The sequence below is a fragment of the Citrus clementina genome, unplaced genomic scaffold (assembly GCF_000493195.1).
Source record: "Citrus clementina cultivar Clemenules unplaced genomic scaffold, Citrus_clementina_v1.0 scaffold_5, whole genome shotgun sequence".
Lineage (NCBI taxonomy): Eukaryota > Viridiplantae > Streptophyta > Magnoliopsida > Sapindales > Rutaceae > Citrus > Citrus x clementina.
Genome location: NW_006262201.1, coordinates 22,255,122 through 22,327,210, shown reverse-complemented (window position 1 = coordinate 22,327,210; position 72,089 = coordinate 22,255,122). Strand labels below are relative to the sequence as shown.

General features: G+C 32.9%; 2 protein-coding genes, 1 long non-coding RNA gene and 1 pseudogene across 8 annotated transcripts; 2 read left to right on the top strand and 2 right to left on the bottom strand.

Moving 5' to 3' along the window:
- Positions 1-17,395: 17,395 nt before the first annotated feature.
- LOC18041989 (beta-D-xylosidase 4) lies at positions 17,396-20,791 on the top strand. Its single transcript, XM_006432404.2, has 6 exons — positions 17,396-18,107; positions 18,347-18,634; positions 18,737-18,906; positions 19,013-19,461; positions 19,545-19,955; positions 20,054-20,791. Exons 1-6 carry the CDS (start codon positions 17,676-17,678, stop codon positions 20,623-20,625), a joined length of 2,322 nt encoding a protein of 773 aa, XP_006432467.1. The 5' UTR covers positions 17,396-17,675; the 3' UTR covers positions 20,626-20,791.
- A 581-nt stretch (positions 20,792-21,372) lies between these two features.
- On the bottom strand, positions 21,373-24,381 carry LOC18040616. Of its 2 annotated transcripts, none has more exons than XR_002905373.1 (2): positions 22,340-24,381; positions 21,373-21,745 (listed from the first exon to the last, which is right to left on the bottom strand). It is a non-coding gene; the product is annotated as an uncharacterized LOC18040616 (long non-coding RNA). The 2 variants fall into 2 exon arrangements; XR_002905374.1 differs by having other exon boundaries at positions 23,104-24,381.
- Positions 24,382-24,805: 424 nt separating this feature from the next.
- LOC18040615 lies at positions 24,806-29,063 on the bottom strand (annotated as a pseudogene).
- Positions 29,064-50,731: 21,668 nt separating this feature from the next.
- On the top strand, positions 50,732-55,940 carry LOC18040999. 5 transcript variants are annotated; one of them, XM_024183958.1, is made up of 4 exons: positions 50,732-50,909; positions 52,029-52,694; positions 52,874-52,917; positions 53,654-55,940. In XM_024183958.1, the coding sequence occupies exon 4, from the start codon at positions 53,792-53,794 to the stop codon at positions 55,691-55,693; it is 1,902 nt and encodes a 633-aa protein (XP_024039726.1). In that variant the 5' UTR covers positions 50,732-50,909; positions 52,029-52,694; positions 52,874-52,917; positions 53,654-53,791; the 3' UTR covers positions 55,694-55,940. The 5 variants fall into 5 exon arrangements, with proteins under 5 accessions (XP_024039726.1, XP_024039725.1, XP_024039727.1 ...); XM_024183957.1 differs by lacking the exon at positions 52,874-52,917 and having other exon boundaries at positions 52,146-52,694; positions 53,531-55,940; XM_024183959.1 differs by lacking the exon at positions 52,874-52,917.
- Positions 55,941-72,089: the final 16,149 nt, after the last annotated feature.

The window sequence follows — 72,089 nt, the reverse complement described above, 5'->3', positions numbered from 1 at the left end:
AATGGGGGAAAAGAAAAAGTAACAAAGAACATTCAACTCCTAACATACAATAAGTGTTAATACAATCGATGCCATCCCTTTCTTCATTAATTTTGAAAAAGAATGATGGTCTATGCCTTTTTTTTTTCATTATAATCATATAAAATAGATCAGTGAAAAGTTATTTGGTTAAATTGTCTGATAATTTTTATTTATCATTCAGTTGAAAAATATAAGGATGATCATAGTATATAAAAATAAATCGACGTATATTTTTTTATAACAAAACTACAAGAGAGTTAATGGAATTATTTAATTATTACTCTTATCTTGGGGGGGGGAGAAGAATATCATACATTTTTCTCGTCTAACAAAAATCAATGGTCACAAAGAACCACTCGTTTTTAGGAATGAATAGAAAACTTTAATTTTTTTGAATAATTTTATCCAAATGAAATAAAATTGGATCACTATAGTTAAAGGATATACTTATCCTAAAAAGATTTTGTGTCACTATTTAAAAAAAAAAAAAAGAGTTTTCATAATTATTTCACTAAATTATGAGAATATCACAATATTTACCCCAAATTTAAAAGATACCTAAAAAATCGACACTGGTCCAAAGACTTAGCCCAATCCATTAAGTTTGTATTCCATAGAGGAAACAAGTGACTATGCTAGGGCAACCATTGTTAGCTGTGATTTAAAAGACACGATTGCATCAAAAAATGACCCAATTCGTACTAAATCCTTTGCCAAACCCACTTAGGAAACCTGGCCCATAAAGAACTGTCTTATGGAATGGACTAATGGAGAACCAATAACCATAGAAAGTCCATAAAGGACCAAATAGTGCCTAATGCCCACAATTGAGTTTGCAGCAAGATTAAAGTTTTTGATCCGATGGCTAACTCTCACCAAAGCCTATGAAATATCTAGAAAACTTGTGAAACCCTAATTTCAGCCCAAGTCATTTGCTACCCCTACAAGATAGATGCTTGGCTACCAAGAGTCCTTATTTACAATACATATGTTAGAATCCTAACCAAGAAAGGAAAGCACTCCTTCCCATCTGTAAAATAGGAATGAATCCTCAAAACCTTACCTTGTAGCACAAGGGATTCATGCTATATTCTAGAAGTGAGATTCCTAAGCCTTGTCATTGAGGTTTACCCTCAAAACTTGTAAATAGAGCATCCCGTACACTATTCCTAGATCATCCTTCAACTGAGCTCAATCATCATCGCAACATACTTTTATGCATTCACTAGCAACCTAGCAATCGTTTAGTAGTCTGAATATCCTTAAATAGTAGCCTCATCCATCCTCCTTATTTAAGAAAAGCTCTTCTTCATGAACAAAAAACTTAGTTTATGTTTCTTTAATCTCAAAATATCCTAAAGTAGCCGTCCTTACCATCTCATCACCATTAAAACACATTTTTTTACTTAAAACAATCCTTCATTCTCAATTAAGGTAGCGTTTACTTTTTGGATTGGAGTGGGAATCCTGAGAAGTGGGAATCCTAGGATTGGGAGTGTGGAATGAGAGTGGGAGTAAGTTGTTTACTTACATTGGAATGGAAGTATGGAATGAAAATCAAAATCTAATTTATGTGTTTACTTTGTCTTGAATTGGGAGTAAATAGTTTCTAATTACAATTTTACCCTTATTTAAAGAATTATAATTTTTAATTACAAAGCTAATAAAAAATATATTTAATGAATAAATATTTATTTTATTATATTTGTAAATTTATAATAATTATTAATATTCTTAATTATGAACATCACAATTTTTTTATTAATTTTAATTTTAATATAAAATGAAACATTATTTTATTTAATATAATTATATTAAATTTATTATTATATAAAATAATAATATAATATTATTTAGTACAAAATTAATATTTTCTTAGAATAAACTATTTATTATTATTAATTATTAATATTAAATAAATATAGTACTATTATTTTTAAAATAAATATAACAATATTATATTTATTAATTTTCTATTAATATAATAATATTATTTTAAAATAATTTTAACTTAGAATCAATGCAAATTATTATTTAGTTAAATATAATAATATTATTCAAATAAATATAATATTATTTATTTTATTTTATTAATTATAAATATTAAATTGAATTAAATTTAAAAAAATGGTAGAAAATGGAGAGGTGGGAGTGGATTCTCACTCTCACCTCCCTCAATGGGAGTCCCACTCCCACTCTCCACTCTAAAAATGGGTGGGGCCCACAGAGTGGGATTCCCAATCCCTCCCCAATTTAGTGAAGTAAACACTGGAGTGGGAGGAATCTGCACTCCTCACTCCCACTCCAAAAAATAAACACAGCATAAACGCCTTTAAACCCTCAAACCTGACCTTAAATTGAAGGATTTGTTATGGAAGCATTCTTGAATTCACCACCTAAATTCTTTTATTCTCGCAAACTAGTGTTAGAACCATCCTAAACACCATCTAATTAATCACACTTTTTGGGTTGGCATTATCCCAAATTCCATCCTTAAGTTTTAGACCAGATTAATGTTTTTTTTTAGTTTATTGCCATATTAGTTATTAAGGGAGGATCCTAAACCCTAATTGTCCTTTATTCACTTGTGTAATATGCTCCCATACCACTACTCACAGCAGTGCCACAACTATTCAAGTCTAAATCCACCATTTGACAAACCAGTCTAGTCAAAGCTTCAACACAAGTTTATTCAAACAAAATCAACGCCTAAACAATCTTGTAGACTTGAGTCCTTGAACTATCAAAAGAATGACAGGTTCGCGGACCATATTGAGCTCAGGTCTTAGATCATACGCAAAACCTATTCCTAGTTGAAGGAGGATTATCTCCAACCAATTTGAATGAGACACATGGATGCGTCGAAGTCCCCAAAACAACCATTACAGAAGTTAATGGATTGTATGCACACATGTTAGTAGATTGTTAATTTTTTTATTGATTTTTTTATTTTAAATCCCTGTGGTGTCAAAGATATACTTATTGGGTAAAATTATGGTGCGTCAAATCTATCAATCTATGACAATGATTGGGAGTGGGTGTAGGTTGGTTTAAGTTACATTTAAGGTCTACCGAAACTGCTTAACTAAATTTGGATTTAGTTTGGTTATGCGTTATGGAAATATTTTTTTCGACTATTAAATTATTTGCTATGCATACAAGAAACCAGAGGCGAATGCAGTGTAGGACCAGCGGGGGCTCAAGCCCCCACTGAAAAAAAATTATCCCTTTTTATTTAAAAGAAAAATTAATAAATTTTTAAATAATCCCTGTCAAATTATCAAATAGTCTCGTTCTTCCAGTTTCTACAGCCACAGTAGAGAAAACATTTTCAGCAATGAAATTTGTGAAGAATGAATTTCGGAATTGGATGGGAGATGAATGGATGAATAATAATTTGATTGTTTATGTAGAAAAAAATGTATTTAATAGTGTTGATAATTAGTCTATTGCACAATGTTTTGAGAATATGAAATCGCATAGAAAACAATTGTAAATGTGTTATAAAAAATTTTATATATTCAAATTTCAGTTTTTATATTTTGTTGTTATTTAATTTAGCCCCCCTAAATTATTTTTCCGCAACTGCAAGAAACTAGGCATTAAAACAAAAATAGAATGCCTCTTGCTAAAATACTACGGAAAAAATTATGAAAGACCGAAAGTCACGAAGGCTACATGGAATGATACGAATGAATGATGATATATGTTCTTAATCGGCATTGAAGACAATGAGGCAAACTTACTTGATTTGATTATGATACCGATGAATGATGGATATATGTTCATCATTGGCATTGAAGACAATGAGGTAAACTTTCTTGAACTTGATCATGAACCCTATTATGATCATATATCGCTTGCTTATATAATTATAAGAAAATAATATGAAGAATTGAGTTATATCTTTTTTGCGTTTGAAAAGAAAACTTCTACACTTCGAAGAGAAATGATAATTTTCAAGAATGATCATGAGCTTGAAAATAAAACTGATATCTCAAAAAGTTAGCAAGAATGTTAAACAAAAGATTCTTTAAAGCCAAGAAAAGACTTTTGAAATGGACGTCGAGCATTTTGCTGGTCGTTAATGGTAAAGAAAATGGAAAGAAAGACAATTTTTTTTTAATAAGATTACAAAAACAAATCATCATTATACCTATTTTTCTATTAAAAGACAAAGAAATGAACCAAATGATGCATGGAGTACTTGGATTAATTTATGGAGTACTTGGATTAATTTAAGTACAAAAGTTATATTGTTTATGAGAACAAAAATATTCAAATGGCTATGAGCCGAAGCAAAGGTGCAATTCCAGTGATAAAGAACCGTCTTTCAAAGTCGCAGGTTGCGGTTCAAATTTCAATTAGTCAAGAGTTAATATTATTAATTAAAAAAATGAATACAAGCAGTCATATGGCCAAAAAACCCATAACTCATAACTCAAACCCAACCCAACATAAATTGTTTGGGTTAAGATGAGTTCAGAATGATTTTGGATGGGTTTAGAATCTCCAATCCAATTTTTTATGGGGTTTGGATTGGATAAGGAAAACTTGACCGAGGTAATCTAACCGAACTAAAAATAAATAAATATATATTTATAAAAAATATCAAATGTCATTGTTTCAATGTGTCTAAAACTTAACTTATCCTAATCCTAAAAATAAAAAAATTGGTTCCTAAAAAATAAAATAATTTGGTTAGTGGCCGTGTCTGGTTAATAGTTGGATTTGAAAACTATTTTCTAAAGTTAGAGAATTTGAATATTATTATTATTATTATACTCTACTCTTGAATTTTATTTTACTTTCAACGGCACGTTAATGATTAATAAATGGGACAACTTGCCACTAGGCAGAGTTAGAGTGGTGAACCCATGTTCTCACGTTAGTGAGGGTATGGGTTCGCGTTAATGTAAAAACATAGGTTCGAGTCCCTTTAAAGATTCTTTACATTTCTCTTCTAATTAAAAATTGGGTAAAAGTAGGTATCTCGCCCACTAATTTGTGGGTGAAGCAACTAATTTGTGGGTACACTTGTTATATAAAATATAAATAACGTTATGATTGTGTAATGCATATAAGTGATTAAAAAAAATAAATAAATAAATGGGACAACTTTTGTCTTTCTTTAATCATAAAACTTCCAGAGAATACGGATCATTCTTTGTAACTGATGAATAAATGTAACCCATTAACCGAAATGTGGAGGTGGACTTGAGAAGTGATACTTTCTCAATTGGGTTTTTGTGGTATTCTGTATTGGGTTTGAAAGCCAAAATCACAACTGAGAGAAAAAAACTCTTATCACAGCTTATTGTGAGAAAAAAAAAAAAAGCGCTTATTGTCTTTTGAAATATAAGTAAAGCACGTAAGAAGTAAAATTAGTTTAATTTTGAATTGTGTACACTCTGTTATTGAACTGGAATGCAACGAAATGGAGTTTTATTGTCAATGTTTGCGGCAACACGTGGTTAATTAGGTGCAACTAAAATTGAATTATTGTCAATCCTTGAAGGAGCAGGTGTCCAACCAAATTAAATTATATTATTCAATTTCAATGGTAATTGATAATGTTTATTTGAAATTCTCTATCCCAGATATAAAGTCGCTTCATAGTCCCGCAACAAACAATCAATTAACGTGGAAAATAAAGATTCTCATTTTCATGTCCAAGCCACAATATCCATTTGAATGCATCGTGCTCTTGCATACAATTTTGATCTAGCATAGTTCAAACGCTTAGCTAGCTCAAAGTGGAGAATTAAATATAAATTATTCTTCGGTTGAATGGTGGATACTTATTTTGTCTTCCTCTTTAAGTTGAAGGATCAATTACTCTCATGTGCATTATGAAAATTGTGTTTATTTTAAATATTTAGAAATAGATCTGACTTGTTTCTTAACACTAAATGAGTAATATTATATCTATAAACTCCCATATATGTTATTTTTATACAAACTAATCTAACATTTTATGATTGATTGAACAAAAATATAAAATATTTTAAAATAAATCACATAATTCATATGGTGTTTTCATTCAACAATTTTAATAATACCATTGTATAAAAAAAAATTGTAATTGTGTCATTTTACTCGCCGTCAGATAGCACAGCTGATTATGAAGATTAGTAAAAGAGAATCAAAACTATTATGTCAAGGAAGAGAATTTGACTTGCCAACTACCACCGATGAGCAAGAGCTTTGCTGCAATAAAATTTCGAGAAGTGTCATGGAGTAGATAATCAAATTGCCGAGTATCACTTGTGACATGTGATGTGATCTTCATATGCCCTTTTGTCACTGAACATCCTCATTAAACAATTTAACAACCATCCATATAAAAACAAGTCTCCAATTATTAGTCGCTGGAATCTCAAATCTTGATTTGGAATAAGTTATCACCTTAACAGAAACGCTATTTGTTTTAATTGTGGCTTCAATTTTCTTTTAACTAATCATAATAATTGAAAAATTGATAGTAATTAAGGATTATGAGCAACAGCTGCTACAGGTTGGAATTAGTTTATTCATATCAACGCCGATCTCATCATGATTGATTAAAGTTTAAATTGAATTAACAATATAACTAGAAACTACTCGGTATTTTAATTTTAATAATTCTTGACAGGTAGCATACATATGAATATCAAAATCAGTTTATTATTATATAGTATAATAATTTTCATTAAGTTTTTATTAATTTTCACTAATGACTAATTTTCATTAAGTTTTCTTTTTCCTAGTTTATATTAATATTATTTTAATTTTAATAATTTTTGACAAGTAGCATACATATGGATACCGAAATCATTTTATCATTAAAGAGTATAATAATAACTAATTTTCATTAACTCTTCTTTTTCCTAATTCATATTAACCGGATTTCATCATGTTCGAACCCTATGATTTATTAAAACACACTCATAACTAACATTTTTGAGGTCGTCCATGAGACATAAAAGTAAAAATTGCAATAGAAGATCAATAAATAGAGTAATGTATAATAATATAAATGAGTGAATGGTAGAATATTAATTTTATTAGTTAAAGTATTTACTATTTAATAAATAGTCTATGCAGAATGATTGGGACTCAAGTTGGTATCTCAATTAATCATTATTAAAATAATTAGGACAATCATTGGAGTGTACTGTTTTTATGAAATATTAAAAAGGAAAAAAAATCTCATTTGCACATGATTTACCAACTTTAGAACCAGCATTAATGAGTCGTGATCATTCCTTATCCTTAATGTTCGTTGTAATTTATTTATTTATTATTTTTTGGGAATATCCTTATTAAAAAAAATAGGGTCCCACGATGACACAATAACAAAATAATATTGTATTATTATTAGTTTGATAGTGAATATATATATTTCAAATTCCCATTTCGTTCGTTGCTAGATCACACTTCAAATTGATTAATATTCATTATTTCATTTTTGGATAGAATTATTTATATTCTAAAAATTATTTTGCACACTTAAGTTTTAAAAAATTTCATATCACTAAAATGCTCGTGACTGAATTTATTATTAAGGGAACCCTTATTCAATTGAATAAAAATATACTAATCTTAGCACCCATTCACAACATTCAGACTATAAACATTAATTTTATTCTCTCAATTTTATCAATTTAAGTCTTGAATCTTTATTTCACCATTAATTTTCTTACATGGTGAGAGATTAGTCATCAAGAATTTGGAGTTAGTGCTGAGCTTTGTGTTGAATATTTTAAAATATTGTGATTAGTAATTATTGGATAAGAAATAATGAGTAATTAATTCATAACTGATATTATAAATACATTTGTCACAAAATATTATAAAAAAGTCAACTCAACATTGAATCTAAATTTATTTATCAAAACTTAAAAACTTTAAATTTTAGATACCTCTTCTTATTTCTTTCTCACCTTATTGATTTTATAAAAGTTAAATTTATTATATTTTCTTGAGTAATTAGTGAGTATAAATTATAAAAATTATTTTATTGATATTTTTTCTCGCACGTTTGTCAAATTTCAGAGCCACTATGCTCATGATGACAGATTATAGAGGAAAATTTTAATTTTTTTTTCATTCAAATAACCCTCAACATTGACATGGAAATGTAATGATGACATGAGAAAAAACAAAAGCCTCAATCCTTTCATATGAATATATTAATTTAGTCATTTCTTGAAAACATTTATTCATTTCTTCATATAATAATTTAACAATCATTTGAACTAAGTTCTTGGATGTAAAAGCTACTTTCATCAACATAGGAAAAAAATAATGTATAATAAGATTTAATTTGAGGAGCTTTACCATTTGAATGAATTTATTCATATGAATTGTCTTGGGTAGAATTATGTTGTGGCTGCTGGGGAGCTTTACCTACATATAATATAAAAAAAAAAAAAAACTAAATAAACATTCAAGGAAGATAAGGGTTTTAATTAAAATTTAATTCTTGTCTGGAGGATAGGACTCTTCATTTTATAGAATTTTGATTTTAACCATTCATAATTTGTGATTTTTTCAGTCAAAGCTCTGTTGAACCAAAATTTTAATTCCGCGGCAAAGACTGTTCCAATTGCTCCTCTTTCACGATTTAATTTCATTTCATTCATGTATAGGCGATATAGTTCTTGGACAGCCTCCATTTTTTACTTTGATCTATAATGTCTTCATTATATAATTAGTAATTCTTTTGATCATTAATTGAGAGTAGACTTAGCTTAGACTAGACTGTAAAGGGATGGCAATGGGGAGGGGAGGGGAGGGGACCAATCTCCCCATACCCATCCCCGATGTTTTGCATATGTCCCCGTCCCCTCCCCGTCCCCGTCAAAATTGCTTGAGAGAATCCCCATCCCCTCCCCGAATAATAACAGGGGATCCCCGAGGGTCCCCGGTCCCCGAATAATTAATAGTCTAATACATTTTTTATTTTCGATTTTAAATTAATCATATTAAAATAAACTCATACCGCTATTGTAAGCTCGTAACCAACTTTGACAGCACATTAAGGCCTCCAATGTGCTTGGATGAAGTTTGTTATGGTATGAGCTCACAACTCTACCACTAGTGTTAAAAGCTGATTCAGAAGCAACTGTTGTAATTGGAATTGCCAAAATATCTTTAGCAATTCGAGCTAATGTAGGATACCTATTAGCATTTGTCTTCCACCAACTCAAAATATTAAAATCTTCCATCCGAGATATAACTTTCTCATCCAAATATGAATCTAATTCATCTGCAACAACTGCACAATCTCCATTGTTTACATAATCATTAAAACCTGTCATCCATTTGGTTGCTTTCTTATAAGAATCCCCTGTAGATCTAGTAGAAGAACTACTACCAGTATAATCAAAGCAATAAACAGTTGGTGAAAACTTCAATTAATACTCTTCAACTAATTCCCGGCAAAGGGTGACCACTTTCCCAACATACAACTATTTTGATATTTATTATTTTTAACAATATTTATAATTTTGTTATTTATTTATTAGTAATTTTAAAAATAAAAATAAAATTAAAAATTAAAATGGGGAAATGGGTAGGGGATGGGGATTCCACCTCATCCCCGTCCCCTCCCCGAATAAAAAGTTGGGTAAAAAATTTTCCCCGTCCCCTCCCCGAAAAAAAAATTGGGTATAAAATTATCCCCGTACCCTCCCCGAATGGGGAAAATCCCCGAGGGTACCCATCCCCGTGGGGATTTTTGCCATCCCTGTCTGTAATATTAATTGGGTGTTATGATTATCCAATTAAAAAGCAAGAATAACGTTTCTCTTTTAAAGGTTTGAATGGAAATAGAAAAATCTCATCCCATTATACATCAACTAAATTTTATCTCACATTTTTACTCGAATTCCAATTATCGGAGTGTATTCAAAACCAATCAAACTGTCGTACAAGGCGTTGAATTAATTATCGAATAAATAAGAAGATTTAACGCGCGTGCGTGCGCACACACACATACATATAGAATAAATATTTGTTTAGTTTTCATATTTTAAGTTAAGCATTCGTTTAGTCTCTATATTTAAAAAAACATCTCAAGACACCTACAATGTTAATTATGTTAGATTCTAAATCTTTTTTTTTTCCTTTTATAATAATATCCTTATAATAATAACCTTACAACAACATTCTTACACCCAATTATACACACACCACACAAAGACACTACAGCCATTTCATAAGTTAATTTGCCGTCCACACTCAATAAAGAAGTTAATATGGTGACCTTCGTCATCCATCTCCTAAGTACTTGTCATCATCTAATTATCTTAATTAAGAATCATGCATATAGAATCTTTATCTGATAAGGGTTGTTGCACTTTATTAAAGTGTAGAAAAATTACTATACCATATGGTGTAAATTGTAATTCTAATTAAATTATTACACTGTATTTGAATAAAGTATGTAAACTCTCATTAAAATTTTTTACATAAATATATATCACCATTTTCTTTTTATCTCTTAATTTTATTGATTCTGCCAATCAAATTGAATATATACATCCATCCATCCACACACACACACATATATAATCATCATCAGGTGCAGCCGTGGAGGCATTCTCATTTTTTTTTAATGCGCTATTTAATTGTGCGGTTTAATAAAGTCAGTTTTTAATGCACTATAACACTATACGGTTTAACAAAATATATGTTTTAACTCTAATAAACCATATGATTTAACAACGTGTTTACATAAAAAAAAAAAAATGAGGACACTCACATTAGAAACACCCACACATAAATGGTCAATATAATTATGCTGTTAGCTACCATCAGCAAGATGGGAGAAGATTCCACTTCCATTACACACACAAACACGGTCAATATAATTCTGCTGTTAGCTACCAACAGCAAGATGGGAGGAGATAGGGGTGGGCAAAAAAACCGTAGTGTTAAAAAAACCGAACCGAACCGACGGTTTTTTTTTAATTTGGTTCGGTTTTTATTTTTTAAAAAAACCGAATATACCGTTTGTAAAAAAAACCGAAATGTCGGTTCGGTATTCGGTTCACTTAACTGAACCGAAAAACCGAACCGAAAAACCGAATTATTTTTTGATTTTATTCAAATCAAACATGTGTTAATAATTTTATTCAAATCAGACATGATTTTATTCAAATCAAACATGTGTTATTTCTCTTTATAATATTATGATTATGTTTATATAGATGGAGTATTGGAGTTTGGTTATGTATTTTGAAATTTTAATATTTCATATTTTGGGAGTATCTTATTAATAGTTAGTAAGCTATTAGTGATAAAATGTGTTTTGAATACTTTGTATTTATTGTTAATATTTGTAATAAAATTAGGATAAATTAATTGTTGAAAAAAATTATTACATTCATGAGGCCCAATGGGCTAAAAAATTAAAAATTAAAAATAGGCCCAATAGGCCCAGAACCAAAAAAACCGAACCGATCCGAAAAGAACCGTTTGAGTTCGGTTCTTATTGAGTTCGGTTCTTATTCGGTTCTTTTTATAAAATAACCGATTTAAATCGGTTCTACTTAATTTCAAACCGAACCGAACCGAACCGAACCGTGCCCACCCCTAGGAGGAGATTCCATTTGCATTACAAACCCAGCCGATAAGCCCGACGTGTCGTGTTATGTGTTTCATAAAAAAGTCTTAATTTAATTATTAACTTAATTTATACATAGGCTCCATATGAATGGATACGTCAATCCCCTCCCGTATAATTAATTAATTATGAGGTGATTATATATTGACAGATTATATTCTTTATCTTCAGCTTCAGGTAACGAATGGAACCAATTTGATTGAGTCACCCACTATCCCACACAAAATAAAAATTATTTATACATAAACTCATCACATAAAATCAAACGCCTGTATTCATTTAATTCATACGTATGCTCCACGGACTTGTCAATCTCGTATAATTAATTATGATGTGATTGACAGATTATATGCTTAATTTGTTTCCAACTTTAATCAACGATTCGAAGTCTGGAAGGTAGGGACTAAACTTGAATTTGGTTTTATCCACCATTTACTTAAAAAAAAAGAAAATAAAAATAAAAACGGCACTCACCGACAATGTAAATTATGGGAGAAAACGCGTGGGGTTAAAGCTGTAGGACAATAGGAGATGGTGCAAAAAAAAATACTAAATACACACTTTTGGCCTCCCTGGTTAGTGGTAGAACTAGACTGGGGTTGGGGATGTTAAAGAGAAATAACAATCTGAAAGAGACCATAAATAACACAAAATATAAATTTGAGTAGGTCAAGATACAAAATTTTATATAGACATATAGTCACAGGGCGAATTTTTGATTTTGTTTAATTTAGTTTTCTCATAAAATCAAATCAAACCCGAAGTTCACATCCCTATCAGGCAGTTCCACCTCTTCTCGGCCCCAAGAGCATTACCTAATCTTTCTAGAAAGTTTAGGGTGAAAGCAAAAGGTTTGAATTAGATTACTAATTAATTTTTCACGTCCATGTCTCTATATAGCAATATCATAGTTATTGATATATATGAGGTATATACATGTGACTCTATAAATTATTGAATCGCTAATAACATATATTGTGAATGGGAAAAATATTCAATGGATTTTTTCCCCTTTTAGAAATGTATATTCTCTGATAATTTTCTTCCACTTTATTAATTACTAGCCACCAAACAACTTTCTGATTAGAAACTTGTTGAAGTAAAATTTAGTGCAGCTTCGGTGTGCAGCTGTAGAGTTTCCTTTATCAATTTTAAAAGAAATCATCGAAGTCTCTATCCTTGCAATTTGCAATGGTCCAAGGTTTAAGGACCAAGCAATACACCGCGAAAAGTTACAAGAGACCTAGCCGTAGCCAATAGCTAGAAAAGAGTGATGGAATTATGAAATGGTATTGTGAAAGTCGCAATAATTATTTTGAAATATTAATTAGCTAGAAACTCTAACCATGTGAAATAAAATCTAATATTACTGCTTGGTATATTTGTCTAAGTTGGGTTTTTAAGATTATTACGTGTTAATAACAAATGATTTGTAGCAATACTGCTGGATAAACGAAGCTTAAATGTCATAGATGAAAAGATAGTCTTGGATGCCATTAGTGTACAGTATTTATTCATTTGAATTCTTACCAGTTGTATATTTTCACTCTTATAAAATTAGACGAGAAACACATGTGACAAGTATCCAATACTCGTGGCAATAGATCAAAAAAATAGCATACTATAAAGTCGAACAGCTCAGCAGTTCATGTTTTTCTTTTTCTTTGAATATATGTCATATATATTGTCAATTTCACCATTTTCATTTGATAGTAAATTCGTAATATAATTTGTTTATGCAACCTTTTCCTCTATAATCACTGTGACGGTTTGAATGACTTAATTTGTGTTACATCTTTTTTAATTTCTATATATGTATAGCCTGTTAATTGGATTCAACCTAGGTTTTAATAACAATTTGATCATAAGTAACTTTCACATGATCGGGGATCAATCAATTTGATAGGCTGTCAAGTCGTTAACAAAGAGTAGTGCGTGCAACAAGCTATAATTTGAGGACGACAGCTTCTTCCTCAGATAAATCCGCCAGAAAAGATGCTTTCGTGTATATTTGTCACAACTAATAAATTAAAGCAGTGGAATTATTGGCTATATATGGGGCTACGTACATTGTCAAGCAAGCATGTGAATGTGCGATCAAATATCTAAAGACTTTTTTTTTTTCTAATTTTTTTTATACGTGATATTAGAATACTTCCAAATGACAAGAGGGCAGATGGTGTTACAAAGGACGATTAGGCATTTAGTTAAACAATTATGGGATCTTACTGTCTTGACAAAAGTACTCACAAGGAAAGAAACATATCTAGTCAATATATTGACTAGGGTTACAACAATTACATTTGGGAAGGATCGGTAAGAACCAAAACACTATTTGTCCAAAACCAAAATATACGCATGATGCTATCTTAGAGTAGAGCACACTTCAACGGGAAAAGAATAAATCTTAATCATATCCGTATATGGAAATCGACAAAAATGCACATGCCACCGATTTTTAAAAGCTAACAATTCAAATGACATATCTTTTTAATATAACCATGCATTCTTTGTTAGAACAAATTATATTTATTCTTTCATATTAATATAATCATATATATTAATTAGGTGCGACCACACTAGGATTAATGCACTGAATGACTGAATCCCGTCAATATCCCAATATTAAAATAGGTGACTTCATGAAGTCTTTGTATTGTACTTCTCTTTTTTTTTTATTATTATTTTTTATCATATGTATACATTAATATCAACAGACAAAATCATTTATCAATATGCTTTTTCAGAGACTTAATTTGTAAGCATGATAATCATCTTATCTTCACATTTCAGTGAGTTGGGGTGCCGATTTTCAAGTTAGTTAATCATGCATGCACCTTGAAAGCATCCTTAGCCTTTACGATAATGCGAAAAAGGTGTGAAGACAGATAGAACTTAATAATCTCTTGTCTCTGTCTCTATCTCTATCTCCCGCATTTTCCAATTATTTTGTTGCCCTTTTTTTTTCCTTTCGTGGGTTGGCTGCAAAGATTGTCCAATTGTTCTTTTTTTTTTTAGTGAAAATTATCCACTAAATAAATAAAATTTTATCTTTTTGCAGAGATTGCTTGGCGGGAAATTTGATTCGTATGGAGTTAAAATTGCAGGCCGAAATGGCTCTATATACATATGTATTAAATAAATTTATACTTTTCGATGCGAATAAATTATGTACCCATCAAATGAACTATTTTAGTTGCAACTTGCCTGCCAGATTGGTTTTATTTACTAAGGCCACGCGCAGTATCTTCACGCGCCGCAATTGTAATAATGCCTCACGTTCATGATTTACCAGTTGTTCTCTTACAGCTGGATCCATAGTATGAACTCCAGTGCATTCTTTCTTCCAATAAATGTGGGCCCATTCAAGATCCTTTTGCTCCATGGGATGTGGGACCCGTATTTGAAATTGGAGCTTTTTTATTGGATAGTGAAATCGGTCCCTACGTTAAAAGTTCTTGTGTTAGCCCGCTCACTGACCAATCACGGGACACTTTATCATGCACTGAATCACAAGTAATCAAAATATGATCTGTGGCTCGTTCTTTCGCTTGTCCCCAGATTCTTTTCGTGTATGCTCGGCTCTCCGGCATCATACGGTTGGCTCCCCAGTCCTCCCTTATTGTCAATTTGTCATAGGGATGGCAATTAGATAAGCAAAAATTTGAAAGATTTGGGTTGGGAAAAATGCATATCCACATAAAAAATAATACGGATTTAAATGCTAAAATTTAAAATTCATGCAGATGTAAATTCAGAGTCGAATGTAAATACATTAAAAAAATTAAATATTTAGATCCGCATTATTTTTCAATTAAATTATTTAATAAATTAAAATTAATGAAAAAATATGTAAGTTAAATGAAAAAAGCATAACAGGATTAATTAAAATATATAATTTAAATTAAAATAAAAAACATATCGAGATCAGAATTATTTTATATGAATTTTTGGTGTTTTTATATAATTTTATTTATGGATTTATAGTGGTATTAGACTTAAATTTATGTTATTCTTAATGTTTAATTTATGTTGTGGTACTTTTATTTGTCAATTTATAGTGTTGTATATTATTTTAGGTATTGAGTTATTGATTGTGAATAATGGTTGGATTTTATTTGATATTATTTGGTAAATTGTTGAATTTTAAATTATTAAATTTTAATTTATTTAGAACCAAATATCTAGAATATCAACCCATAATATGGGTGAATATTACGCGCATTTGGATCCGTATATATATATTTTTTTTGTGGACTCCAAATGCGGAAATATCAATGCGGATCTTATTTGGATTCGGATCCGAATGCACCTACATCCAAAGCCGATTTAAATTTTGCCATAGCTAGTTATTGACAATCGACTATGCCTTCTTAGTTCTAATTAATGTTTTTCTTTATACAATTACCTTTCACCCCCACGTTGTATAAATTAACTGCTTGATCTTGTGTTTTCATTATAAGAGGCTAAGTACACTATCTGTTATTATTTCTTTTTTCAAAAAAATAGTGATGGATCATATTAAAAAAAAAATAGCGATGGATCAAGTTCAAATAAATTTTTAGTCCTATATTTCTTTTAAAGAACTCTAATTAATACCTTAATAAATCCACTTGAAAACTATTTAGTCAAGTCTCTAAAGACTACCTATACTATCGTTTAGGCATTTATATGATACAATTATTGTTTTGTCCATAATTTTATAAAATGAGAATTGTTATCCGTGTTCTTAACTATGGTAATCAAAGGATAAAGTATAAGAGTCAAAGCGATAAAAGAGATCAAAAATTTTGAATAAAATATATTATTGTTCAAAAGTTGAGAACTGTTAATGCTTTACGTCCTTGTTATACTAGTTAGAAAAATCTAATGATGCATAGTGCCTAAGGTATCCTTGAATTCCTCCCAATTATGTTGTCTAATAGAACACAAGAAAAGAAAAGAATGCAAAATATGGAAGCTAAAATTCAGTTTTCAAAAAAAAAAAGAAAAGAATAAATCAAGTTTCTTAATAATATTATGAAAAACCTTCAATTTTATTCTAGGTCTCATAATAATAGAAATTGTAACCATAGCACGAACCTCACAGGTAAGTTATGAAATTTGATTCATACATCTCAATTCATCATTGATAACTTAAGTTATATCATTTCAAAGTTTGCCTGACACACCATATTTTAAACCAATCGGTCTCATTTATGGACAATTCTTACTCAAAAAGAGGCTCACGCATCTTGATGATACTCAAACATATCAACAATATTTAAAAATATTGGCGATACGCCAGTCATTTAACATCTATAAAACATAAGTATTACAACATTATCATTGATGTGTTACTACTAGTTCGTAGCAAGTAGCCGCCATCAAATTATCATTGAAAGTTGTTTTGATATATAATGGCAAAGTAATAATATAGCTAAAAAGTTAGTATTTTTCGTTAATTTCTTTTCGTGTTAGGGACGTAATGAGTATTATGAAAACTCAAAGGAGCAAATTTTAGTAAAAGAGCAAAAGGCAATTTCCACGAAACTGAACTTGAAAAAAGGATGGGGCAACTAAGACCTTGAGAGGTGAGACTTATTCTCCTCGGCTTGGCTAGGCTAATGGCTATGTAAGAGCCAAAATATCAGCTGCGTATCAGTCACGTGAGTTACTACTGAACTGAAATGAAAGACTCAAAAAAAAAAAAAAAAAAAAGTATAACAAAGCCAAAGTCTCGAGTTAAAAGAAACAAACCTTACTTACTCTGCTTGCCCACTCACCCTTTACTGTCTCTCACGGGCGCGCGCGCACACACTGACTATTACTCAGAACATGTACAAGTAAGTGAGCAACTCTGCCTCTCTACGTAGAAAAAACTCAAACTCGCGGTCACGGACTAATTTCAATTGAAACATTTTAGCCTCCTTCTTTACTTACTTTCCAATCATCCATCACGGGATGCTACAAAACAACATGTGCTTTGGAAGACTCTGCTCTCTTTATAAACAACACATATTAACCACTTCCACTTACAATATTACTACTTCACATTGACATGGCTCCAGCTCAAAACAGAAACAGAGCACCGAAGGTCTCTGTTTTGTTCTTGTTTCTGACTTATTGTTCTTTACAACATTCATCATCATCAGCTCAATCATCACCAGTTTTTGCCTGTGATGTCGTGAGCAATCCGTCTTTGGCGAGTCTGGGGTTCTGTAACACATCGTTAGGGATTGATTTGAGAGTTGGAGACTTGGTGAAGAGACTCACGTTGCAAGAGAAAATCACTTTCTTGGTGGATAGTGCAGGGAGTGTGAGTAGGCTTGGGATACCAAAATATGAGTGGTGGTCCGAGGCTTTACATGGTGTCTCTTACGTCGGTCCAGGTACTCATTTTTCCAATGTCGTTCCTGGAGCTACAAGCTTCCCTCAGGTTATTCTCACCGCCGCTTCCTTCAATGCTTCTCTCTTCCAAGCCATCGGAAAGGTAAATATACATATATTTATCTGTAATTGATGAATCTTAATCATACATTGTTATAAATACACACGTGGTCTTAGATATTTAAAATACCTGCACAGCTCATATTAGTACTGGATCCAAATTCACTGTTTCATCTGATGACCAAACGAACATCTATCTCCTGTCCTGTCTGCACTGCGAGGAGCTATTAGCAGCATGTAAATAAGTTAATTATGATATCATATATGTACATGTATTTGCAGGTGGTCTCAACCGAAGCAAGAGCAATGTACAATGTGGGATTAGCGGGACTGACATTTTGGTCACCAAATATCAACATATTTAGGGACCCCAGGTGGGGTCGAGGCCAAGAGACTCCAGGTGAGGACCCTTTGCTTGCCAGTAAATATGCAACTGGCTATGTTAAAGGTCTGCAACAAACTGATGGTGGTAGCCCAAATCGGCTTAAGGTTGCTGCTTGCTGCAAGCATTATACAGCCTACGATTTGGATAATTGGAAAGGGACCGATCGCTACCACTTCAATGCTATGGTAATATATACATACTATTTGATTAAATTTAAGTGAAATTAACAAGATTCATGTTTGTTTTCTTTTGGTTTCTAAAGTCTGGCTTTGGTTTTGATGAGTTAGGTGACAAAGCAAGATTTGGATGATACATTCCAACCACCATTCAAGAGTTGTGTTATTGATGGGAATGTGGCTAGTGTCATGTGCTCTTACAATCAGGTTAACGGTAAGCCAACATGTGCCGACCCAGATCTCTTGGCAGGAGTTATCCGAGGGCAATGGAAATTGAATGGGTATTTTTTATTTACCGTTATTATTATTGTATAAAATATATATGATCACTTTGTATAACAATCAATTAAATTACATTTTACAAATAATGTTATTGTTTTGCTGTAGGTACATAGTTTCAGACTGTGATTCAGTTGATGTGTTGTACAATTCCCAACATTATACCAAGACACCTGAGGAAGCTGCAGCCAAATCTATTTTAGCAGGTTTGGATCTCAATTGCGGATCTTTTCTAGGCAAACACACAGAAGCAGCAGTAAAAGCAGGGCTTGTGAATGAGTCAGCCATTGACAATGCCATTTCTAACAACTTTGCTACGTTGATGAGACTTGGTTTCTTCGATGGTCATCCAAGCAAGCAACCATATGGACAACTTGGTCCAAAAGATGTGTGCACTCAAGCAAACCAGGATCTGGCCCTTGACGCTGCAAGGCAAGGGATTGTTCTGCTGAAGAACACAGCAGGTTCATTGCCTCTGTCTCCGACTGCCATTAAAAACTTGGCAGTAATTGGTCCCAATGCCAATGTCACAAAGACAATGATTGGAAACTACGAAGGTAAAATAATTAAGTAGTACCATCTTTGTAGAGCTTGAGTTCATCATTTGACTGCCACAATAATCAGGAGTTCTTCTGTACAGGCACTCCGTGCAAATACACAACACCTCTGCAGGGCCTAGCAGCTGTGGTGGCAACAACTTATCAGGCTGGCTGTTCCAATGTGCAATGTGGCACTGCCCAAGTAGACGACGCCAAAAAGGCAGCTGCCTCAGCTGATGCTACTGTGCTTGTAATGGGTGCTGATCAATCTATTGAGGCAGAGGGTCGCGACAGGCTTGACCTTCTTCTTCCTGGGCAGCAGCAATTATTAATAACAGAAGTAGCAAAAGTAGCTAAAGGACCTGTAATTCTTATTATAATGTCCGGTGGAGGTTTTGATGTATCATTTGCTAAAAATGATCCCAAAATTAAAAGCATCCTATGGGTTGGTTACCCTGGCCAGGCCGGTGGAGCTGCCATAGCTGACGTTTGTTTTGGACGCTACAATCCAAGTAAGCACCTGGTTCAATATCCAATTTCAATACTATTTTTTGTTTTTACTGAAATTCACTCACTGATGAAGTAAGAATTTTTGCAAAAATTTTGGCAGGTGGAAGACTACCGATGACTTGGTATCCACAATCATATGTAGAAAAAGTCCCAATGACTAACATGAACATGAGGCCTGATGCTTCAAATGGGTACCCTGGAAGAACCTATAGGTTTTACACCGGGGAAACTGTTTATGCATTTGGAGATGGACTAAGCTATTCCACGATGAATCACGAATTAGTTCGAGCACCGAAGATAGTAGCCATTCCTTTGGAAGAAGGGCATGTTTGTTACTCATCAAATTGCAAGTCAGTTGATGCTGTTGAACAATCTTGTCAAAACTTAAATTTGGACATACATCTTAGAGTTAAAAACAATGCAAGTATAAGTGGAGGCCATACGATATTTTTGTTCTCAACCCCTCCATCTGTGCATAAGTCACCACAGAAGCACTTATTGGCTTTTGAGAAGGTCTTCTTGAAAGGGCAAGAAGAAGCACTTGTAAGTTTCAAGGTGGATGCCTGCAAGGATTTGAGTGTAGTTGATGAGCTTGGAAACAGAAAGCTTGCCTTGGGAGACCATTTGCTTCATGTGGGAAACCTCAAACATTCATTGACTATCAGGATTTGAATTTAGTGATGGCGATTATTTTTCTTTCTTCTCTTATTTCCCAAAAAGCAACTCTGAGTGGAGAAATAAGTTGAGAGAATTGTAACACCTCTCAATTTCATCATACAACCAAGTGTGCAAATCAAATTCTTGAATTTCCAAATGAAATTTCGCCTTGCACTTGCCTTCTTAATTTCAATCTTTTTTTTTCTAGATTATTTTTCATTCCCTTATTTCCCAAAAATATATCTAAGAGTGGAAAAATAAGAGATAGTTGTAACACCTATCTCAATTTCATCATACAACCAATTGTGCAAATCATCTTGAATTTCCAAACGAAATTTCTCGTTGCACTTGTCTTCTTAGTTTTAATTCATTTTTTTTAATTATATTTTATGGCCAACGCTACAATACCCGCATGTATCACATACATGTAGGTAATAAAAAAATTAAAAAAATATGGCCATTGTTTGGCTGCCACATAACAGAGACTGAATTTACGCACTAACGACAACAAAGAAGCTGGTCTTCGAAGTTGCATATATTCCATATACGTTTTTATTTGGCGTGCCTAATGTGGCACAGCATAGAAAATGAAGAAATAATCTGATCAGAAGAAACAAGGACCATATACAAAAAGTTGAGGTATTAAACAGAATTATACAGGAAAAAAAAAATACTTTTCTAGACTGACACCAACCAATGATTAAGATTGACAAGTAGTGTAATCAACCAAAGAAAACAAAGAACAGCACGTACATAGGGCAATGAAAGCAATTCAGATTTTGATAACCTAAAATTGACAACATAATAATAGCTGGCCAGCTGCTTTCTCTGGCAGAAAATTGTCTCTCCAAATCAACTTTCTAATATTCTCAACCAAGAAGAAATTCCTTGTAGCTAGCCAACAGTGACATTAACTTATCTAAGGTGATACAGTACAATCTACAGGACATTGTCATTCACCCATGTCTGAATTTATCTTTGTTCCTACAATTTCTACCACAGCACGCCCAAAGCTTAGTGAAATAATTAAAGCAAATTATAACAGGAGTTTTGTTGAGCTGAAAAAATCTCCAAGTAGACCACCTTTTTTTCTGGAGCTTTTACCGCAAAAGCCTCGCCCATGGCAAGTTGATTCCTATAGCATCAAAGGAGAAGTATCAGTAAACTTGAAGAAAACAAATCTACTTTAAGACATTGTTGGGAGCTTGATGCAGGAAAAGAAATCAAAATAATAAACCATTATTAAGATTTTAAGAACTTAAGATTTTTATTTCAAGTCGAGACTTTGTTAGGTGTCTAAGCCATAATATAACTTTTCTTATATGGATAGGTTTTACATTACTTATCAGGTATAAATTTCTTACTCTAGTTGAAGACCCCCCCCCCCTCTTAAATTAGGTCTTGGCCACCACAGGGCCTTATTTTCAGTTTTGAGTCAAACTCGGTGTCGTTGATGGAATATTTGGATAATCTTTTGGTTTCTCCCCCATATTTCTTCAATTATATCTCCCATCTCTTAGATTATTCTAGTTTGTAATAGAGAATGTTTCCTACATGTTTTTCCCCATATTACTTCACCCCTTTGTTCTCTTTTTTCTATTTATCTTTCTAGTAAGTAAGTTTTGCTTTTTTTTTTTCTTCACATTCATTCATCCCCCCAACCCACAAAAAAAGAAAACATAAACAACAGAAACACAAGTACTCAAAGGTATCAACTCAGCATACATACTACTTCAAAAGATTGTCAATGATGGTAAGTCAAATTCTCTCTAACAAGTCAGGATCTTCAACTTTGCACCCACTGTCTCTAGAATAACAAAATTCAATCTCACTGAGCTAAGAACTTGCAAACATAAAATAATTGATATTTTAACTCATAAACTGAGGCCACTGAAAGTATCATTCATGCCCTCGTAGGTGGATGGGACAAATGTCAATGTGTTATCAGCATATGGAAAAACTGAAAGTTGATTCTCCATAAAACAGAAACCAATTTTTGAGTTGTTGCTCTTGATATGAACCACCACCAAAAATCAAAACATAAAAGTTATTGACAGACATTTACGTAAATGCAACATGGCAGGTAACACAAGGATTTTTTATCAAGGGTCAGACAGTAGGCTAAAAACTTCTTTTCCTAGACCTTCTTTTCCACTTAGAAACAAAAAGAGGATGCAAAGTAAATAAATTGCAACAAATGTATGGTAGCCTGTAAAGAAATTATGCTCCAGTGCAAATCAAGAGCATATGCATTATCGAGTATAACACTTCTAATGTAAGCAGTCATCATTATGCTAGAAAATATAGGGTAGTGACAGGTTTACAAACATTAGTTGAACTGACTGTAAGAAAATGATGATCATCTCGAACGATATACAAGCATAGAAACTTGAAAAGGAATTCACAGCTCACTAACCAGATAAAAGATGATAAAATGTTCCACTTCTCTAGAAAGCCAGTCAAAGATTCTATTACTGCTTCATAATTACTTACAGTCGTGTTATACAAAATTTTGATTGTTTCACTGATCCTTCGGTGTTAACAGCTCCCTTAGTCACGTCCAACCCCAAGTCTTTCAGTGCATTCATCTGCTCAAGGATAGACAAAAGGAACAAAAGTTCTGATCTTCCTTGAGGATAAAAAATCTCAAGTGCTCCATTTTAAATTATGAAACCAGGTGAGCTCCAAAGTTTATGCATGGACATGCTTTAGCCAGCATCAGACCAATCATAGGAAACAGTATGTGTGAACAGTACAATTTGACACTTGAAGCTCTAGTGGTTTCCCACCAAAGGTCATGAACAAATTTGTTCTGTTTCTAATGATTATATACATGGCTGCATTTAAACAACCACGGCATCCCAATTTGTTGGATTCAAACAAAAGATGTGGGGTTAAGTTGTATAATGAGGGGGGAACCATGATGGGTGAAGGCTGGCCCTTTTTTGAACAACCCAGTGAATACACTATGATGAATGCAGATAACAATGATACAATTTTCAAGAACAAATAAATGGACTGAACCGCAAGCAGGCAGTCAATGTGTCAATCACAGCTCCAAGATGATCTTCAAAACAGAGTTGTTCAATTGTGCATCAGAATTTGAATCCTGGTCTACAGAACATGTGGCATCAGAATATAATCAGCATCTTGGTCTGACTTCTGCAATTAAAACAGTCATGTTCGTGTCATGACATCATGCCATCCATACCATAAAAGCTAGAAGAGAATGGGAAAAAGTGGCATCACAGAATTATCCTCCTTGTTGTCAATTACCAGTATTTAAGTGACTGGGGCGGTGAGAGAATTATATGATACAAATCAAATATATCATTTTCATGATAGTGACAATGGCTGCCTCCATACCTTGCATTAAGCTTATAGCACCACATATTTTAATTCTCAAGAAATTAGAGAAAAAAGAATGAAACATTGGAGTGGCAGGAACACGTGACTAACGAAGGGGGTTGAACTCACAGCATTCGTACCACTAGGGGAAGCAAAAACATGTCCCTGCTTAACAATTCAAGAAATACCAAGCGTCCAAAAAACAAAATCATATCACAATTCATGTAAAACAACAACGAACTAGCACTTAAGCACAATACAAATGAATATAGAACAAGTCTGCCAGTGAAAGGAACTCACAAAAGCCAGAAATAAAATATCAAATATAATATGCTAAAATGAGAAATGCTCATCGTTCAAGTTGAATTTTCTTTATATAACTCCATAATTAGCACTCACAACTCAAAGCATCAACAAGAGAATTATGTAACTGGATGCTTTATTAATATTAATATGCAATTCTTACATTATAAAAAGATGCCAAAAAATAAAGCACAGTAAATTATTTTTCTATAGAATATTCTTATAGATTCCAGAACAGCATCATCCTTAAAGTAATCCAGCTATCAGATAAAATCCTTGATAAGTGATGATCTCATGATCTGATTAACGCTAACTGACTCAAGTATTGCTTTTCATAAATAAAGATCTCAACCAATAATCTTATTAGTTTAAAAAAAGAAACACTTTTAAAAAGGAATCCACAAAGTGCTCCTCCAAAAAGTACTTATAAGGCAATCAAATTATGAAAAAATCAAGACAAATAAATTAAAAAAGGAATAAGAAGAAAAATATTTACTTACTTTTTTCTCGAAAGACAAATTCCTTGTACAGAAAATCTGCAGAAGTTAATAAGATGAAATGGATCGTGAGAAAACGGAGGGGCAAAATTGGAATCAAGGAATTTTAGATCGATGGAGAGAAGTAGACAATGCCGTAGAAGAGAATGAAGGAGAAGCTGTAAAAGCCACAAATTGAAGAAGAATGCTCGGCCATTCTGGTAGCTGGAGAGAGCAGCAGCAACCTAATTTGTTTAGAAGTTGATGAATCAAATGGACGAGTTGCTTAATACTATTATTGGGGAGCTTCAACATTTAGCTCCCCTCAAACTTCTGTATTTTATATAATAAGTTTATGCTGTTAAATTTACTTGTTAGTAACATCCGTAACTTTCTCCAAACTTGCATCTGTAAGCTTCCTGCAACCACTTCTGCCTTACAGCAAAACCATCAACAACCACCGTAGAGCTCAGGCGCATAACACCACTTACCCATTTTGATCTCAATTGGGGGTTCCTAATCAGCGCCTAAACAGCAAGTCTAGTCATGAAAACTCGATCTCACCATTTGTACTTAAAAAATGACAAAATGATAGTGACAATCTAGTGAAAAGAATTCAGCCTTTGATGACCTCCCTGTTGACACTTGTTTAATGTCAATATCTAATTACTTTCATTCCCTAATAAATCACAATTTCTGTACACAACACTGACCATGGCAAAGAAAGAACCATTTTTTCAAAAATAAAAATAAATAACCAACACAAGTAACCATTGCTTTTCCGAACCCACTTATTCAGCTAATATGAGAAGGCCAAATGAACTCAGGAAGCATTTTGAAGAAGCAAACGGCAACCTTTTTACATGAAAAGATAAATCCTTAAAATGTAGCAAGGCAAAATTTTAATACCAAAATCAGCAATACTATATCGCAAAGTGTATAACTTCAGCAGGGCAAATATAAGATTTCAATGCTAAGATTTCCTAGTTTAACATTGTTTGTGATTATAGTAAGATAAGCTGTAATAACTATTGAACCTTAAAGAATAAATACTAACATCTATGAAACTTAAAGATTAGAGAACCCTCTCCTAGGATATCTTGGGAAGGGAATAACATCCCTGATGTTGTCCATGCCTTTAGCAAAAAGAACCATTCGTTCAAAGCCTAATACAAATCCACTATGTTTCACAGTCCCAAAGCGCCGCAGGTCAAGGTACCACTCTTAAGGCTCAATAGGCAGTCCTGTTTCCTCAATTCTGTAATGCATCCACACAAAAGATATATTAGTTTAGTAAAAGAGTCACAGCACAAGATCTTTAATTTAGAGAGTACAAGGCCTTTAATTTTACAGATATAAGCATAAGCATTTTCTAGCATTATAATCAAACCAATCATGAACTTATCATTTATCATACCTGCTCTTAATTACACCGTAACGCTCCTCCCTTTGGCTCCCCCCAATTAACTCTCCCACCTATAACATAGGATAATCAGTTTTGTCAATCTTGAAGCAAAAAATTCTAGATCATCAGTTCTAGTAACATAATAAAACGGAGCACCACCAATCCAATGGTTGAAAGTTTTTGAAGAAACAAGTCACCTTAGGTACAACGACATCCATAGCCGCCACAGTTGTCAAGTCATCATTAAGCCTCATGTAAAATGCTTTGACTCCTTTTGGATAGTTGTACACAGTGACAGGCTTCTGAAATTTGAACTATGTTAAGTATCTGCAACAGTATACCAGCAAATCAAGAATCAATAACAATAGTCCCACACTTTAGCATGACACAATATGTGTATGTTTGAGTTAGCATACCCTTTCATGCTCAGACACCAAATCAATCCCCCATTCCACTTTATTCTCAAAATGTTTTCCCTCCTTCACGGCAACTTATAGTAGTTCCACTGCTTTGATGTACGTTATGCACTCAAAGGGAGTTAAAGCAACCATTCATAGACACTCAATGCAACTTGTATCATAATATTCAACCATAAACTCGATGTCCTCAAAGAATTTCTCAAGTAACCAATGGCACATCTATTTCGCATATGCCTCCACATAGTTCATATCATCCTAAAATTTTTAGAGAATCTGAAGAATCATAAATTGTAATTGTAATTCCAAAACAGATAAATGGATGCCCACCAAATTATAGCATTGATGATTGACAATTCAAGAAATCAATAAAACTAATTTCAATCACATATAATTCACAAAACAAGGTTACTTGTGTTCTTAAAATGCTATAATTTAATTAATTAGGATACTCTAAAATTATAGTACAGTCTCCTTAGGGGTATTTAACAATCATATTTGTTTACACATACAGTAACAAGAGTAGAAATTTACATTCTAGTAGAACACCTTACATTGTCCCAATCCTTTTCCTTGAGCAATCCTTTTCCTTGAGCATACTCAAAAAACTAAACAAACTAGCTACTGTAACCCAACACGAAATAAAAAACAAATGATTTTAGCCATACTAATAAATTAATTCTATTTATAAACACAAAAAGCCATCAACATGTACCTTGAGACTGTGGTGGCAATAATATTGAGAAGATCAACTTAGCACAGTTATCACAAATAAATGTCAAAGCATTTTAAAATAGCACTAATGCCAGATTGCCTCTGGACTAGGACTAACACTAGTCACAAAGAAATAAATCAAACGTCACAGTGAGCAATTGCTAAGCCTAACATACCCTAAGATCAGCAAAAGCTATTTTAGGTTCCACCATCCAGAATTCTGCCAAATGCCAGGAAGTGTGTGAATGTTCTGCTCAAAAAGTTGGCACAAATGTATAGACACGACTAACAGCACATGGCATGGGTTTCAACTTGGAGAATGGCCAGAAACAGTAAAAAATGCTTGACGAGCAAAGAAATCTTTTGCATAATCCATCTTTCCATCCTTTTGCAGGATTCCACGCTTAAGCTTTGATCTTTCCTCAAGCTTTGCAAGATTCTGTTTTGCTTTTTTCAGTTCAGCAAAACCTCCTTGCTTGCTTTTTTGGATTTTAGTTTTGCCACACCCTCTCCTTTCTCCTTGACAAAAAGCTTGGCTGCTTCTCTGTCAGCTTCTGATGGAGGAGGATTCTTCATCAGTTCCTTCTCCAACTTCTCAGCTTCACTTAGTAGAGTTGTGACTTGAAACATTTCACCACAACCACTGGTAGTGATAATTGGAGTTTGAATGTAGAGAAAGCCATGCAATTGAAAGAATTAATGAGTGGAATGAGCAAGAGCATTCCGGATTCATGCAACTGCAGCTACTGAAATTGTTCACAGTAACTCAAAAAATCAAAACATTTTTTTAAAAGGGATTCGATATCACTACAAGCCAAGAAAATCCACTATTGGCTACCAAACAAGAACAAGGAACTGGATTGTCATTTACACACTAATGGGTTAAGACAAGCATCTCTGCCGAATTTATGGTACACTATATACATATAACTTTTCTCCAAGATGATTCCTAGAAAACTCCAAAAATTCCCAATCAAAAGAATTAACAAAAGCTTAACAGTGAAGACTAAAAAAATTAACAACTCTATTTTGTTTTCTCATTTTACAATCCGATAGAATCACATTTAATCATAGACTAGCAATAAATTAAACTCATCAAAAGCCTAACAGTAAATTAAAGTCTATCAATTTTAAAGAACAGAAAAATCGAGGTAAAAATTCTCTATATGGATCCAGGGGTCCAAGAACAAAAAGACATGTATGTATCTCATAATTTTACACACCAGAAACAAATAAATAAATAAATAAATGAAGGGGTAAAAAAAAGGAGATTACCGTGTTTGTCCTTGGTCGTAAATAAATGTTATCCCTCAAATACTCAAGATTGTGCTTTTTCTTGACAGGGGATACTCCGCCGCAACCAAACCCACATCGATGACCTTCTTAACCCGAAGCTCAATCTTCTGCTTAATTCCCGCCCCCACAGGAGGGATTGCGAGTACGCCCTCAACATAAACACAAGTGCCAGTTTGCACGAGCTGTCTCGAATCCGCTACTTTCTTTCCACAAGTACTTGTAAATTATCAAAGCATGAACCGTCGTTCACCTCGAAAAATGCCAGCCAATCTTTATCTTGTTTACGACCAATTTTGACCCATCCTGCCAACTTGAATAAAGGGGGAATTGCGCGCGATACACCCCTCTTCTCCCCAAATAAAAAAGCACAAATTATACCTTAAATTATTGAAATTGGGAAAGTACAAAAATATCGTCCACTAAATCGAGTAACGAGTCGGTAAGGAGCCCAATATACTCGACTTCAATTTGAACCACAAGCAATTAAATTTTCTAAATAATTCTAGACTTCTTTCGTGTAAGTGGGTAACAAGTCCAGTACACTAGACTTGAATTGAACCACGATGATTAAGTCCCTTAAAAAAATTTTTCGACTTCTTTAATTAAGTCGGGTAACAAATTAAGTATAATCGACCTCAATTAAACTACGAATAGTTAAGTCTTTTAAAAATTTTTTGACATTTTTAATGAAGTCGGTTACCGAGTTGAGTATACTATATTTCAATTTACGAGTTGAGTATACTATATTTCAGTTGAACCATGACCAATTAAGTACCCTGAAAAATTCTTGAATTCTTTCATGAAAGTCGGGTAACAAGTTGAGTACACTTGACCTCAATTAAACCATGACCAATTAAGTTGCCTAAAAAATTCTTGACTTTTTTAATGAAGTCTGGTAACGAGTTGAGTATACTTGACTTCAATTGAACTACGACCAATTAAGTCCCTTGAAAAAAATCTCGACTTCTTTCATGGAAGCCGGGTAATGAGTTGGATATAATTAACTTCAATTGAACCAAAACCAATTAAGTCTCTTGAAAAATTCGAAACTTTTACATGGTAGTCGGGTAATTCTCGACTTTACTATATCAATAAGTCATCATCTTCCAAGATATGCAATAAGAATTTAAAAAAATAATAGTAACTGTAACAATCATAAATTATCCAAACAAGCATTAAATACAATGTCATCTTATAACAACTAGTAAAGTCATCATTATACAATTTCAGTAGGGAAATACTTATACACGACTTAGGATAGTCTTTTAGTTGCTCCAAATACTCAAGCCATGACCCAAAACCTCAAAACACCACCTCTTAAAGACAACATACCATTTACGATCCTTTGTCAAACCATGTATAGACAAATAATTTTGAATTTAGTACATGTTTAAACAACATTAAAGAAATAAATAAGGCATAAATTAATGGCAATACAAAAATGAATACAAAGAATTGAGACACTTGCACATAAATTTGAAACAAGGCATCATCCTCAAAGACTTATTCGACTTTTATGTGACTTGTTCAAAAAATTACTTAGACTTATTCAAAGACTTATTGGACTTTTACACAACTTGCTCAAAAAATTACTTGTGTTGAAAAGAGTTAAAATTAATACTCGACTTATTCAATAGACTTTCTCAACTTAAACTCCATTTATTCATAAATTAATATTCGACTTATTCAAAGACTTGTACAACTAATTACTTGAATTATTCTATACTACTCGACTAATTACCTGAGTTATACTTTACTGTTAGGCTTACTATTACTCGACATATTTCTTGACTTCCTACCTGACTTACATCTCAACTTACTCGACTCATTTCAATTTTTACTAGACTATATACTCGACTTAATCAACTCTCTTATTCCTACTCGACTAAATAGTCAACTTAATCAACTCCCTTACTTCGCTCCTTGCTTGACTAAATACTCAACTTACCCAACTTCGTGCTCAACTTGTTCTTGGAATCATTTTTCAATCATCCAAAACTTCAATTGAATATTTTGGTCTTAAATCCCTACATTTCATGCAATAGTGTGTGTGTGTGCAAGAACTAAATGAACTTAAACTATTACAAACTCATAAGTCATTAATTAGCAAATAGAATTCTATGGAAATCAAATCAAACCCTAAGTATACAAAATATTTATATTTTAAACATATCTTATCCACCAATTGACAATTCACTTACTTTTAAGCTTGCCTTACTCATCGTTATCTACAACGTAAGGACTTTATGAGCTAATGCCAAGTAAGATAACACTTTGATCCATGTATAAATTATTATGCATATAGATGATCATATTAAGTTTTTAAAAGAAACTTAGAAAATACCAAACAACTTTATTAGGGCCCTAGGTATATTCCACTACAAGGCTAACACTTTTATTCTTTAAAACAACATGCCATCGGGACTAATTAGTTGATCTTTTGGGCGTTACGTATCGCCATCCCTAAAAGATTAACTTTTAGCTAGCTATCTTGGAGGGCTTTTCCTTTTTGGGAACTTTGCCACTTGGTAGTACAACCACCCATTTTTGAAATTTTCATTTTCTTTACAAAGTTATCCATGAAATGCATGCATTCAATGCAATTTATGCCATAACATGTGAAGTTCCTAGACGTACAACACTATCAACACAAAATGCTATTTAAGGACAACAATCTTTAATATAGGCGGCAATGCCGTCCAAACAGAGATGAAACAAAATGAGATTATAATATAAACGGTAGAGTCGATCATAGCATAATTAAGTAAAAGTATTATAAAATAGGCAGAATAGCCGACCATACAAGAAATAAATAAGAAAATATCACAATATAGGCGGCAAAGCCAACCATACAAGAAATAAATAAGAAAATATCACAATATAGGCGGCAAAGCCAACCATATAACTATAGATAATAAAATACTATAATATAGGCGGTATACCTGTCCATGTAAAAATTTAGATTATAACCAATCACATTATAGTAGCATCACAAGATAAATTATTAGTTAAAACTAAAGTTAAGTATAAAAGAATTTTGTCCCTACGTTGTAGTTGAAGTATTACTTACCTCTTAACCTTGACTTCTCTAGACCTTTCTAATTTGAGAATTTCTTTACTCTTGATGTTATGACTTAGAATAGAAGATGATTGAATTTCTAGGTTACATCAAAAAATGAAAGGGTTAGGGGGTATTTACAGGATTTTCTAAAGCTAATGGATGGTTAGGATTTTGCCACCGTAACTCTTGATTAATGATTGAGATTATTTTTCATAAATATCTTACTAAATTCTAAAATTCCTAACTATCTCTACAAACTTTTCTTACATCATTACTTATGTAATTGCTTATGTTATATTTACTTTAGAATTAAATATTTTATATTATCATTATTATTATTGTTCTTCTTCTTCTTATCATTATTATTATTATTATTGTTGTTGTTGTTGTTGTTGTTGTTGTTATTTTTTAATACTTAAGGGGCTTGTTAGCTTAAAATTAATTTTATTATATTCAAATGAGAAAATTATAGCTCATAAAATCAAACCTGAATTTTTATTCAGTTTTTGGTTTGAGTTAACCTTGAAATCCAAACGAATCAAACTTATGAAACCGATTGGTTTTACAATTCAGTTCAGATTAAATAAAAAGAGGCTTTCATTTAAAAAAAAAGGAACAATTGAACAACAACCAAACCTAATCCTAATTTCCCCAAAGCCACAAAATAAAAACCTTAACTCATCTTTTCTCCTCTCTCAAATCTGAAGACTAAAGCCGCCGGCTACCGCCACATCAGTCTACCTAAGCACAACAGCATAGCCGTACCACGACAGAGCCATTAACAGCCACAATAGCCCACAATAGTCCTCATTTGTCCTCTCTCAAATCAGCCGCACCATAGTCGCACAACAGCCGCATCACGATAGCCTCAGCCAACCACAGCAGTTCATGACAGTAGCTCATGAGAGGAGGAAGCAATTGACGAAATTGAAGGTCAAAGCTGAGAAGGCTACCGAGGAGAATGGTCAAATCTATGAAGGTTGTCACGTACATGTTGAAATTAATTATTTTGGTTATCAATTTGCTTTATTTAATAAAAAATGTGAGATTACATATTGTCATCTTTGCTTCTTTGTGATCTACATTTTTGTCCACTTTTGGAATAGTGAGGGTAACAGTGGATTCAACAATTTCTTTGGTAAAATTTTAGGAGAGTAGAATTGAAAGTGAGGGTGGAATTGTTAAAATTACAATGGACAGGTACATGTGAAGTTTGGCTGCAGATGTAATTTGAAGAGCTTGTTTTGGAAGCAATTATTCCAAGGCCAAGGATTATTTTCAAAGTTTAAATGTCTTGTGGTAGCCATATCTAAGGGAGTTGTCGGAGTTTATGGCTCAAGGTACAACAAACAATCATATAAAAGTTTTATTATCTTTTTTATATGGATGGAAATTGATCACTTGTACAATATATATGATCATGGTAATTAAAGGTACTTGCCCACCAAAACAACAGACAGATACGGAAATTAGACAAAGAAATCAATTCAATGATATTACAAGACTTGTAGTACAAGTAATGAAAGAACTATGTCTATCCTCTTCTTATGAGAGGGATCCTTTACAAATGATTATGTACATTTTCCTTCACTTTTGGCTCCTTAATGAATCAGTGTATGTCAAAATTTGTCTAAATTATATTGCTTAGATATGAGGTACACATGTTTGGACTTCATTTTAAAGTTCTTTTAAAAAAACAGTTTTATTTGCTTGTTTTTGAAGTTCTCATAAATGATTGTTTGTGTTTACATGTAAATCTCAACTTAAATTAGTAATCCAACTTGATTTGTAACCTAAAATTAAATTGAATTATAAAACCAAACCGAATCGAACCGAATTTGAAACCAAATCGAACCAAATCGAAATAATTTTTCAACCCATTTAGGTTGAATTCTTGAAGCGAATGAGTTGCAAACCGAACCACAAATCAAAAAATCAAACTGAAAGCTGAAAAGCCCACCTCTTGGTAAAGTTATTGCTAAACAAATATGTACTGCATGTAGCATTTGTACAAAAGCATATTATATTGCTATATAGCACAGTCTTGACGTCAATGAAAGCCGTAAGTGCAAATCTCCGTTTCTTAATCAGTTGACGCGTAATCCTTTTGATCAATGCCGATTAATTAAATATTGGACCTTGTTAAAAATTTTGTTTTAATTTCCTCATGCAATCCTTACAATAACTATGAGTTTTTTTCTCAAAAAATACAGCCATTTAGTTAAGCTTGAAAGTTTTCAATTAAATTTATTAAACAAAATGCTATTTGATTCTTTTTCTTCCTGAATGAAATATAAATAAAGGAAAAACAAGATCACCATCACATTAGACTTGCCAAATTTTTGTAATTGGTAGCATAGGTTGGATTTCCAGCAATCTTCCATTAAATAAGCCGTCAAAACAAATAATAATTTATAACTAGTAAAAATCTCCTAGGATATTATAAAACAATAATAGGTTTCAGTTTGAACTATATTATTTGAAGGGAATTGCACGGGATATGACCTTAAAAATAGATTCAAATAAAAGGTAAAAATTAAAAATGTCAACGTAATGACAATTGAAAAATATGCAAATACCCTTTTGTGTTTTTTAAGATAGTAGAAGATTTCATAGTGGCTCATGTCTAACCGGAGCCGTATTATGTTAAATCATTTTTACCCAAACACATCCATCAATTTATTGGACCAAATTTATAGCATTGACCTTACTAAAACGATATGTTTATAAATTTAAAGACTACAGCTTGTAAAATCATGAATTTCGGATACAATTGAATAGATATACGTATGTACAAAGTTCTCTATAAAGCTTCATAATTTTTTGAGAGCTTTGAAGTCTTCAAGTTAGATCCTAGAAATGTGGTTCAGTAGAACTGAGCTTGCTGTGTTTAGAAATTTACAACTTGATTTTACTATGTTAGCAATAAAATTATGATATTTTAAAGAGGCATAATAGACATCTACAACTTTAATATTGCAAATGTTTTGTGAATTTTGAAGTTAGATTTGGCTTCTACATTTTTTAAAAGTTGATTCAGATATTGGAAGTCTACAATTTGAGGTTTTAGTGTCAAGTTAGTACTAAATTATAGCACTTAGATATTAGTTGGCTCACATTTGGAGCCAATATTGTGGATATATTTGAAAGTTTTGAAGGTCTTTAAGCATATGATATGTATTTTTTATTTTCATTGTTGTACATAATTTTAGCAACCTTTTGCAAGGATTTCAGTAAGTTCACTGTTCGTAGCAAAATTTTGATCTTTAACAACTAGACAATGTTCTGACTCACTGGGCAATGTGATGAGACCATTAATTAAAGATCCACTAGAGGCCATTTCTTGTTTTTCTTTTTTAAAGGTAAGGAGTCTAATCCGCTCAATCCGATTAATCTGTAAAGATCCGATTTATAAAAATCTAATCTGTGGATTAGTAGATTGAATTGAATTGAAAATTTAAAAATCTGCGGTCGATGGATTTGATATAGATTACTTCTATAAATCCGCAGAATTCGTGAATTCACAAAAAAAATTAAAATTATTTATTCAATTAAAAAATAAAACTTGTAAATATGACAATAGTGCTTACTAATAAATAAATAAACAAATATAATTTCCTAAATAATTAATTTTCATGATCTGATCTAATCAAATGTGATTTTTTGTTTTTAATGTGTTATATTTTGAAACTTTAAATGTATTTTTTAGCTTTATTTAAACAATTAATTTATTTATATCTTATTTAATTTTGAATTCTGTTGGTAGTAAAATTATTTTTTTATTTAGTTAGTTCGTGGATTTGACAGAATTAATAACTTTCAGTCCGTAAACCAATCCACAAAATGATGGATTGGATCAAATGCCTATCCGATCCGTAGATGTATCGATTAGATTTAAACTAAATTTCATTAATCCGTAGATTGGATTAGATTGAAAATTTATAATCCACAAAATCGTGGATCGAATAAGGATTGATGTCTAATCCACAAAATCCAATCCGCAAAGTAAGGAGTGGGTAAAGTCCAAAGTAATTTTTTTAATCTCTTACTTTTTTTAGGATTTGAATCGGATAACCAGCCAAAGAAAATTATTTAAAAACCACTCAATCAAGTACATTGGGCATGACCTTTGTTTTTCTTTTCATATTTTCCTAAGTTTTCATTTTCTATTCGCATGAACCTCCAATTTCTTGGGCCATATTAATTTGGGTTCTCTCTTTGTTGTTTTGATTATGAATTGTGATCAAAGAAATTATTCCATGAGCAGTGGAATATGAAAATCACCCTGCTCCCTTTCGCATTTGATTCCATACCTGTTTTAAAATATTCATTTGATCATATTTTCTCCTCCTTTTTGTTGGGTTAGTTCATTGTAAGAAGCGAAGTATCTAGCTGAACACTATAAGCAAGTTATATATTCTTTGCTTGGCAATGTCAATCTTTCATTGAGAAAATGTCATATTCAATTCCCACTCTACAGAATTGTGGCAACGTGCGATGAATGCGTATAAACTCCAAGCAATCATTGGCCTAAATGCTCATGTTATAGAAATTAATATACCTACAGGCGCAAGTTGTGAAGACATTGAGCTCATTTATAAATTCAGAATTTTATTTATTCCTTTTATTGGCAATGCCAATTATGTCGTAATATTTCTTTTCCTCTTGGGAATGTGATAATCAGGTAGAATAAATAGTATTTGATCAATAGAATGTAATTTAAGTTCCTTGCACTTGTATATCTAATTCTATTGAATATGATATTTTCATATAGAATCATCCAAAGTCTAATCGTCTCTGTCACAACGCTCATTTCTAACTTTGATCCTTGGCCTATGCAGATTGAGTAGGGGTTTGGTTATTTTGTTGTGCTTTTGTTTTTGCATGCCTTTTCTTTAGTTAATATTACTGCAGCAATATTAAGATCCATTCGTGTGGTCCTTCATCAATCATCATTGTCAAGGATGAACATATCAGCTGTTGACATGGCATGATCAAGCAAATGATTGATGACATGGATAATGACGCAGCTGTTGATTAAGAATATTCTAGTGGTGCGATTACTAAAGAGAATAGGAAAGAGCTGGAATTGGAATGGGTTGAAATGCGAATGGGGAATAACAATAAAAATAAGTTGTTTACTTGAGCTATAAGAATTAGAATAGGAATGGACTAGATTGCCATTAATATGTTTACTTTGTCTTAGAATACGAATTTGAATAAGTTAAATTATTACAAATTATTAAAAAGTCCTTAGTTAACTATTGTCATAATAATTATTTCGTATTTTAATTATTGTGATCATTATTATTAAAAAATTATTATCATTAATAAATATCATTGTAAACATCATCCAACAACATCATAATCGTTGGTAGCATCAGCAAACCAGATTTGGCTTCATCATCATCGTCAACATCAAATCAGAACATGACTACTACTAATGACTATTGCTACCTATGACATGACGACCTACGAGCAACTGCTACTTCATAGGCAACAACCGACAACAACGAGGGAGCTTGTCAACATGATTGCATTTTAATTTTTTTTTTTAACTGAGGACAAAATTAGAATTATTGATTTTATTGTGGACAAAATCGCCATCCCTAGGAATGGGAGTCTGATTCCCACCCCCTTAGGTATTAGTCTCCCATTCCCAATTTCCAAATTAGTGTGGGCCCTATAATTCTAGTCCTGATTTTCACCTCTATGTTGTGAAGTACACGTAGTCAATTACTTCGATTTCGATTTTGAATTATAATTCTGCAATCCGGTAAGAAAACACACCATAGATTGCATTGACGAAAAGTTCAAAGATGAAGTATAGACAAATGAAGCTATTCTTTGTGAAAGGCAAGATATAGCTGCTATTGGAGGATTTTTTTTTCCAACTATTTATACTTGCTTATCTTGGTTAGCAAAAAACTTAAAATATTGTCAAAAACAAAATGAATACTTGATGAATAGCTTGTAACTTAGTCGTGAAGCCAATATGAATATTTAATACTATAAACTAGCAAAAACATTACAAAAAATAAGATTATGATCTTTGAGATACACCACCAGTAACATATAATCAATCAAATTGCATATGCTCACTTATTCTGCAGTTGTTTGAATCGATCGATTCATATTGATCAATTCCTCAGAATTAGAATTGAATTAAACTTGAAAATATATATGTATCCCTGACTATATTAAAGTCATCGACAAACTAAAAAATAAAAAAAATAAAGATTTTTGTGCACTGTATTTTGTCCTATATAATGTATTGAAATCTATATATTTTTTTCTTTTAATTGATCCCTGATTTTAAAAAAGTTAGAGACCCTTGATTGGAAACCTACTATATAGGATGTCAGTAAAATACCAAAAAAAAAATTACAATACATTGGAAACTGCATTTTTTTTGGTCTATTAGTTATTCAAATCTATACTTTTTTGTATTTTATTGGCATTCTCATTTAAATAAAGGGAAGATGTCCTCACTATATATATATATATATATATATATATGCTGACAAGTTATTAAACCATATAGTTTAATAGCATATTCACATGAAAAAAAATGAGAGCGCATGTATGAGAGAATGACTTTATCATTCTTAAAAAAAAAAAAAAAACCAAAGGTGTCCACATAAAAAAAGTTGGTCACAAAGATATATCTAGGTAAGTCTTCACTTTTTTGGGGAAAAAGTTATTATTTTTTATGTTAAGATTGTTATCAAACCTTAAAAAGTATATGAATTGAATAATATAATTGATCTAGATAAGTTAATTGATGATGAATGTGGGGTTGATGGATTGATTTTGCCCTAATTATATTTAGAAATATTTTAATTTAAAAGTATATGAATTGAATAATATGATTGTTTGGAAAATGGGTTAAATTTGGTGCAAAATCAAAGTTGCAGCTATCTAGTAGTGTTCACAATTATATTTGACCTAAGATGTTCGGTCAATAGGCATTTTAGTGTAGAAACTGTAAACTTATAGGTAATCCTTTAATTGTCTTTCTCTAAGCTTCCAATGGTTGATTGGTGGACAAATATTCTTTTATGGGTGCAGTATTGAGCTAAAAAGTGACTATAACATCACTTAGTTTAATGCAATGGGAGATATTCCTTGTAAAGAGTAAAAGATTTCTATTCAAAGTGACATGCAATTTTTTACTTTTGAAAGATGTATCTATTCCGTACCCGAGTAGTTGAAAAGCTGAAGATTACAAAGATGTGGTGAATGGAGTTCTTCCTCTGTCCCCAAGTTTAAAACAACTTTATGAATTACTAAGAGACTGAGCATAGGTAAGGTCTTTGGGGGAATATCAAGCATATATTTTAGAGGAAGCTTGGACAGGAGTACATGAATCTTGTTGATCCTCTGTTTTATTTAGGGTTGATTGTAAGTCCACTTATGAAATCAATAGGGATTCTAGACTTCTGGCCAGACATAGTTTCTCTAATATTTTGTCATATTGACTTCTGAAAATACAATACCTTTGTAAGTCTGTAACACTGTATTATGTTGAAGCAAAAGCAATGAGAATTAGGATTAAATTTGCTAAACAAGCTGATTTTAGTTCCATTAATCATCGAATTAGACAATTCAAATGTTGTTAATCTTGTTAGGAAAAATGAGAATAGTAGGAAATAAATATTTTAGGTAGCTTTAGATATTCAATTGTTGATCCAAGGTGCAGAGAATTTCAAGGTCATTGTGTATCTAGAACTCATAATTGAGAAGATAGTAAGTTAGCTAAATTTTCTATCAGAACTTGTAATTGAAAGGATAGTAATGTTTGTATGGAAGAAATTTCAGCAGATGGAAGTGCTTTGCTCTATCAATTAATTTTCTTTAAGAAAAAAGGGAAAATAATCACTGTGATCAGTAGGACTTGTTTTGTTTGTAAGAACAAAAATATTTTGTTTTCCCTGTCAAACAAAACAGAATGAGATAATGACATGACTTTAGGCAAATATGAAACTTATTGAGGTATAAAAATGTCTCTTTTAAACTGAGCTAGATGGTTCATAAATTTCTTTAAATTTGACTTCAAGGCTCTATTAGTCAACTTGTAAGAATAGTGTGTGTACCCTTGCTTTTAGAGCCATGCAATATAGCTGTATAACCAAAAGATTTTTGAAGGATCTTTCGTGTCTAATGCACATTAGGATTACACGAATCTATTTATTTGACATGCATTTTGTTGCTCTAAGACCCTATTTGGTAATGAGATATTATAACTTTTAAGCTACGACGTAGGAAAAAAATTCTAACTATGAAACAAAAGTCAATAGGAAGTAATAAATACAATTTTCTAAATAATAATTTTAACAAAATTACTAAAGAACATCGTATAAGTGTAAAATCAAATCAACTTAGCTTTTAAGGTACACCAACTAGTGTTTACCAAACACTTTGGTGCAACAGTTTTTAAACTCCAGTTGTCTAATGTCAATCCCAAATAAGACCCAAATCAGACAACGATCTTATTAATTTAATGTGACACCATCTGATGGGGTGAAGTATCCTCTTTCTATTACTTTTTTTTTTCTTATATCTTTGCAATCCCTTCAAGTTTTTTAATCTACATGTTTCGAAATATCACTTTACACGGGAAAGTACAAAACTTTCAATTTGTAGTTACACCTCTTACAGGAAAATATGTATCATTTTTGCCTTCAATGTCTGCTAAAAGGAAATGTGAAATTTTTTGTTACAGATGCACCGCTTGCCTTGTGGAAGAAAACTTTAAAGATCATATACCAAAAATAATAATTTTTATTTCAATACTATTTTTCATTTAACAATTGTTCCTTTTCATGTCAAAATAATATTATACCTAGCAAAGACTATTACATTTGAATCCTCAATTGGTCAACATCTAGCTCATAAATTCATTGAATTAAATAAATATAAAATTGTAAAATTCAATTGAAAGTGATAGGTAGGTTGACATTTTTTCACTCGAGCCAACAGTAAACAAGAAATCACTAATCTCCCATATTCTTAAATGCATGGGATCATTTTGAATCACATCCATGTAGGATGATAAAATCTAGATCCAGATGTGCATTGAAGTTTTGATATCTGGATTTGCATTTGGATTCGCAAAAATATGCGGATTCGGATGCAGATAATATTTGCATAGATTGCAGGCAGATTTTCCAAATATCAGGATCTGCATAATAATAAATTTAAATATAATTTTAAATTCAATAATTTACCTAGTAATATTAAATAAAATCTAATTATAATTCAACAATAAAAAATTCAACATCAATTGAACATAAATAACATACAATAACACCATAAATCTACAAAGAAAAATTTCACAACATAAATCCAACATAAAAAAAATAAAAAAAATCTACGGTAAACCGATTCATTACAATATTCTCTTATTATTATTATTATTAGTTTCTTAGCATATTTTTCAAAGTTAAGGAAGATTATAGAGTTAATTATACTTACACATAAATAAATAGTTTGATTTATAAAATTTTCAATTGAAATTTAATTAAATAAATAATTTATTTAAAAAATTACAAATTTGAATATTCGATTTTTCAAATGCATTTACATCCGGTGCAGGATTTGGATCCAAATTTTTTGAATCTTTACGTATGTGAACTAGAACAATATTTTTTTTTCACCCCTACATCCTAGGCTCCACGGCGTATTTGGAGTTGCAAACTCTTAAAGCCGTATAATATTTTTAGACGTGTTTATGAATTCGGATAATTGTTAACTTTAATAGAAAATCATTCTCTGCAAAAGTCTGTTAAAATGCTGATTCTAAAAAATAATGGTGAATCATTTACTGAAAACGGTTAACCGATAATTTTCATAAAGGAATTACTTCATAACCATGAACCGTTTAGCAAGAACGACAAGCCAAATTTGTTTTGTAGGTTTTTGGAAATAAACGACTAACCGATAACTTCAAACAGGTGATCGACTATTTGAAATACCAACTCAACGGTCATGTGGATTAATCAAAACGGTAAACCGACGGCAGCTAACAGTGATATGATTTTTTTCAGAAAAGTCAACAACAACTAGTTTTAAGCTCCAACTATAAAATTGATCAATCAAATTCAAACAAAAAGAGATCCAATATTTATAATTGAGCTTGCTACTGAGTATACAACCATTATTGAGGTTTAAACTTGTTTTTGTTTCATTGATTCACACTTTGAGCTTTCATTTGTAACCATATACATTGTGTGAGAGAAAACTCATTTATAATCTTTATTAATTGAGTGATTGCAAGTGTTAGGATACACTTGGGTTAAGAGATTAAAAATAATCTCTTGTTGTAAAGGTCTATTAACACCTTGGAAGTCAATTGTAAGAGTTGTCGAAGTCTTGGAGGCTCGCTTAATGAAATCCTCAAGTCTAGTGAGCTTGGAGGAGTGGACATAGGCACGATTGGCCGAACCACGTAAAAATTGTGTGTTTGCTCTCTCTTACTCTATCTCTTTATTTTTCATTGCACATTAATTTGTTTATTTCGAATTTGGTTGTTTTGTTTAAATTGCATTTAATTTTAGTTGCTTAAATTTTTTAGAAACCCAATTCACCTCTCCTCTTGGGTTGCCTTATTAATATTTCATTTGGTATTAGAATAAGGTATTCTTGTTTAAACTTAACCGTCTTGAGTTAAAGATCAATGGCAACTCAAAATGATTTCACATTTAAGGAAGGATAGTCCACCACTAAACCACCATATTTTGATGGAAAATGGATGAGAATTTACTTACAAGGTTTAGATTATGAGATTTGGAAAATAGTTAATGATGATCCTTTTATGCCAACTACTAAAAATGAAGAATGGGAAGAAATTTCAAAACCTTCTAGTCAATGGAATGAGTTGGAAAAGAGAAAATCTTCTTTAAATTCCAAAGTTATGAATGCCTTGTTTTGTGACTTGGATAAGAAATAGTTTCATAGAGTTTCTAATTGTGAAAATGCTCTTGAAATTTGGAATAAACTTGAAGTTGTCTATGAGGATACAAACCAAGTGAAAGAGTCTAAAATCAGTAGTTATCATTGAGTTTGCTACTGAGTATACAACCATTATTGAGTTATAAACTTGTTTTTGTTTCATTAATTCACACTTTGAGTTTTCATTTGTAACCATATACATTGTGTGAGAGAAAACTCGTTTGTAATCTTTATTGATTGAGTGATTGTAAGTGTTAAGATACACTTGGATTAAGAGGTTGGGAATAATCTCTTATTGCAAAGGTCTATTGACACTTTGAAAGTCAATTGTAAGAGTCGTTGAAACCTTGGAGGCTCACTTAGTGAAATCCTCATGCCTGGTGAGCTTGGAGGCGTGAACGTAGGCACGATTGACCGAACCACGTAAAAATTATGTGTTTGCTTTCTCTTACCCTATCTCCTTATTTTTCATTGCACATTAATTTGTTCATTTCGAATTTGGTTGCTTTGTTTAAATTGCATTTAGTTTTAGTTGCTTAAATTTTTTAGAAACCCAATTCATCCCCTTCTTGAGTTGCCTTGTTAATATTTCATCTCCGACATGTGTCCTTGATTTGATTTTGGCTCCTATTTTCTTGACTGCAGTGATTTACACTATGTGAAGAGCTATTCAGTGCAAACGAGCACACAATAACGAAGATTTCCACTAATCAAATGAAGAAAAAAAATTAGCAAAAAAAGGAGAAAAAAGAAGAGTACATCGTAACTCAATGCAATTGCCACAAGCAACATATATCTAATTATTACTCAAAAGGAAAACAATTAGGTCTTATATATATATATATATATATATATAAACCGTAGGTCAACGTACAAACGCTCGTGAAAAGCCGCAAAGCGACAGAATCAACCCAAGCGCGGATCTAAAAGGGACTTTTACGAGCAGTTGGTATATAAAGCCCTTTGGATTCTAGGAGTGAAAAATTATTGCTATTTTGACCATTACGATGATGCCATGAATAAGCTTTGAAGATTCCATGAATGATACTTTAGTTAGATGCAACAAATAGGCAGTGAAGAAGCTGCTTTCGTGAGAGACAATCGAGCCTGATAGTAGGTCACACCTGGTTTGTGTTGGGCTGTAGCCAATTCATTAACTTGGCCATACTTTTGAGCTAATATTACCTCTTTTACACGTAATTTTGAATTTTCATTTTCCACACATCTCCACTGGATTAAAATAAGTTCAATAAAATTTTTGCTAAAAATTATTATATTAATTCTTTACTAGATTATAAAATCTTATTAAACATTATTTCTTAATTATCTAATTTTTGAAACTATATTAAATAAAGAGAAATTATCAGCCAAGAAATTATCCGTTGTATCCTAAGTTAACGTCATTATTAAAAATAGTATAAAATTTTGAATTTGTTCAATTTTACACCTAATGTTTGTAATTGTATTAACCATTCACCTAAAAGATGTAATTATCCTTACAAAATAATAAAACAAAGGTAAAAAAATTATAATATTAGTTATTTTGTAAAGGTAATTTATCTTTTTAATATATAATTGATACACATTCTAACCAATAGGTGGAAAATCAAATAAATTTAAACTTTTGTAGTATTTTAATAATATGTAATTTTTGGGTAGATGACTAATAATTTCTCTTAAATAAATTATGAGTATTTTATAATATCATTAAAAAATAAAAAGCCCTCGTCTCAAATAGATTTTTCAATTAGTAACTATTGTTGATGATGACGGCAATTGGCAATAAATTGGTCATTATTGGATCTATTTTTCGTATTTTGCTCAATGATGTCATTATCGGTATCAAAAGAGCTGGAAGACATTACAATTACCACAAAAACTATTTTTCCATTGGAACGCCACAATCATCATTCAGTATATGATGTAATGGTGTGTCATATGAAGTTGGCCATAATGCAAAATTGCAAATATAATGCATGGCTAAAACCTAAAAAAATAAAAAATAGAAAATAGAAAAACAATTTTATTAAAGCTTTTTTCATTGAGCCAACAATATGCTTCAGACATGTCTTTAAACAATCACATTAAAGTACATCGAGTTATTGGAGACACTTGAATTTCTAATTAATATATATATGAGGTGAAAAATATCTATTGATTAGGGTAATATTTGGGGTCACAACATAGTTATTTCACACAAAATAAGTAAGTTATAGTTTGAAAACTTGAAACAATTAATTATTTGTTTGGATTCATATAACCCCTTTAATAATAATGTTGAATTTAAGTTTGAGTCCTCGAATTCATCAATTCCTTTATGACATGGCTATTACTATATAAGGCCATCATAAAGAACCTTTTAAACTGAGATTTTACTACTCATTTGAAGAGTTATATCAGTAATAAAAGTTCTTAGAAACTCTTTAAATGAAATTGTCTTTTTCTTTCTTCAATATTAGATAGTGAGAAGCACCATCACATTTAAAAAATCTTATTTAGAGAATTTTTTATAGCCTTTAATTTAGTATTATATTATTTTTTATATCATTATTATTGAAAAGAGATAAGTGCTGTAATTTCTATTATTTTGGTGGAGGAAAAAATTTAATTAAAATAATATAAACTTATTTTTGTTTGAAGAGTCTTTAGGAGAGAGCTTATTTTTTTGTTACTCTTCTATTTGTCATATAAGTGAATAAATAAGCATTTGAAGAGTAAAACTAAAAGAATCGTTTAGTGATGCATATAGAAAAGCACTAACCAATTACTCCTTTTACTAGTATAAGCCATTAATTTGGTTTAGTATCTGGAGGCTGGAACTTCAACGTAAAATAATTTAAAAAAATGCAATTCCAGGTCACTAATTTAAGTTATGACACAATTGTAGTAAAATTTCCCAATTACTACTATTTTTTATGATGTTATGTTGGTATGTCAACATTTAATATTCAAAATAGTAAGAATATATTTAACGTATGATCATTTGCAAAAGAATGGAAGAATAAATTTCATAATTACAATGCTTCAATTCTAATTAAATTATATTGATATGAATTAATTCAATAAGCCTATACACTCAAATAAGCTAAATACTAGGAGCTTTACTATTCTTAAGTAATACATTGTAGATTATTATAACAATTGTAGATTATTATCACTTTGTTAATTAACATAACATTCTCAAACAACTAATTAAAAATCTTTTGCCAATTAAAATTGGTAGAAAAAATTAAATCCCAAATCCCTTACCATACGGTATATGATTTAAGAAATGATTAAAAATATATAAGAATTTGAGATTAAATTTATTTTTATTAAGACTCGGGACTTGTTAGGACTTTAATCAAGATCCCGATGGAATCCTAATTATACCAAATTGTACTCCTACAGCCTAATCATTAATAGCTTATGGTTTATATTTTTTGATTCATTAGGTTATTTTAATTAAAATAACAATTAAGCAAATAATAATAATAATAATAATAATAATAATAATAATAATAATAATAATAATAATAATAATAATAATAATAGTAAAAAGAAGAAGAACACAATTCCTAAAAGCCACCAAGAAATTTGTGACCTAATTCTCAAGTTGAAACTCAAAAGTAGCCTTTCGCACGATGGCCATTCCACCATCTCACGCCACTGCACAGTCCGCACCAATAATGCCACCACACAACGCATCAAATAACAAATGATTTTTTTTTAATTGATACACAAAATTGATGATGCCTTGAGAAAGTGATGGTTTCATGTCCATTAAGTTAAAACCTGGAGTTGAAGACCTCACATTTGAATGGTTTTGTTTATTGTCAATGTATGCTTTATACTATTGGATGTTTGGTTTGGTTTGCCCTTGAAACTTTTGGATGTTTTTGTTTTTGTTGGTGTTAGAACATGTAATGTTTCAATGTTCTTGTTAGCTTGATTTGTAAATTAAATATTTCATAAAAGTTACAACATTAATTTTTTTTTATTAATTGTATTTGAGCTAATTTATATTTGGAATAATCATAGATTTGAGACAATTGGGACGATATTGGTATTTTGACTAATAGGAATTCTGTACTTTTGTTGTCCCGATGAAATAATCAATATAGGATTTAGTACAATTTTATGCTCCACTTAAACAATCGGTAAGGAATGGTGTTGGTCAATCCTGATCGGTACGTCCCAATTGCTAATTTTATTAACCACTATCCACAAACAAAAATAACTTAGCAAATAATCTTTTTTTAACAAATTAAATGGTCAATTAAGAAAAAAATTCAATCAATTTTGAAAAGGAACTAGGATATTGTAGTATCAATGGCTTTGTAAACTACACTTTATATACCTTCACCAAGAACATCACATTTTAAGCACTTACCAATGATTTTCTTTGATAAATTTACTTATGCCATTGTCAATTCATATATATATTTTAAATTATATGTTTTCATTTTAGGTGATATGTCATTTCACCAAAATGAGTTTGAGATTAAGATTAGGGTTCTTCAATTTTTGCAATAAAATGATGTCAAGTTGGCTGTTGTTGATTTTAATTTGTTGATTAATGATTTGAAAATAGAAACAAATTGGGCCACCTATGGAGTAGAGGGAAAGACTGAGAGAAGAAAATAAAATTATAGTTAAAAATAAATCGAAATAAAAAGGAAAGTAAGGTCAAATAAAATTTAACACACAAAAAGACAAAAGTTGTTATATCTTGCAACTATTGCAAGGTAGCTGGATCTAATTTTACATTTGGAATAACATAAAATATTCAAATTTTTTTTTTACAAATATTATGTTTTACTTATATATAATTCATTATAAGATTACCTTTTTGTTGGGGGAAAAGGTCACCGACACCCAAAAGATTTGTTTAAATAATCACACACACCCCTTAGTTGCATCAATGGTCATATAAACCCATTTTTTACTATAATACCCTTGATTACAAAAACTCTATAATAAATATAAATTAAAATTAAAATAACATACTATATAAAATAAGATAAAATTTATAAAATATTTTGAATATTGAAAAAATTATTTTAATATTATTAATTTGATGAGTGCTAGAGAGTGTATATTTATTAAGGGTAAAATCATTATTTTACACTCTAGATATCACTAACATCTTTACTTTTATATATTTTAAATTTCTAAAACTTTGATTATGAGTGTCTTGTTATAATTTGAATATTTTATGTATTTCAAAGACATTTTGGTTATTTCACAATTATCAACAAATCAAACAGAAAAATAGACAGTATTTCTAAACTTAGAATAGCTAAAAATTTTAGGAAGGGTATAAAGGGTAAAATCATAATTTTTAATTTTACTCATGTTCAAGGTCTTAGATAGTGGCATCAATATTATAAATAGATTCAGAAGTTCTGAAAACCTAAGGAATGACAGAAACTAGGTTTAAAATGAACTCAGACTGCATGAAAGAAAATTTACAGAGGTCGAATATAATGTGATAGGATGTATACTTATTTTGTGGAGTGTAGTTAACTTTGAATTGACTGATGATGGAGGAATATCCTATTTGACCACTCAATGCACTTACTCTAGACTACACTCACCGAAACAGTGCCCGTTGACTTTGTGTTAACTGATGCGTGGCGACGTATTGTTGGACCGAAAATCACATGCACAATACATTCATATAAACTGACGTAAAAATTGTTGACCCTACATTTGACTGGTGATGTGGTAGCATATTGGGGAATTGAAACAATGTGTATCATACATGCACATGCACAGAATGACAGCCGATGACTTGTTCCATCCAATTTGAGCACGCCACCTGGCCGCAATCCTATGCTTATGAATTATTTCATTTAATAGCCATGATTTACCTACTGTATTTATAAATAAGGGACACTCTTTCTCCCACCTAATTTGGGTGTGCTAAGCCTGATTTTCACCTTTATTTTATGTAATGTTTACTCTATCTTGTATTTCTAAGTATTTTTAGTATAAAATTATTATTTTTTTCCCTTTCTTCACTTCTGTCTCTCCAAATTCTTCTCCTCATCTCTCCTAAATACTCTTTTTAATATTTTGTAAAATAATTTTCATAATAAATTTAGTTTTATTTTCAATTTTAGTTATTTTATTTTCAATTATGTGTAATTTAATTTTAATAATTATTTTTATTTCAATTATGCTTAATAAATAATAATAGTTAGGGTAATGTGAAACTCTTTGTATAAAAATATGGTTTAATCAAATTCTATTTTTAATTATATAAATTAAATTATTTTCTATTTAATTTTATTCATATTTTATATTTTGAAATCTTGATTTTTTGTAGACAAAAAAGGGAGTTTGGCACAATAAGTTCTTGATATTAATATAAGGTATGGTAAAATAGTAATTTGACTTACTATAGACAAATTAAATTTTGGCATACTAAGTATGTAATCCATAATAAAATTAATTGGAAAATAATGATAATTTATCCAATTAATCTTTCCGGCAAATAAAAAATGATAAAAGAATTTACTATACTATATTTACTACTAAGAATGGATTCATAACACTAACTAATTTATTTTTTTAGTTTCACTTAAAAAAAATAGTGTGTATTTAATTCATATTTAGTTTTTAGATAACTAAAGGAAATTAAGAAATTAAATCTTTTCTTTGTGGATTAATCTCGAACTCACTGAACTATATTCATAACAAGACACTCTTATACTTGAGAGATATAAATCACTTTTGACTTGTGTCATTAATCTGCCATATTCTTTTAATAATAATAAAATCTATTTGACATATTAGTAATATTAAATAATTATATCTAACATTCACAGTAATTTATAAAATTTATATTATTTTATTTACAATATCTTTTTAAATTATGTCTACATTAGTACAAATCTTAAAGTCAATTTTTAGATTAATAGATTTTAGTATTAATAAAATCAGTCTGGATTGACTAATAATAACTTAATATTGTAAAATTTTTTTCATGTATACATTATTTTATTAACTATACTTATGTAAAATTTTATTTGTATCATATGATATTTATTTATTATTTTTATCTTAATTACTATAGTTATATTTATTTGAGTTGTTATAATGAGACTAAGGGTTTGTATGACCATTTATGAAATTAAGAGGGTTTGTGTAATCATTTAAGCAAAGGGAGTGTAGATGACTTTTTCCTTTTTGGTTAGTTATATGAGTTCAAATTTGATTTATAAATTTTATATTACATCTATAACTTTTTGTTTTATTTGTGAATTTAAAACAAAAATGATCATTGTTATATATAATTTATGTGTTTACCTAATGCTTACATTTCTTAATTCTTTTAGGGATATTATCAAATATATACTAAAAGTTTTCTAACACATCAATTCATTACATGTTTTATTTAAGAGTAATGATACAACCATAAATTTTTGTACAAATTGATGTGGTATTAATTCATTGGTTGAATGAAAATATAAAATAATAAAAATAAATCATGTGAGCCAAAAGATATTTAATTCAATCAATGAATTAATATTATATCAGTTTGTACAAAATAAATTTGTACAAAAATTTATGGCTATATCATTACTCTTTATTTATAGTTTATAATTATGTCCAATTCTTTAATATTAATATCGTTTTTAATCAAGTCATTCTCGAATTTTCCTAATATTTAAAAGAGTTTCCTGTAGAATAAATCTGTTTACGACATGAGATTTTGTGAAAAAACTCGTTTATCAAGATTTATTTCTACACCTCTAACAAAAAAAAAAAGTATTTAAAAGAGCAAACACTTTGATTTTCTGATGAATGTTCCATAACTTATACAAAACAAAACAAAAGAAGCCGTCAGCAATTGGTGCGGCTCGTCCTCTGCCAGCTCAGCAGATCCTGAACTAATGGTTTTTGGGCACGTTACGACAACTCCACCTCGGTTCTGCACTCACTTCAATGACCGAAACACACCGCTTCTTTCAGTTCAATACCACAAATTGATGGAGGGTAATATTGACTTTTCAATCAATTGTCCTTTTCACCATAAAGTTGAAGTACCCGCTGTCCCAATCAGGTATGTGTCTGATAGTAAGCCCATTTTGGGTATTTTGTTTTCTTTCATTAAATTCCCCCTCCCAAAAAAAAAAAAAAGATAGAAAAAAACCACAACCGTCCAAATCGATTTTCCCGTAATATTTTTTATTTCATTAATTAGATAGAAGACTTTACCAAGTTGGTTAATATCGAGGTCAATTCGCTTTCTTCTTTAACCGAGTGTTAATTAAAAATGTCTGTAGCCGCTTCTAAAATCCATGGGCCTCAAGATTTCTTCTAAAATCGTCATCTCGGTATATATGTCCTAATTTTTGTTAATTTTTTTCTTGCTCAGAAATAAAACTATACATTTACCTGCATATTTCTGGTATTTATGATGTTATTTTTTTATTTTTATATATGTTGAGTAGATAATTCATATGTAGTTCTTGAAGCCAATTCCCAGAGTTATTTGTTTGTGATAAATTATTTTTTTGGATCTACACTTTAAAGATAAAATACACTTGATTTATTCTTTGCCCTCAATATTGGAGCTTTGAAATAAGTTTTAATCACTTCACGCTTACTCTCTGTTGCTCCCATCCCTAAAGTTTGAATTAAGTTTTCTTTCTGATTTCTAGCTTTTTCCATGATTGGGCTAGAAGCTTTTGATGTAGAGCATGTGTTTATTTTGATTAAAAAAAACTTGATGACAATCAACTAGTTAATTCTGGAAACATCAACTTTTTTCTTTATTTAATGGGATTCTTATTTTACTTTGAAAGAATTTTCGCTCATTGACTTTTGCTGCATGTATTGTTGCATGACAAGATCTTGAAGTAGTTATAAAATTTTAACACTCTGTTTGATTATTGCTGCTTCTGGATGTCTAAAATTGTGAAGTTGCTGTTCCTTGTGGTTGGTTGAATTGTGAATTTTCTTTGTGCTTAATTTGGAGGATTTCTTGGAATTAGTTGCGGTTTTCAGATACAAAATTTATGTTTAATGAATGTTATCGAATATCTTCTTTCTAAAAAAATCAGACTGCTTTTTTGAATATATGTGGGGAATTTGCATGCTAATATTTGTTCGCAAATAATGCCACCACTATTTATTAACACTCTAGGAAAATAATCTATTTGTTGAAATATTATGGTGTTATACCTATCTTCACATTGCTTAGGTTTGCTAGAAGTCCCATGGCTAGAGTATACAGTACTTATTCTAAATATTGGGCTACAGAATTCTTAGCATGGTCAAAAGTTTAACCCCAATAAAACCAAATTCAATTTGATTCATTGATAATATGGAGATTGGACTATTATTTTCTTTGTTTTAATTCTTTGTTTGATTTCATTAGGGGATTTTATCCTTAAAATGTGTCAATTCTACAACCTAAGTGATAATTAGAGCTTTTGCTGTTGCTGGTGCAGTTGATAGTCGATAAGACTGATAGTTAGGACACTTCAGGCTTTGTGAGTTGGAGGTCACTTCCTCGAGCATCTTCTGATTTTTTTTTATTTGGTTCTCATGTGTATGCCTTCTGGTAGCATGCGCTGAAGAGTGAAGACTGTGCTTGGAGTACCTCGTTTCATAATGCTTTGACCATTTTGACCAAGCCTTATAAATTGAAAGACTAAACCCGGTCACTGTTTGCGATTCCAACCAGCTCACCAGCAACAGAAGATACTGATCAGATCCTTAGCCAACGCCGGTGAATTTTCACTCCATCAACGTCGTCGGAAAACGGCCTAAGGCCGCCGTACAAAGTGCGAGAAGCCGCGGATAACGCTGCCTCTAATCAGCGCGTTGTCAACGAGTTAGGCCGCACTGTCGCCTTGGTTTTGTCCCTCACGGCACACTCTTCAAAATCCCACTGGCAATGGTCACTAAAAGCAGCCCATTTGCCGCCGATCGACCGTTGAAGTGTTCACGGCTGTCGAGGCCGATCCACTGCTGACTCCGTGCGACGAAGTTCACTGCCGCCACCGTTGACTCAGCGCGGCTTGAAGTATCTATCCCGACCATTCCGACCACCATCGCTTGATTTCCGGTCACTGTTGACCGATGAGTGCATTTTGATAATTTTGACTTTGAAGGTATTTTTGTAACTTCTGACTTTGTGGTATTTTGATAATTTCTGAATTTAAGGATAATCTGGTAATTTATGATTTTGAGGGTAATTTGGTAATTTAAAATTTCGTAAACTAGGAAGTATTTTGGTAATTTATGATTAGCACCTAGTTATATCTTAAGAGAGTTCTCTTATTGATTTTAGGTCGCTGATATGAGTACGCATTTGTTACATATGGATGTCAAGTCGTAAGTGAACTAAACTTCTAAATAAATTACTATAAACATGTATATGTTTGACATATTTGAAAAGCCTATTTTGATACAGATATGGATTTATATGATTTGGCCTATGTGTTTATGTGATGTGTTGTTATGTGTTAAGCATGATTATGTACATGGGCATAAATATATGTGAAAGTTCTTTGGCATAAGCATGGCTATGCATTATGTTTTCTATGAAATGAGAAAGTGGATTTTTAGCAAACTGATTTTGAAGGAAGTAAGTAAGTTTTTTGTTTTGCTTAGTTCTTTTAATTCGTCGCTTGGTGAACATTCTATATGTTATGTTAAGAGATAAGTTGGTGAAGCACATTTATATGAAGCCTAAAAAAAGTATGAATATTAAATGAGAGTCTTACTAAGTGGTAATTGAATGAAGGTAATTTAAGTAATTGATTTGAAAGGAAGTGTGAAGTTTGAAATAACAAATGAGGTTTTAATGAATTTGTTTTACATGTTTTCAAAAGACCATGACATGTCGTCCATTTGCATTATATATTAGTATGTATGTGATTTTGGTATATGAAAAATTAGTTTGCTTATTGAGTTTATATTCATTATAGTTTATTGTGATTCCCAGAAATCAGGATTGATTTATGAGTGAGGAGGACTTGAATTGAGAATGGTAGATGGTTTGGCAAAATTCTAAATTCTACCCCTATTTAATAATTGTGTTTGAGGAATGAATTTTTGTTGATTGTAGAGAGATATTCAAGCATATATGTGAGTTGTACTTAAGGACCACACTTGAATTCTGTGTTGGAGTTCGGGGCGGGTCGTTATAGTGCTGCAAGCTCAATCTTCTCTTCTTATCTGCAATCATCCACACAGCATTTTGAAAATGGATCTTGACAAGAATGGTGTACAGTTTTTTCGAACTAATGAACTAACAAGAAATGAGAACTTTGGAGATACAACTCTACGTTTGAATTGTCTTGGTTATGGAGTAAGTAACCCAATTGGATTCAGAAATAAAAGCAATCTTCAGGTTGATTTTTCCAGTGCTCTTGATGATGGTTGTAGGTTGGTCCTTGGTTTGGGTCCTACAGCAAGTACATACTGCGAAGATTTTTACAATACTAGCTGTAACAAGATTAAAGGGCTGGCTAATGAAGTGCCACAGGGCTTGGCATCTGAGGGTGATTCAATCTTAAAACTAGGTCCGTCTGGAGGGACAAGAGCAGAGTCGAGTGAGCTTGACTGTTCACTATCAACAGAGACTGATATTAACACTCCCTTTCTTAGCCAATTTTCAGCTGATGAGAATAGACTTTTGATTCCAGTTGTTGATGAGGGTTCTACATCGGCTAAGAAATCTGGTGGCTATATGCCATCACTCCTTTTGGCTCCAAGGATGAATGGGGGCAAAGTTTCGGAGCAGACTCAATTTAGGACCAAATCCTATTGTCATCAGTCGCAACTCAGCCATGAACCATCTTCTCACATGGACACTTCTGGCTCTATTTCTGAGCAAACTATTACTATGACATCTTCAGAATACAGAGCCGGTAATACCAAAAGGTGTGAGTTTCCTGGTTGTACAAAGGGAGCTCGAGGGGCATCTGGTCTATGTATCGGTCATGGAGGCGGACAGAGATGTCAAAAACCAGGATGTAACAAGGGTGCTGAAAGCCGAACTGCCTTTTGCAAGGCCCATGGTGGTGGGAGGAGGTGCCAGCAATTAGGTTGCACTAAAAGTGCCGAAGGCAAGACAGATTTATGCATAGCTCATGGTGGTGGAAGACGATGCCAATTTCCAGAAGGTTGCGCCAAGGCTGCTCGAGGCAAGTCAGGGCTTTGCATTAAACACGGTGGGGGAAAAAGGTGTAAGATGGAAGGCTGCACCCGAAGTGCTGAAGGACAAGTTGGCTTGTGCATTTCTCATGGGGGTGGCCGCCGTTGCCGGTACGGAGGATGTAATAAGGGCGCCCAAGGTAGCACCATGTTCTGCAAGGCACATGGTGGTGGAAAGCGATGCATATTTGCAGGGTGCACCAAAGGTGCTGAAGGGAGTACGCCATTGTGTAAAGGGCACGGTGGGGGGAAGCGCTGTCTCTTTGACGGTGGTGGGATATGCCCAAAGAGTGTACATGGAGGCACAAACTTTTGTGTTGCCCATGGTGGTGGTAAGAGATGTGTTGTGCCGGGCTGCACAAAGAGTGCGCGTGGTCGAACTGATTGTTGTGTAAGACATGGTGGTGGAAAGCGGTGCAAGTTTGAAAACTGTGCGAAAAGTGCCCAGGGTAGTACGGATTTCTGCAAAGCTCATGGTGGGGGAAAGCGATGCTCTTGGGGAGATGGAAAGTGTGAGAAATTTGCTAGGGGTAAGAGTGGGCTATGTGCTGCCCATAGCAGCTTGGTACAAGAGCAGCAAACGAGCAAGGGAGGTCTTATTGGTCCAGGACTATTCCATGGGCTTGTATCTACTGTTTCGACAGCAGCTGGCTGTAGTTTTGACAATACTTATTCTACCTCAGGAGTTAGTGCAGTGTCTGATTGCATTGAGTCTCTGGAAATGCCAGTAAAACAGCAACAGCTCCTACCTCCACTGTTATTGGTTCCTCTATCTATGAAATCCTCAACTTCGTATTCAAGCTTCGTAATTTCTGAGAAGCAAAAGGAACAAAGAAAAGTTTTTAGTGGCCAGAATTTGGACTTGGTGGTTCCTGAAGGAAGGGTCCATGGCGGAGGTTTCATGTCATTCTTGAGTGGGAGTCTGAAGAGTCCCATTGACGATAACTGAAGTGAACTACTGTATATATATTGTGGAAATATTATTATTTTGGGTAAAAAAATTGTCTATTAAGGTTTTGGATGTGATTGTGGTATATAATTTATGTTTGATTGACAGTTGTGGTTATGGTGTACAACTTTTTAGTATTTGATTGTACTGGGAGGCTATTAGTTTTGCAATATGTGATGGACATTGAACATATTGGTGTATTCATTTTGACTATATTGTTGTTGGATTGCCTGTATACAATTGGTTTGATTTGTAAAACCATAAATTAGAAAATCTCTTTTATTTTTTCTTTGAAAAGAAAATTAGTCGCTTAAATTCTTTTTAATGAATTAAAAACTAAAGTTATATAAACGATTATGGGTGGAGCTTTTTAAACCTATCAAGCTATTTTTTATAAAGTTCAAATTAATTTTCAATCAAAAAAATTCAAACTAGTTTTAAGATTCTTTTTTTGAATAAATTTTTTTCCAGGTTTCAAACTTAAATGGTCGCCGGAAAACGATTATGGCCAAACCTATGAAAGAAGTTTATATGGCAACTATATCTTACCAAAACTACATTATCTCAATTCATATTATTCTTATTATTTTTTAAAAGGAGCATTTAAATGTTAAATTTTATCCAATAGCACATTGAACCATGGACATTATAAATCAAACAATTGTAATCTAACAAATTGTACATATCGAAAAAAATAAATGATCAAATGCTAACTAGGATAAAAGGTCGTTCAAAAGGTGAAACCTTGTTGAGATACTTTTTTAATTGTTTGTACAGAATCATGTCTCCAACTATTTCTACTTGGTACATATATTTCTATTCTCTTAAATCAAAATTTTAAGAGACATAACCAGTGACTAGTAATATTGAGAGTAATATTAATATCAAGCCTCATCCCCAGTGCATCAGAGCCAGCTTCTTACTATTCTGGCAATAACCACAGAATTCCTATTCTTCTGAGAAGTGGAGACCCGATTCGAGCTTGGGTTGATTATAGCAGCCAGGAGATGTTGATTAAGGTTTCCAAATCTCCTCTAGGCGTACCAAAGCCTCGTCGTCCTTTAATATCATTTCCTATTGATCTCTCATTGGTGCTAGATGAGTACATGTACAGAGGCTTCTCTGCTTCAACTGGCTTAATAACAGCATCACATAACGTGCATGGCTGGAGCATTAGCATTGGAGGTGGCAAGGCACAAGATTTAAATCCAACGAAGGTCCCAACTCTGGAAAAAAAAAAAAAAGATCTCATGAGGAGGTACACAAAAGGGGATTTTCTGTAGGTATCACTCTAGCTGGTATAGATTTTGTCATCCTGATAATTGCAGGAGCTATTCATGTCTTACATAGAATTAAATATGCCGGTGAGTGTTAGACAACCAAGGAGGTCAGCTAGAGTTTCAAAGCCTAGCAGCAAGCTTGTGGACTTTGTTTGACCATGCAAACCATGCCCATGCAAACCATGCAATCATTCTCCCACGTAACTCTTTCATGCGAGTTAGTTGGAACAAGAGCACGGGAGGAATTGATATTGGAGTAAAAGTCTACGTCCAAGTTGTTGCGGAAAAGTTAGTTTATTTTTCTGTTTTGTTTTTATCTAGTTGTTAATAAGGATTTGATGTGGCTGGAGCCAAGATTTTGGGCTACAAGTTAGTAGTATCCTTTATGTTTTTCTGTATAAATAAGTAGCAACCAAGACGAATAAAAGGGAAGAAAATTAGTTAAACAAATACTGGTTGTTCATACCATAAACTGAACAAATATCAGGCATTGCTTTTCTGTATTTGATCGGGACCTATCATTGGTATCAGAGACAGGAGTTTTGCAATGTCTACCAACAAAGAGAGAATTGAACGTGTCGAAAACGAACTTGGCGGAATGCAGAATGAGATACAACGATTAGGTTAGGGAATGAATGACAAATTTCACCACCTGGAGGCCATGATCAGCAAACTAGCTGAGACATTTAGCCAATCCCAAAGAACCCCAAGCCGGCACGATCAAACAGGCACGTTACGAACGAGTCAAGGAGAGAGTGCAGGGGAACGACAACCGATTCCCCCACGAGTTGCCAAACTTGATTTTCCTAAATATTCAGGAGATGACCCTACGGAGTGGGTCAACCGTGTCACACAATTTTTTGATTATCAAGAAACTAGTGAGGACCAACGAGTTGTGCTAGCATCTTACCACCTTGAAGGAGAAGCCAACCAGTGGTGGCAATGGTTGCGCCGCGCCTACCAAGAAGATGGACAAACAGTAACATGGAACACATTTGTCGAGGAGATGTGGGCGCGTTTCGGACCGACGGAATGTGAAGATTTTGACGAGGCCTTATCTCGTGTGCAACAAACTGGAACATTGCGAGATTATCAAAAGGAGTTTGAGAGGCTGGGCAACAAGGTTCACGGATGGACTCAGCGGGCGTTAGTAGGCACCTTCATGGGAGGACTCAAACCCGAGATTTCGGAGGAGATTCGCTTGTTTCGACCAAAAACTCTTAAGGAGGCCATCAGCCTAGCACGGATGAAAGATGAACAGATCGCGCGGCAGCGAAAATTAATCCGGCCAACATTTTCCAATCGGACAACAACAACATCACCAATTGTCAATAAGAACTCACCGGCAACACCATTCAAGAAGCTTACTTGGGAGGAGATGCAACGTCGCCGAGCACAGGGTTTGTGCTTCAACTGCAATGAGAAATTCACGGCAGGTCATCGGTGTACTAAAGCTCAACTTCTAATCTTAGAAGCCGAGGAAGAATATGAGGAAACTCTCGACGCGGCGCCAATTGAGGAAGCATCCTACGATCCCAAGATCACCTTCTATGCCTTAACCGGCTGGACGGCACCACAAACGATGCGCGTTAAGGCGAAAATCGGGCCATATGAAATTATTGTGTTGATTGACAGTGGATCAACACATAATTTTATTAGCACCCGCCTAGCAAACTTGCTGAAACTCCCTATTATACCAACGGCTGCGTTTCCTGTCAAAGTTGCAAATGGTGAAAAATTGGCGTGTCAAGGGAAGTTTGAGAATATACAAATTCTAATCCAAGATATTCCATTTTTTCTAACGGTCTACGCACTGCCCATATCAGGATTAGATTTGGTATTGGGAATACAGTGGCTCGAAGAATTGGGAACAGTAGAATGCAACTGGAAATCTCTCACTATGAATTTCAATTGGAACAATAGGCCACGACATCTACAAGGGCTCAATCCTCAATCTCTACAAACGGCGACAATAGCGGAGATTAATAAGGAGATTAAACAGGGACACGAGGCATTTGCAATTTGCTTCCAATTACAATTGGAAGAGGTCACGGCACAAGCGGCAATGCAGGGGCTTTTACGAAATTACAGGGAGCTATTTCAGGAACCAACTCAACTTCCTCCTAAGCGCGAAATTGACCATTGTATCACACTTAAAGAGGGAACAGAGCCTATCAACGTCAGGCCCTATCGTTATGCACACTTCCAAAAAGAAGAAATAGAAAAACAGGTGCAGGAGATGCTTAATTCTGGATTAATAAGGCCCAGCACCAGTCCTTTCTCGTCGCCGGTATTACTTGTCAAAAAAAAAGATGGAAGCTGGAGGTTTTGCACAGATTACCGCGCCCTCAACGACGCCACCATCAAGGACCGGTTTCCAATTCCAACAGTCGACGATATGATCGACGAGCTCTACGGAGCCGCCTATTTTACGAAGCTCGACCTCCGTGCCGGTTACCATCAAGTTCGAGTCAATCCATCGGATATTCACAAGACCGCATTCCGTACCCACAATGGCCACTACGAATATCTAGTCATGCCATTCGGATTATGCAATGCGCCGTCAACCTTTCAGGCGATCATGAACTCCATTTTTCGGCCACATCTCAGGAAGTTTATTTTGGTTTTTTTTGATGACATACTGATTTACAGTCCGACTTGGGACAGTCATCTTGATCATGTGAAACAGGCAATGGAGATTCTCAAGCAACATAAGTTTTTTCTCAAATCCAGCAAATGCACATTCGGACAGCAGGAACTCGAGTACTTAGGGCATATTGTCACGTGTCACGGCGTCAAAGTAGACAACAAAAAAATTGCTGCCATGCTCTCTTGGCCCGCGCCACAAACCATAACAGAGCTGCGAGGATTTCTCGGATTAACCGGATATTACCGAAAGTTTGTGCAAGGATATGGCGTCATTGCTCGGCCCTTAACCAACTTACTAAAAAAAAATCAATTTGGCTGGAGTGATGAGGCAGAAGAAGCCTTTCGGAGACTCAAACAAGCAATGTCCAGCACCCCCACATTGGCTATGCCAAACTTCCAAGACACTTTTATTATCGAAGCAGATGCATCAGGAGACGGAATTGGGGCTGTTCTGCAACAACAGGGCAGGCCAATTGCATTTATGAGCCGTGCATTAGGGGTCTCAAAAAAATCTTGGTCTATTTACGCCAAGGAAATGCTGGCCATACTTGAAGCAATACGAATGTGGAGACCGTATATTTTGGGGCAGAAATTTATAATCCAAACTGACCAGCAGAGTCTTAAGTACCTATTGGAACAAAAAGCGGCAACCCCTGAGCAACAAAAGTGGTTGGCAAAGCTCATGGGCTATGAATATGAAATCCTATATCGGCCGGGGCGGGACAACACTGCCGCTGACGCCCTCTCGCGACGACCGGACAGCCCAATGATGAATTACTTATTTGTGCCGCAGGTAACTGTTTGGGAAGAAATTAAGACAGCTGCAACAGGTGACGATTACATTCAACAAGTTACTACACTTGCTGAAACTCAACCAACGGGACCGTACACAACAAAGAATGGATTAGTTTTCTATAATGGGCGGGTTGTGGTCCCTCACCAGATACGTGACAAATTGATGTTTGAAGCCCACAACACTAGAATCGGAGGCCATTCTGGAGTCTTGCGTACTTATAAGAGGTTGGCACAACAGTTCTATTGGCCGGCCATGTTTCGTACGGTACAGCAATACGTTAATAATTGTGAGACTTGCCAACGCACAAAAGCCACCACTCTCAGACCAGCCGGGCTACTTCAGCCACTGCCCATACCGTGCCAAGTTTGGGATGACATTACGTTGGATTTTATTGAAGGGTTACCGATGTCACAAGGCAAGAACACCATCTTCGTTGTCGTCGATAGACTCAGCAAGTCAGCACACTTCATGTCTTTGTCTCACCCCTTCTCAGCAAAGATAGTGGCCGAACGGTTCATAGAAGGCATATTCAAGTTGCATGGCATGCCAAAATCTATTGTGAGTGATCGAGATCCAATCTTCATCAGCAAATTTTGGCAGGAGTTTTTCAAAATGTCAGGTACAAAACTCAGCATGAGTTCGGCTTATCACCCACAATCCGACGGCCAGACCGAGGTAATTAACCGATGTCTCGAGCAGTACCTACGGAGTTTTGTTCATCAGTGGCCGCGTAAGTGGCATGAATATCTACCTTGGGCTGAATATTGGTATAACACGACATATCACATATCCACGGGCATGACACCTTTCAAGGCACTGTATGGCCGGGACCCTCCCACAGTTCCGCAATATCATGTGGGCACCTCACCGGTCAACGAGGTTGATAAAGCACTGTTGACCAGAGATGAGTTACTAGCCCAGCTCAAGCGTAATTTGGCGATTGCCACCAATCGCATGAAACAAACAGCAGATAAACACCGTAGAGATGTGCAGTTTCACAAAGATGATTTGGTGTTTTTAAAACTTCACCCGTATCGACAAACCTCTGTGTTTAAGCGGGCGCATCAAAAGTTAGCAAGCAAGTTTTTTGGGCCCTATCGTGTTTTGGAAAAAATCGGGACCGTCGCCTACAAACTACAGTTGCCTGCCGGTGCCCGTGTTCATCCCGTGTTCCATGTGTCCTTGCTCAAAAAAGCCATGGGAGACTTATCCGAGAATAGCAGCGACATTCCTCCAATTGATGATGAGGGTGTGCTAATGCTTGAACCTGCTGAAATTTTAGACACACGATGGTTAAAACGTGGCGGGAAATTCATTGAACAGAGTCTAGTACGTTGGAACAAATTGCCGACAGAGGAGGCTACGTGGGAAGATTTAACCGTGATCCAGCAGCAGTTTCCATCTATGACCCTTGAGGACAAGGGTTCTCTTCCTGGCGGGGGCATTGTTAGACAACCAAGGAGGTCAGCTAGAGTTTCAAAGCCTAGCAGCAAGCTTGTGGACTTTGTTTGACCATGCAAACCATGCCCATGCAAACCATGCAATCATTCTCCCACGTAACTCTTTCATGCGAGTTAGTTGGAACAAGAGCACGGGAGGAATTGATATTGGAGTAAAAGTCTACGTCCAAGTTGTTGCGGAAAAGTTAGTTTATTTTTCTGTTTTGTTTTTATCTAGTTGTTAATAAGGATTTGATGTGGCTGGAGCCAAGATTTTGGGCTACAAGTTAGTAGTATCCTTTATGTTTTTCTGTATAAATAAGTAGCAACCAAGACGAATAAAAGGAAAGAAAATTAGTTAAACAAATACTGGTTGTTCATACCATAAACTGAACAAATATCAGGCATTGCTTTTCTGTATTTGATCGGGACCTATCAGTGAGATGTTAGAAGATTGGGAAATTCAATGCGGTGCTCGTAGATTTAAATATGCTGAGCTAGCCCCTGCCACCAAGGGTTCTCGAGAGAAAACCTTGTAGGGTCGGGAGGATTTGGAAGAGTTTACAGGGGTTAATGTCTAGCCTAGGGCTAGAAGTTGCTATAAAGTGAATTGGTCATAATTCGCAACAGGGGATGAAAGAATTTGTAGCAGAAATAACAAGCATGGGAAGACTAGGTCTTCTGAAACAGCAGCCATTTTCCTCGCTTTTTTCAATTTGTCGCAGAAATAACAAGCATGTGGTTCATCTTGAGTATCAAATAACTAGGCATGTGAGGTGACGTGCTTTTTTCGATTTTCTTAAAACTTCCATAAATAACTACCTGTTCAAATGCATTTACATTTCATTTAACTGAACATGAAGATTATATATTGTTTTGATTTCCCAAATGAGAAAATAAACAGGGAATGATTTAAATAATTCCACAAATGAAAAAATAAATAGGGAATGACTTTTTAAAATATTTTACCAACATCTTTATACTCACTTGTTGTTTTCACTAGTACCATCAGGCTCAGAGTGATCCTTATATCTCTACTGCAGTTTTCTAATCCTAGACGTGTTCTTGTCATCACTTTTATAAAGTGCCGGTAAATGCCATCTTCCACATGCCCTATTTCTTAAACAGCAGCCATGCTTGATGCTTCATTCTTGTAATTATCTAAATTGTAATTCTAGTTGCTTGACTACTAGAAATCTTCTTCTAAATGCTTGTGAAACTATTACTCAGAGATGACATCAGTTTGAGTCGTTAGAAAGTCTTCTAAATTAGAAAGTCTCCTCCCCCTACAACAAAATTGATTTAGAGAGGGGAAAAAGAAAGAAAAAAGGTAGAAAAGAATAATAGTATCTGTCAGTCCTATTAGAAAAGATTGTTTAAGTTGTTATTTTTTCCTATTTTGAGTTCTTTTTTTTTTCTTCTAAGGCATGCTTTCTTTATAATTCTCTACAGGTTAACCTAACTATTCTAACAAAGATCAGGAGAAAATAAATAACGAAAACGTGAAGTACTTTTTGTTCCCTTCCCCTCGTGAAGCAAAATAATTCTATGAGATTTAGTGCATGTTTTGTAAGAGCAAGGGTTGACGCTGGATTAAAATTGATAGTACTATAATTTGGATAGAATTAAGAGCTGTTTGGAAAATTTAATAATATCATAAATAGAGAACTCAAGGAACAGAAAAATTATAGAAGGATTGAATGGATTTAAGAGCAGTCGAAGAGGAAGAAATAAGGATAAAGATAGAGCAGTAACCGTAAATGAAATAAAAACAAAACATAAATCTGCATGTTCAGTTAAATGAAATTTAAATGCATTCAAATAGATAGTTATTTATGGAAGTTTCAAGAAAATTGGAAAAAGCGAGGAATGTCACCTTGCATGCCTAACTATTTGATACTTGAACCACAAATTATGCAGATGGCGCCAGTGACAAACTTGACATAACGTGATCCAAACCAAACTGCTCATGTATCAGTTTAAACTTCTCTTTGAGTCTCTTAATCTGCAAAACCATCATTGAGTTGGTCAAACTAACCACAAAGAAAGAATGGTAATATTAAAAATAATAAAAATATTATGTGGGAGAGAAAATTGAATAGGACTAGAATACTCTTTTCATTTCAATCTCCGTGTCTCTCTTATATTTGGCTCAATGAGTGTCACAAGATGGTGATGTCAAAAACATTATCCAAGTCATCTTCAAATGCAGTCTCTAGGTCCTCCCAGAGGGATGCAGGCAACTTGTCTACAACCGGCATGTAACACTTCAGTCTTCAGGCGAATCTCACATCGGCAAAGTACGGGTGAAATGTTGGGTTTATAAGAGGTGATCCACATCTTAATTATTAAGACACGTTTTGGAGTGTATGGGCGTCCCAAAAACAAAATCGTACGAACCTTGTTAAGGTTCAAAGTAGACAATATCTTACCAGGTCTAGGTTGGGTCATGACAGATGATATCAGAGGCTCTGTGTGTCCTCTTGAGACTATTTGTCAATCAAATATTGCACCAAGAACCTTTATTTGATTGGAGTTTCACAGCCTTAATTTGAGGTGTTTTTCTTGCTTCATGTGTAGCTTTTTTCTTCAGCTATCATATTTTGGCAACTTCAAAAGCTAATCAACACACTTATTGTGTTGGGCATTATGAGGTTGAAAATATTGGTTCATAGCCAATTGTCCACTCATATTATTTGGTGATGTCTATGTTTGTTTAATGACAAGATATTCAGTTTTGCTACCAAGATCACAAACTTTTTCAGCCATATCACTTTCTCTAGAATCACCTACTTGCTTCCACTTTTTCTTGGCCTCAATATTCAAAAGGTTTCTATTTTAGAATATTCACAAGATATACAACCCTTCAATTCAAAAGAGTAACAACCTCCTCCTTATTAAAAAAAAAAAATCAAAGATTGGCATATTACCCAAATATGATAAGACAACTCCCCTAGAAGATTGTTTAATTGCCTAAGTGGTGGACTAGCGCTATCAAATTAATCCCCTTCCACAAACTGTGTTGGGTTAGACATATCTACCTAAATATTAGTGGGAGTAAATATATCTCTGAGGTGTGGGTATATTTCACCACTAAAGAGCATAGATTTTTGCTGAGTTTAATAATAATAAAAAAAGGTACCTCATGATCAATGTTTGGATTTTCAATGTTACTACACTCAATGGTGGAACTTTTTTTTTTCATTCCTCCCACCAAATATAGCATAAATAATGACCATAACAAAAATTAAGCACATTGTATGAATAAGGATTGATTAGAGGATTATGAGACTATTATTGATATTTACAATTAAACTATTATTGAGATTAGTTTACATTAAATCTTATGAAGTATAGTCTAGATTTTTATCCTTACTAATACTCGAGGTACGTATACTCCACTTACGAAATTTATAATTAGACTATTATTGTGACTAGTTTACATTAAATCATATGAAGGACTACCTAGACTATTACACTTACTATTATTTGAAGTACATCTACTTTACTCACATTTCTTAAGGGAGAAGACTGCTTTCATTTAATTATTACATAATTGAAGAAGGAATGAAGCCTCCATATTGCTCTATGCGGGTTCAAATTGCTACTCTCATAATTTCTAAGAGATCAGCTCTAACCACTCAATCCGAGTGGTTGTTGAATTGTTTATATACAATTTGATTTGATTTGTGGAAACATGATCTACAAAATCTCTTTTATCATGATCTATAAAATATCTTTTATCTTTTTCTTTGAAAGGAAAATAAGCGATTGGTTTCATAAATTATTTTTAATGAATTAAAAATCAAAGGTTGTGGGTCTTATAACAAACAAATAATTATATGAATAATAATATGTAAAGCTTTTTAAACATATCAAGCTATTCTTAAAAAGTTTAAATTAATTTTTTTAGTTATCAATCCCTTTGAAGATTTTTTTTAAATAAATTTTTTCTAAGATTCAAACTTAAATGGTTGTCTAAAAATCATTATGGCCAAAACTATGTTGTCTCAATCATATTGTTCTTATCAAATAACCTAATTTTTTTTAAAGGACTAAATACTTAAAAAAATGTATATATGCATTAACCAAAATGTATTTTTTTTTTCCAATCGTACATTGGACATTATAAATCAAATAATTAGAATCTATTAGGTTACGTATTACTAAGTGGACGAATTACAATATCGTGAGGATTTCCAGCGATGTGACCAACGAACATCATGAAACATGCCTCAAAGGTTGCACAAAATATATGACTTAAAGAAAATTATAAATATTGGCAAAGTTCTAACTTTAATTTAGTAGTCAACCTCATCTCACATTGGATTCTTCTAATGTGTGTGCGAATTAATTCAATCAAAACTCATTCTCAAAATCCTCAATATCAATAGTCCTTATATTAAATAATAAACAGAATAGGTTGAACTAATCTCATCATCTTCATCTTTTTTTTTAATATCCACTAGTGTAAATTTGCATTTTCTTTTGATTTTTCTTGAAGCTCATGTATTTTTTTCTTTTCTTTTTCTTCTCCATCTTTTTTTTTTTTTAAATATCTATAATCAGGAGCTTTCACTTTATCCTTTAAGGTAGTTTTCTTCTCATAGTAGTAGTTATAAGGTAGTAGTTAAATATCTAATGGTACATAAGGGTGGGCAAAAAAAGCTGATTAATCAAAAATCGAACCGAACCATTCGGTTCGTTTCGGTTTTTATGTAGTTTTTTTACATTCAAAAAACCGAAATAGTAATTTAACATAAGTAGTAAAATCAGTCGGTTCAATTTTCGGTTTAAAAAAAAAACCGAAAAACCGAACCGACCACAGGAAAAAACCGAACGCCAAAAAAATAAACAATCCCTAATTTAACACATTCTTCTGATCTTCACTCTTCAGCCGAAAACCGAAGCCGCAGCCCCTTCACCTCTAGAATCTCGTCCCCGCTGCTGTTGCTGCTCATCCTTCACGAATCTGATTTGCCACTATTGCTCATCGCCGACTCTCGTCCCCGCTGCCACTGTCACCTACCGCTGTCACCTACTATCATTTCTCTAGTTTGTTATGTTTTTGCAGAGAACTTGAGCTGCTGTTGGCGTGAAAAGGTAATCAAACAAGAATTCATACTAGGTTTGACTTGGTGGGAGCAAGTGTTGGAAAACGAATGTGGTTTTGAATTCGTACTGGGTTTGATTTGGTGGGAGGAAGTTCTATTTTTGAAATCATTTGCTAAATGTGGTTTTGAATTCATACTGGGTTTGACTTGGTGGTTTACTCTCTTTTGCTCTTTTTCTCATTTAATGGTTCTTCATAGGGCCGCTAAACACACCACAAAAACGAAAGCAACACCCTACCACACACACTTCACATTTTATTTTTAAAAAAGCAAAAAAAAAAATTAAACGTAGAGCATTAGGGTTTTCATTGATGCAGACATTTATGAAATATATCTAAGAAACTTTTAAGCTCCATTCGTAATCAATCGGTCAAAACAAGATTAATGGGTGAATTATGCTTTTATTTATCAATAGAAATTAATTGAGTGCCTCCAATATCTTTTGTCAACTATTGACTCTATGTTGAATTTGTTACATTTTTTTTCCTCCAAACGTGGTCGTGTAATTGGGGTTTCTCGATAACTTCTCTTGAGCTAAAAAAAATTACATATTATTTCTTCATTCTTTTAATGTACTTCATTCATCTTTTAATCCTAGTGCTTGGGCTCGACTGACTTTTAGTTTTAATATATGAGCGTTTCTAGAACCTATTAAGTGCTTGACTGACTTTTTGTTTTAATATATAGGAGTTTCCAGAATCTACTAGTATACGTTTTTGCTGCATCATATTTAAAGTTTTAACTTTCCAGCGGCACACAGATAAATTCAAACTTTTATCTAGACTAATGAAGTAAACGGGTGTCAATATAAACGATCAAAAATTTGAGTTGTGCCACAATGTCATAATATTTTTTATTTTGTAAATTGTAATCCCCAAGATTTTTTATTCGTTGCTGCTGTTGTGTTGATTTGTTGCTGTTGTGGTGTTGATCTTTTTTTGTTCTAATATGTCTATGTTAATGTTATTTGAACATGTTATGTGTTATTGAACTTACTTTGATACATATTTTGATTTTTTGTTTGTTAACTTTTTATGTTTGTGGTAGATTTATTAATTTAAGGTTTTAAATTTAAAAAAGCCCAAAATAGGCCCAATAGGCCCATAATCGAAATAATCGAACCGAATCGAATCGAATTATTTCAATTAATCGAGTATTTGATTCTTTTGGTAATTTGATTAATCGCGATTATAATTTTAAAATAATCTTAATTGAACGATTATGAAAAATTTAGTAAAAAACCGAACCGAACTGCGCCCACCCCTAATGGTACATAGGTCAAAATTACTTAAGGATAACTTCACTCTTAAAAGGTTATAATTAGTTATTTCTGACTATGGTGCTTGTGTAAACTTAAGTTATGTAGAATCAAGGTAAATAGTCATTTACTCAATTTATAATTCTCAATTCAGGTTGTATCAATTTCAAATCTCAAGTTAAAGTTCTAAAGAATCGATATAAGTGCTCAAGATATTCAAAAAATCCAAAATGAAACTAACACAAGAATTAAGTATAAACTAAGACAATTTTATCCATTTCTGAAAACAATATACATTTTCAAACATATACTCATCGTAAAAAAAAAAATATATTTTTTAATTTTTAAATAAAATGAAGCAAATATTACTACCCCCAAACTTGAAATCAAAATTGTCCTCAATGTAAACAAAAGAGAAAAAAAAAAAGCTTCTAGGATTTTGCTCTTGAAGATAGGAACTTGTAGTTGAGTCGTTGAAAGGTATGTGAAAAGTTGATTTCATCTAGCCCCAAACTTGTGCAAGAACCTATATCATGCAAAATAAAACAAATAAAAGAAAATACTAACAAAAGAAAGTATAAGAAAAGACAAAACCAAAAAATAAAAATAGCAATAATTCAAGAGATTGTTCAAGGAGACTCATAAATGGATGAGATGATCTATATGGACATAACCTAAGTTTATTAAAATTTGGTCTCTCCTTATGAAAATAAGGTGATGAAGCTTCATTGTGTATTGTCAAATTAACATTAGAAAGGTTAGATGGAGGCTTATCCTTAAATGCTTTTGCCACTTTTCTATCAATCATGTTGTCTTGAAAATAATTTTTATGTTTAGATGGATACTTGGTAAGTGTGAACACATTGAAAGTGACTTGCTCATTTTGAATTCTTAAAACTAATGTTCCTTCCCGAACATCAATTAAAGCTCTCCTCGTAACTAAGAATGGTCGACTTAGAATGAGAGGTAACTCTATATCTTCAAGCATATCTAACACAATAAAATCTACATGGAATAAAAACTTGTCAACATTCACAAGTACGTCCTCAATTATGCTTCTTTGGTACTTTATAGATCTATCTTTCAATTGGAGGAGAATTGTGTTGCTTTGGGTTATCCTAAACCTAATTTCTTGAAGACACAAAAGGGCATCAAATTGATGCTTGCACTTAAATCACACAAAAGCTTTATCAAAATAAGATTTCTAAATAGTGTAAGGTATTCTCAAAATTCCTAGATCTTTTAGCTTTGGTGGTAACTTATTTTGCAAAATGGCGGAATATGGGTTATTTTGTTTATTCTGGAAGTTTGATACATAATGAGCTTATTTAGTAGATAATGCTACAAAAATCACTTCTGACTTGGCAATTGATACAAGTATGATTCCCTCCATAGAGCTAACACACTTAAGGCTGAGTTTGAATATTTAGATTGTCTAGTTTGTTATTAATAGCAGTTATGTATGCATATATATTAGTGACAACATTAACATTGTTAACCTAAATAATTCTTCATTGATTTTGATGATAACAAACATGATTAAGTTTTGGTTAATCTTTTAAGAGTTCAACATAATTTTCTCTATCTTTAACAAGCCTCATAAACAATATCTATAAAGATTTGGAGTCAAAACAGTCATCTTGCAAAATGGTTCAATGGAGCAGTTTTTGTGGAAAACGGCGATTCGACATGTGTAATAAACGGCTCGCCGATTTCAAGAGGAAATGAAGATTAGTCTCTAGACCAAAACGGCGAACCAACATGTGTACGAAACGGCTCGCCGATATCAACCAGTAGCCTCTGGACTTAAACGGTGAACCGACATGTGTATGAAACGGCTCGCCGATATCAACCAGTAGCCTCTGGACTTAAACGGTGAACCGACATGTGTATGAAACTGCTCGCCGATATCAACCAGTAGCCTCTGAACCTAAACGGTGATCCGACAAATTTGATAAACGGCTCGCCGATATCAACCAGAACTAAAGTATAGCCTCTGGACATAAACGGCGATCCGACATATAGAAAACGACAATCCGACAATTTGAAAAATCAGCTCAACGGTCATATTGACCAGTCAAACGGCGATCCGATATCTAGCTAACGGCGATCCGACAATGTGTAAACAGTCTATAACGGTTAGTTTTCAGCTGCAACTATAAATAAGCTCATTCAAATCCAAACAAAGATTGATCACAACACTACCACTGAGCATATATCCGAGAATACAATCTTCATAGAGCTTTAAACACATTCTCTTTTCATCTATTCACACATTGGGCATTGATTTGTAATTTTAGGTATTGTGTGAGAGAAAAATAATTTGTAATCTTTTATTTTGAGTGATTGTAAGTGTTGGGATATACTTGGGTTAAGAGATTGGGGATAATCTCTTGTTGTAAAGGTCCATTGACACCTTAGAAGTCAATTGTAAGCATTTGAAGCCTTGGGTGGCTAGCTTAGTGAAATCCTCAAGCCCGGTGAGCTTGGAGGCGTGGACGTAGGCGGAGATTGTCGAACCACGTAAAAATCATTGTGTTTGCTCTCTCTTCCCTTATCTTTTTATATTGTGATTGATTTATCTGTTATTGCTTTAAATTTTTGCTGGATTTGCATTGAGTTTTGCTTTAGAATTAAATATTTTTAATATCCCAATTCACCCCCCTCTTGGGTTTGCCTAGTTAGTATTTCAATTGGTATCAGAGCCTTGTTCTCTTGTTAGGACTTAATCGTCTAAGAGTAAAAGATTCATGGCAACCCTAAATGACTCAACCTTTAGAGAAGGGCAATCTACAACTAGACCACCATTTTTTGATGGTAATGACTATGCTTATTGGAAAACTAGAATGAGAATCTATTTGCAAGCCTTAGACTATTAAATTTGGGAAGTTGTTTGTGATGGTCCGTTCATGCGTCCATTTAAAGATGAAGTAGGAGATGATATTCCTAAACCGTCGAGTCAATGGAGTGAGTTAAAAAAGAGAAAGATGTCTCTAAACTCCAAGGCTATGAATGCTTTGTTTTGTGCCCTTGATAAGAAAGAATTTCATAGAGTATCTAGTTGTGAAAGTGCACAAGAAATATGGAATAAACTTGAAGTTGTCTATGAAGGGACAAATCAAGTTAAAGAGTCTAAAATCAATAGATACACTCGTCAATATGAGCTGTTCCAAATGGAACAAAATGAAAATATATATTCTATGTATACTAGATTCACGGACATAGTGAACACTCTAGGTGACTTGGGGAAGACCTTCTCAAATAGTGAGAAAGTTAAGAAAATCATTAGGTCACTTCCAAAAGAATGGAGACCTAAAAGAACTGCCATTGAAGAGGCCAAAGATTTAAATACTTTACCTCTTGATGATTTAATTGGTTCTCTCATTTCATATTAAGAGGATTTAGCTGCAGAAAAAGGACACGAAGAGAAGAAGAAAAGCATTGCTCTCAAAGCTTCAAAACATGAGAGTGATGGGGAGAGTGAACCGGATAATGAAGAGCTAGCCATGCTAGCAAGGAGGTTCAGAAAATTCTTCAAGAAAACCGGAGAGCGAAAAAATTTCAGAAACTTCAAGAACCATAGGGAGAAGAAGGAGGCAATCACATGCTATGAATGTAAGAAGCCTGGACATATAAGATCGGAGTGCCCACTTATCAACAAACTCAAGAAGAAAGCAATGGTTGCAACTTGGGATGATAGTGAGGAAGAATCAAGTGATGAAGAAGGATCGCAAGAAGTATCAAACCTAGCACTCCTGGCAATATGAGGGGATGATGATCTCAATGAGGTAAGTGATCCCACCTATGATGAATTGTATGATGCTTTTAAAGATTTGCATAATGAGTTGATGAAGATTGGT

Excerpts from the sequence above, each read along its gene's own strand:
- LOC18041989 (XM_006432404.2), top strand. The coding sequence starts at position 17,676 with ATGGCTCCAGCTCAAAACAGAAACAGAGCACCGAAGGTCTCTGTTTTG. Across the intron at positions 18,108-18,346 it reads TCTTCCAAGCCATCGGAAAG|GTGGTCTCAACCGAAGCAAG; the intron begins GTAAATATACAT and ends ATGTATTTGCAG. Across the intron at positions 18,907-19,012 it reads GGGCAATGGAAATTGAATGG|GTACATAGTTTCAGACTGTG; the intron begins GTATTTTTTATT and ends GTTTTGCTGTAG.
- LOC18040999 (XM_024183957.1), top strand. The coding sequence starts at position 53,792 with ATGGATCTTGACAAGAATGGTGTACAGTTTTTTCGAACTAATGAACTA.